The sequence below is a fragment of the Canis lupus genome, chromosome 12 (assembly GCF_003254725.2).
Source record: "Canis lupus dingo isolate Sandy chromosome 12, ASM325472v2, whole genome shotgun sequence".
NCBI classification, from domain to species: Eukaryota; Metazoa; Chordata; class Mammalia; order Carnivora; family Canidae; genus Canis; species Canis lupus.
The window spans coordinates 16,941,870-17,013,958 of NC_064254.1; positions in this window are offsets into that span (position 1 = coordinate 16,941,870).

Here is a 72,089-nt window from a genome sequence, read left to right on the forward strand (position 1 = left end):
CTAATTCCCATGTAATGCATGATATATTATGTCACATTAACCTTGTGTATATTTTATTATTGCCCTAAACTATGCATGTTTAGCTCTCCCTTATTGTTGTGCAGTGTTAGAGAAGCATTAGCAATATACTTTTATGTTTAATTCAGTCCTTTCCTCTCAATCATGTATAATAAACACACATTTGCTTAGAAACATATTTGTCAATACAATTTTTGCCTTGGCTCTTACATGTTATATGCAAATTAATGAACAAACCTTATTCTTTTCTTTTAGAAAAGAGGTTTATGTAACTCTTATTTGTTATATCATTGGGACATGAGGGAGCAAAGAGTCACAAACTAGTTCAGGATGTCCCACAGGTTAACATAGACCTCCTAGCCACTATGATATTCACCTTTTCCTCGTTCCTTCTCATGAAGGCTATAGAGTATAAAGTTGTCTCTATGAGGTACACCAGTTTAGCATAGGGTTCTGGCTACTACAGTGTACTTCACTGCTTTGCAAATTGCCAAAGAGTTTATTTAATTCAAAGAAGGTAACAGGGTTTACCTGTGTCATAGGCTAACATAGAAGTATAGCTTGGTGGTCGCATCTCTTACATGAATCTCAGAGGTCATTTGTCCTTGTTTATAATGTTACTACCTTTCCCTTAGGACCCCAAAATAAATTGAGAGGCCCTCATTTTAGAAGTAATTTGAGTGATATACTCTGTGCTGTAATACAAATCTAACCCCCTCTTTAAATGTGGCTTCCAATTCTTGTTTTGGCTAAGGATATGTTACTATAGTCTACCTTTCAAAAAAGTTGCTTTCCTAAAAGCTACTTTCTAGAAAATAGACAAGAGCAGAACTATTTTGCTAATCCATTCAATATCCTACACCAGTGGCAGGAATTAAAGACTGAAAAGCAGAAAGGCCTTTAAGATTTTTGTTATGGGATATTATTTGTTCATTACCCTTTTCCTTAATTCTCATCAATCACACTTGCTTGTAGAGCAAGTTTTTCCAACTAGAGCATAAACCCCAAGGAGCAGGGATTATGACTGCATTGTTTACTGTTACTCAAGATGAACACAAGGTTTAACATGTAAAAGTGCCATGAAAATATTTTTTGAATTCTTGGAGTAATAAATGATAGAGTAGAAGAAAACCAACATTTTTATGTATATTTTATACTCTTTTCCAAGTCCTGTTTCTCTTATCTGACATGTAGGCTTGAATGTTTTTGAAAACAAGCAGAGACAGAAAAGAGTAATCAGCAAATATCCTGATTTGGAAGCACTGAAACAGAAATTTTGGTGTAGTATAAATAATTACTCCTTTTGCTTTGATATGAGTGACTAGAAAAAAAAACAGTACCCCTGTTCAGTTCCATTGTCTTCCTTAAGAGTTTAATGAAAAATCAAGATTGAATGCAGCCATATCACTACCAAATTATTGTTTCTCACTGTAATTAAGTGACATTCATTTTGTCATTTCTATTTAAAAAATAAATAATTGGGGATGCTTTGCTGGCTCAGCCAATAAACCATGTGATTCCTAATCTTAGGGTCTTATGTTTGAGCCCCTTATGGGTATAGAGATTACTAAATAAATAAACTTTTAAAAATTGCATATGTTCTTTTTGTAATAATGTCAAATATAGTTATTACAATGGCTCTACTGTCCTAAATAATGAGATGATCAATGAAATTTTTAAAACTCGTAGTCACATAAAATAAGCTTTAACTATCAGAAGATAATTTGAATCATAGAGATCAGTTGCTCTTCTCTTTATAGGGATCAGTTGCTCAAACTGGCAAAAGGCACTACTACCAGCTGAATTTCGAGTTCCCTCAATATATTAAAAAAAAAGTACAACTGTTTCACATTTTATGTATATAAATTTTATCCTGTCTATAAATCTTATCCTATAATAATGCTGTAATATTTATAAAATGCATTCATATATTTTATTTTCCAAAACCTGAATGGTCAAGCCAGTTATTTCAGCACCAATTTTAACAGTTTTGTCTTAAAATGATTGCCACTTGTTATTTATTGCAAAATAACATCTACAATAGTTGCTTGACATTGTGCATTGCTAAAATAAATTTTATAAATCCATTAGTTCATTAAGAAATTATAAACCATCATAATTGTTTATTGTATTGAGTTCAATGGTCATTCACTGACAAAGTTTTATTTTCAGTGTAGGAATTTCAAGCCTTTTTTTTTTTTAAACTGTAGCGTTACAGTGATAAGAGATGTATAACCATATAGTAGTGGTTCAACCATACCTTTGAAATCGGTTGATTTTTGTGACTAATTTAACCAATAGAATATGGAATAAGTGATTGAGGCTATCTAATAAAGTTGCCATTCACTTCTAGTTTTTCTCTTGGGATGAAAAGGAGAATTTGCACCCCCAAAGTCTCTCTTTGACACAAGAATTATTCTGAGATGATCATTTTTAAGAAACTGCAGACCAGGAGAATCTCAGAAAACAGATTATAAATTACCCTTTTATAAGACACATTTACATTTACACGGGAGATTTCCATTTGTAAGGATGTCTCCTTCTCTGTACTAGGAAGAGAATAAATCTATAGAATTGTTTTTCAAATCTTGTGAAGAAGGCAACAACTTAAATCTTAACAATCTTACTCATGTTTACTGTGTTTTTCCTGGTAACTTCCCATAACTGTCCTCCCCACCTCCCAACATCTTCTTTTGTCTTTAGCTAGAGATGTTATTTACAGTGGTGTCTTGGGCCAAGTTGGAGAGACACTCAGTTTTCCTGAGTATCTCCCATATATACAGAAGGTATACACATTATTACACTTGTTTTTTCCTGTTAATCCTTTTATTACATGGGGGGTTGGGGATTTAGCCAAGAACCTAGGAAAATGTAGAGGGAAAATTATTTTCCTCCCCTATAGACACTTACGGTTACTATTAGAACCCAGTTACTAAGGTATGAGTAAGCCAAGTGTTCATAAGGAGAAACCTCATGTGGATTTATCAGCTGAGGTTCCAGCCAACAGCTACCATTAATTGCCAGATATATAAATAAAAGAACCTTCAGATGATTCTAGCCCCTAGAAAATGAGTTGCCACCAGCCTTTGAGTTGCTTCTGCATGGAAAAGGAAAGAGCATTCCCTGTTGAGGCCTGCCCAAATTGCAGATTTATGAACAAAATAAATTATTGTTGCTGTTTTAAGCCACTTAGTTGGGGTAGTGTTTTATGCAGCAATAAATTACTAGAACAGGCACTATTTATTATTTCATTTAAGAACATAAAGAATGCAATTTATCTTTCTAGATTTGTTTTCTAACATTTAAATATGGGCTATTAAAAAACATCTAGCTCATAAATATATTATTTTTTGGGGGTAAAGCATTTGACATAAACCATAATTAATCTGGAAAAAATATGTCCATATCCAAAGATTATATTACAACCCAAATGTTAGAAGCAGCAAGTCTTACTTTAGAATTATTTATTTTAGATTTTATAACATTAATTTAAATTCCCATAAATATTATTAATATTCTACAAGTAAAGTATTAACATCCACTAAGTTTTATCTCTCCATCCAATTAAGTTTTATCTCTTCATTCTTACTTTAAAAATCATTGAAGTCTACTTGGGGATAAGGCATAGTGTGGACACAGGCCAGTCATCATAACCTAATCATATCGTGTCAGATATAGAAATAACAAACTTTTTGTTGGGTACGCTGAAAAAAATTTTTTTCTACTAGTTCTGTTTGTGCATTCAGTGGGAAAACCGAAATTTGCCTTGGAGCTAAATCTACTTTGTCTTATAATCAACCCTTTGGTGAACCTTTTAGTTATGCAGTTATGCATCTATCACTATTTTCATGAAAATCGTGGATTCACAGAAGTCCTATAAAAGTATATAGTTCAGACTGAAATACTGTTTTCTATTTAGGAGTGTAAACTGAATGCAGTTGTGGCAGATGTTTCTTTTTATATACATGGTGAGTTTATTTTCTAAATCTAAATCTAAATGTTTTTGTAGTCATTTTTATAGACTGGTCTATAAAGGAAAGAAGACCTTAGATATCTCTCACTGGCACTAGAAGAAAGGCTATGAAAAGAACCAGATTGTACTTGGTGCATCAGAACCCAGACTATTCTCTTATTGTTGTCAAAGACTATACAAAATGTCCAAATAATGTGAATGCAGTTTTGTAATTAAGATACCTGAGTCATAGTGCACTAACTGACCTTTTCAAGAGTTGGGCATTCTAGAGAATGGGAAGGATAATCCTGTGTTCTTCACAAAATCTTAATCTTGGAGCAGGATATAAAATGATAACTGAACTAAAAAAGAAAATCTTTCTGAAGGGTAGGACAAATTAAACTAGAACTTTGAGGTATAACAATGTGGGAGCATTTCTGGTGATGAAAGGGAGTTGCAATTGAAGTGGAAGCAAGTCAGTGCTAAGTAAGAAAATGAATTGGTAAGGGATTCTGAATTCAATCTATGGAATAGAACAATAATTCTTACAGCCATTGTATTTCCATTAGGTAGTCTGTTTTACTGACTTTATGCCTAATCTTTAATGAAGTATCATTGAAATTATAAATGAGTCTTAGTCTTGGTAGAGAAAATTAAGAAGATTCACATTCTTCAGAACTAATTCCCATAAGCTGTAGAGAATCATGTTATTATACTATCATGGAGACTTATCTTTCTGAGTCACCATTAGAGTAAAAATGGTAGCTTATAGTTTAAGGGTATTACCAGTTCTCTTAACTTCTCTGGATTTTTCTTTCTATATTTAGGAAAATAAATTAAAACAAATAATGACAAATCTACTATAATTTACATGGCATAAAGAAGCCACAAATCCTCAAGTCTACAAAGAGAATTGCCCTTTTCAGGAAGCAAGCTAAAGGAAATGATGCAGTCAGGTATGCAGTATATGTATATGTATATGTCCTTCTGCAATACTCTGTTTTAAGAAATACATATATTTGGCCAGATGACCAAAGTATATTTCTCATATATTTGGTCTTTGTCTGTGGTTCCTGGCTCATGGCTCCCAAACTATTGGAATTTCCTGAGCATGGGAGCATCTCTTGTCTTACGAAAATGTGTAAATGAAACATTATTTACAATGGAGTGGAGAAGGCCTACAGAAGGCCTCTTCTGTAAATAACCACTTGTTGCAGCCTGTATTACCAGCAGAAAGAAATAAAAACTATCTTAACAAGGGAGGACAGGGATCCCTGGGTGGTGCAGTGGTTTAGCGCCTGCCTTTGGCCCAGGGCGTGATCCTGGAGACCCAGGATCGAGTCCCATGTTGGGCTCCCGGTTCATGGAGCCTGCTTCTGTCTCTGCCTCTCTCTCTCTCTCTCTCTCTCTGTGACTATCATAAATAAATAAAAATTAAAAAAAAAGAATTTATAAAAAAAAAAAACAAGGGAGGACATTTTTCACATAATAATTTTCTCTTGCTTAAAAAAAAAAAAAAAGAAGAAACATCCTTCCCTGTCCTGGCACTAACACACTTTTACCACTGCTTGAAGTCAATGAGAAACCATCACAACTCAAACACTTACTCTTCTATGGTAAACTTTTGTTCAAGCAATCCATGTCAGTTTCCTCCTAAAATATAATAAAAGCTGACCTTCCCCTTGTCTCTTCAGACATGCCTATGCTTCAGCATAGTTTGCTTGTCCTAAACTACAATTCTACTGCTATTCCCAAATTAACTCATTTTCCTGGTAAAATAACTGGATATATATTTTAAAGATTTTATTTATTCATAAGAGCCACAGAAAGAGCGAGACATAGGCAGAGGGAGAAGCAAGCTCCATTCAGGGAGTCTGATGTGAGACGCGATCCCAGGACTCCAGGATCACGCCCTGAGCCAAAGGCAGATGCTCAACCGCTGAGCCACCCAGGTATCCCAATAACTGGATATTTTTAAGGTTGACAATCATAATATTTGGTCTCTTGTCCTCAGTTGCTGAAATTGTTTCAGTGCCAGAAAGGTGCAATAGGTATCTTGTTATTTGTAACAGGCCACTTTACATCACTACCGGGTTTATGTTCATGAAATTACTTCTGGAAAGCACCTAAGGTTGGAAGCCTATTGCCAAAGTATCCAACTCTGAATAGAAGCGTGGAACTTTCAGTCCCATTCCTTGATTTCCCATTCCATTAGAAGGGATGGGAGAGAGCCTCCATATTGAATCCATCACCAATGACCAATGATCTAATTGATTATCCCTATGTAATAAAGCTTCCCTTAGAAACTCAAAAGGAAGGGGTTCAGAGAGCTTCCTGGTTAGTTAACACATGCAAATTTGGGGAGAAAGGCACATCTGGAGAGGGCATAGAAGCTCCTTACCCTTCCCCCATCCTTGTGTTATGCATCTCTTCCATCTGGCTGCTACTGAGTTATATCTTTTTATAATAATCTAGTAATCTAGCAAGTAAAATGTTTATTTGAATTCTGTGAGTTCTAGCAAATTAGTTGAATTCAAGGAGGGTGTTCTTGGAGCTGGTCATCTATAGCACATCGGGTCAAAAGCAAAGGTTATAGCCTGGACTTGCAATTGGCCTCGTAAGTCTATGCAGGTGCTGGTGGGGATGGAGGGCATTCCTGAATGGCTAAACCCTTAACCTGTCAGTGGAATCTGATACTCTCTCCAGGTAGTTGATGCCAGAATTAAGTTGAACCCTAGGACACTCTGTTGATTTCATGAGAATTGTTCAGCATGAATCCCCACCACCTGACCCCACCACTGGACCATTGAAATGGTACTAGAAACTTTTACCTTCTTTATCCTGCCCCACTGTGGTTGGTGATCATGGACTATTACCAATTTTAACCTTCTGCTGCCTCACTCCTAAAACCAAGTATAGAAATATATTCTTTTTCTATGGTACTTACTTACTTATATGCATTTCCATCTTTAACAGAATAGTCACCATTTCTACCGTACTAAAAAAGTTTCACCATGACTACTGTTCAGTTTTGCTGCTTCTTAGAGGTTACCAAGTACTGTGTCTTGCCTCGTCAATAGTGTCACAGAATAAATGTTTGTTAACTGACTCAGTTGGCATTTGCTGAATGCATATTCTCTATGTAGCATCAACAGTATAAGACCTAAGAATGAAGATAAAGATCTTTTCTTTCTTTGGGTCCCTAAAAATATCTAGGTATAATCTGTATACATAAATTTATCAAAGTATGATTGACACAATGTTGCATCAGTTTCAGTGGTACAGCATAATGATTCAACAAGACTATTAGGTATAGATTTTTTAACAATAATGAATACATGACATATCCATTGAAAATAGAATATAAGTTAAACTAAGTTAAAACAAAACAACATAAAAAAACAGATCCTCTCATAAAGCTAATAAGTGATTAATAGAAGTGCCAATTAGTCATGTAGCCTGAGTTTTCTAATATATTTTATGGCAAGCATATACAAAATTATATTTGTATGCCAGGCCATATCTAAACCTTTCAAGGGTAAACTTACAATTTATTTTCAGTACAGTGAGTACTTCTCACTCAAAACCTATGGAAAAGGGAACACTTGAAATAGTCTAGAACTGTTGTATAGTATGACCATTAGTAAATATATTTAGGTTGTTTGTAAATATTTTAAAAAGTTATGTTAGCGATATTGAGGTATGTCAACCAAAACCAGGTTAGAACCAGTGTGAGGAAAGTGAAGTGCTTGCCTTAGGAACAAAACCTGAAGAGTCAAACTCAGTAATTAAGATAAGTAATATTTTTTGCTATATTAAAAATAATAAGCACTAATGCAAAAAAATTCCTACTGGGCAAAATAACAAAATTTTAAATAAAGACAAGATTCCATTCTTCACTTGCACAATCCTGCCTCATTCACCTCAATCTACTCCTAGTCCTAGTTCAAATAACACTTTGTTTACAAAAGCAGACAGTGGACATTTGGGCTCTAGTTTGCCAATTTTTGTTTTAATTTTGCATAAATAATATTTATCTTAATTACTGAGGGGTTTTTTGGTGTCCCTTAAATTCTGTACCTGATGCTAGTGCCCCATTCCATTTACCAGTCTCAGTCTCATTGGAGTAGCCCCAAAAGATCATAAATTATCTTCAATATACTTTTCTGCTATTTAAACATTTACCAATGAACTAAAAAATGAGGGAAAGTGTTCAACTAATGTAGATAAGGGTTTGGCAAACTATGACCTAGCCTCCAGTCCAAAACCAGTCCACCATCTGTTTTTTGTATATAATAAATACAGCTGAATGGGAACATAGCCATGCTCACTCATTTATACATTGTCTATGCCTACTTTATTCTACCATGGCAAGGATCAACAGTGACACAGACCATATGGCCCACAAAATACGCAGTATTTACTCTCTGACCCTTTAGAGAAAACATTTGCCAACTTTTGGTGTAGACCATAGAAGATGGACCTAAATTTTAAATTGTCTGAGTATCTGTATCTAATGTAATTCTAATGTCATTATATTTTGACATTATATGGCTCTGGACAAACAGAGTCATAAATAACTTCCAGGTTAATATGTCCTCTTCCTTTCTCTTCCCAATGATAACTGGGATAATTTGAGACAAGCTAAATCAATGATTATCATAGAACTACATAAATAAGAAAACCTTAATTTTAAAGTCAATATATGAAATAGTAATGATTTTTCCCCTCCATGACTGACCAATAAAAACTATTGATATGATACAAGTATTCAAGTTTTCTTACATGTCTAAATATGTGAAGTTACTTCATATTTATTATCTAATGTATGACACGCTCTGTAAGGTTCTTTTTTTTTTCTTCTTCTGGAATCTGTAAGCCAAATAATCATTAGTCAAGTCATTTAATGATTTAATGAGGTTGTATTTTAGGATTATTTGGTGGAGATTTTTAAAGATTCCAGTATCTAGGCTCTACCATATTAAATCCAAAACATGGGGTGGGGGTCGGGGAATCTAGCTTTCAGGTCAAAGTTAGGATTAGGGTTAGAGTAACATTGGTTGCCCATGTGTCCATTCAAATTCATCTCTCCTTTTCTCAACTTCCCTTAAACATAGGGTTCTCTATGATAGGTTGTTAGCCATTTTTGTGTTTATTGATGCAAGGCTGTTGATAATTATTTTTTCTTTAGCCACTTTAGCTAATTATAAATTGAAAAAAAAAATTAGAACAAAGCTAATTGCTATAGTTCTCCAAAAATTTATTTGACCATTTTATACATTATATAATTTCCCTTCCCATTTTTGTGGTTTATAATAATCCTAAATGTACTTTCCTGATTGGATAACAATGGGATTGCAAAATGATTAACTACTTCACAAATATTTGACCATCCATTTTTTGTCATCCAGTTTCATACACTGGTTAGCTTATAAACAACAGCAATTTATTCCTCATAGTTCTGGAGGGTGGGAAGTTTAAGATCCAAGCACAGGGACATTTGGTTTCTGGTAAGAGCCTACTTCCTGGTTCATAGGTGACTATGTCTTCACATAGGGGAAGGGTAAGACTTGTTTTTTGGGTTCCCTTTTATAAGAGCACTAATCTCACCCATGAGAACACTGCTTTCATGACCTAATCATCTCTAAAAGGACCTACCTCCAATACCATCACAATTTGAAATTAGGTTTTCAACACATGAATATGGGAGGGGCACAAATATTTGAACTATGGTCACAGCATATATAAGGTGGTTTTTTTTGTAATAACTTAACAGTCACATTCTAAATCATATTATAGTGCCTGAGATCATGATCTAAGCCTATATCTAGAGTCAGACACTAAACAGACTAAGCCACCCAGGCGCCTCAGCATATTTGTTTTTTAAATACAGAATAGAGCAAAGCTGTGTTTGTTTCCTGGATGCAAATATGGTGAAATGATATAAAAATAAAATTATACTTCGAGGCAGCATAATTTAATGGGATTTCAGGTTGGAAATTGAAGACTTAATTACATACACCAAGTATGTGTGCCAAACTACATTTGTGATTATAACATAAGTTGGTAAATATAGTTCTTTCGCAGTGTCAAAAGCAATTTTGACATGATGTATGAAGAATAATTGAAGCAATTTGGAAGATAAGACAAATGAAGAAGGTACAATCCCATTTTGTTGTGATTATTTGAAGAATTATGTTAAAAGGGATTAAATTTGCTTTTGTTTTACAGAATTAAGAAAAAGATAGGATGTTTGGGAAAGACGAGTTCCTCAGAAGGAAAAGACTTTTAACAAAATTGTTTGAAAACATGAGAACCAACATTTTATAGAGTAATAGTTTGAGATCTTGGTTCCCAAACAAAAGAAGGTATTAAAAAATACCTGTGGTACTTTTTTCCCTCCTTTTTTTAAAAAAATAGGTCCCATCCCAGATATTCTTATTCATTAGTCAAGCTGGACCACAGGAATCCCTTTTATACTATGGCAGGCAATTCTGATGCAAGTGGCCCAATAGACCACAGGCATCACTCCCTGGGGAAGAATTTCCATGTGTTTATATACATTTAGTTCCTTCATTTCTTCTGATCATTGAGATTTTAAGAAAATGATAACATTCTTTTGAGGTAGAACTTTCAAAGTACTGATGACCACAAATAATTTCACTTGATAAAATTGAAAATTGGGTAATTTTAGAATTTGAATCTGAATTTCCAAAGTTCCTCAAGTCCTGGTCTCCTCTGTTTTCTGTTGTACATATCTCAGAGTCTACACATACTGTTTTGGAAGCTTGAGATTAAGAAGGGCTTTGAAAATAAAGGACCTGAAAAATACACAAATCAGATAAAAACTCACTTAATGAGAGAGAGTAGGCTATGCTCCCATGTCCCAGGCTCAAGTAAACATGGACCTTGAATTACATTCATAGAAAGATACAGTGCACCTGAGTCTCCAAAAGTCACCTTATCCCTCATCCGCCAAGACAACAGACAATTCAAGGTCATAATTTTTTTTTCTACCACCACTGTCTTATTTAAAATAGACAATCCCATTTTTCCTTAAAATACTGTCACTTCTCTAATAATTTGATTATCCATAACACAATTATTACCAGTAACCAACCTCCAGAAACAATAAAGGATTTACTTGTTACTGTGGCATAAACTGATAGTTGTCATCTCTTTAAGGAATGACTCTTGGTCATACATGAAAACTGTAAGTTTGTTTCACTGATGCACACCCATAACAGCACAATAGCTGAGACTGCAGTGATTCCCCTTTTCTCTATTCTCCCTCAGTCTCTCAATTCCTCTCCATCTCCTCCTTCCTTAACCCTCTCTTCTTCCTTCCACTTCTCCCATCTTTCCGCTAAATGTTCCCTTTGCCTCCTCCATTTTCTTTTCTTGAAGTCAATCCAATCACCCTTAACAATCTACATTTGAGTAGCAGTTTCTCCATCTCTTTTCTTCCACTTGTCTCTCCATGTTACCAGTTTAACTGATTTACTTTTTTTTTTTTTGTATATTTTTATTGGAGTTCGATTTGCCATTCCATATGATGGAATGAGCTATATATGCTCATTCCATCAAGTGCCCCCCTCAGTCCCTATCACCCAGTCACCCCATCCCTTCACCTACCTCCCCTTCCACTACCCCTTGTCCATTTCCCAGAGTGAGAAGTCTCTTATGTTTTGTCACCATCTCTGATTTTTCCCACTCATTTTCTTTCCTTTCCCCTTTAATCTTTTTCACTATTTTTTATATTCCCCATATGAGTGAAACCATATGATGATTGTCCTTCTCCAATTGACTTACTTCACTCAGCATAATACCCTCTAGTTCCATTCACGTTGAAGCAAATGGTGGGAATTCGTTATTTCTAATGGCTGAGTAATATTCCATTGTGTGTGTGTGCGTGTGTGTGTGTGTATACCACATCTTTATCCATTCATCTTTTGATGGACACCGATGCTCCTTCCGCAGTTTGGCTACTGTGGACATTGCTGCTGTAAACATTGGGGTGCAGGTGTCTCAACTTTTCTGCATATTATCTTTGGGGTAAATCTCCAGTAGTTGATTTACCTTTTTTAATGTTCTAATGGAAATTTAAAAATTATCTTCCTTCAATCCATCCCTTTCTTTCCTTCCTATGATTTTCAGTTAATAATCACCACTAGACTACATAGATAAGGAAAACATTGTCATTGGTCTCCCAGAGCTCACAGTTGAGTGTTCCTTCTTTCTCTATGCCAGTGAATTAAAAATCCCTATATGTAATCAGAGAAAGGAAAAATGCCAGCAAGCTGTGTATAGAAAGAGAGCAGACTAAGATCACGGAAGGAATTATACTTTGCAGAAGTGATGTTTAATCCCAGTTCTGTCCTATCCAATATTAATTTCTGCATTTTGCAGAATTATACACTGTTCCTAGAAATGATGAATTTTAAAATCCTTTTTGTAAATATTAAGTGATACATTTTGTGCTCTATTAATCATATTACTTTAAAGCAAGATATTAATTGGGATTACTCTGCTTTTAATTTTAGAAATAAAACTCAGATATTCTAAGTCTACATTAAATTATACACTTAAGAAATTTTCTATTCAAACTTACAGAAATAATAATTTTGCTGAATGTAGAATTTAGCAAAAGACCAAGTGTTTGCTTTAGCTGATTCTCAGTCTCTTTTCAACACAAAAATGCATGAGAAAGGTAAACAAAACATGGAAGATACATAAAGCTCCAAAGAAGAATAGTCTCTATATACATTACAGTTTCATCATTGTTCTATTAATAAAATGCAGCAGGCCTGTTTTGAGTTCTTTATTTGTTTTGTTTTCCACTTTTTTTCTTCCACATTCAATTAGTTAACAAATGTTGCTGTTTCTATTTGACAACTCCCCTTGCATCATTCCCACATGTTTCACCATTACTCTAGCATTTCTATTTCAGGTTATCATAGTCTCTCTTTCAAATCATGCACCATTAACTTACTGAGAGCAAATTCTCACCTCTCCAACTCATTTTTCCCAATTTAGAAGTTATAACTGAAACATTTTAAATATTTTTAGTTCTTATTAAAAATTTGGTAACTTTTAAATTCCTTATTTTGGCATTTAATGTTTTCTCCCAGATTTGACCCCAAAGGTTTATTTAGCACAAATCTTTGAGCACTTCTATGTGTCAGTTCAGAGGATATAACAGTAATAGAATGAGGACATAGACAATAGTCCTCATTCTTATGGAGTTTATTTCTAAAGGAAGAACTGACATTAATTTCACAGATGCAAAAATAATAAGCTTTAATTATTATAAGTGCTGAAAACAACAGGCATGTAGTGCTCTGAGAATATCTATGAAAGAGATTATATATTCAAAGGCTAAAGGCAGTCTTCCCTAAGAAAGTGATACCAGAACTCAGGTAGCAATAACTGACAGAAGTTAAATAAGTGAAGAGGGGTGCATGTATCTTAGACAGGAGAAACAGTAGGGGCAAAAGCCCTGTGGCATTAGGTACTAAAGGACAAGTCAAGAAACTCAAAGATGTTCACCTCATCTGGAATAGAGAGAGCTAGAAAGGTAAGGACACAGTAGAAATGAAGCTGGAGAAGTAAGCAAGAGATTGATATGTGGGTGCCTTGGAGGCCATGTTAAGGATGGTTGATTCAGATTAAAAGGCAGAAAGAGAAGTATCCACTAGAAAACAGTTCCAGATAAGGATTCAGGACCAAAATCTTGCTTGGTGGTAGTAAAGATAGAACACTAGATTAATTCAATAGGAAATAAATTCAGTAAGAAATAAAATATCTGTAGGTGAGTCATTGAAGGTGCAATATTTAAAAAATAAAATCTGCAGAACTTGCGGATAGACTGGATATAATTGATGAAAGGAAAAGAGGGTTAAGATGGACTTAGATATCTGGCTGGTGCAACTAGAGGGATAAGGAGACCTTGTTCTGAGAAAGAACACATTAATATTAGATCATATTCATGGGAGAAAATCCTGATTTAAGATGAACTGAGTTTTAAGTGCCTTTGAGTCAACCAAAGAGATAAAATATGCTTCCCATTGGACTTAGGAAATTTTCTATCTAAATCATTACTACATTTCTACATACTATAAATTAATCACATAGAGGTGCTTTCTATTGAGTAGACTTACCACAAATCTTTCCAGCAGAATGTTTTTTACCACACACCAAAATTCTATTCATATTACAGTCCTTTATGGATACACTTAGGGACATTTTCCATGAGTTTATAATCTGCCAGATATTGGCCTTCCATCAAGAGTTTATTTATTTATTTTTTGTATATTTTTTTATTGGAGTTCAATTTGCCAACATATAGTTTAACACCCAGTGCTCATCCCACCAAGTACCCCCCCTCGGTGCCCATCTTCCATCCCCCCATCCCCCCACCCACCTCCCTTTCCACTACCCCTTGTCCGTTTCCCGGAGTTAGGAGTCTCTCATGTTTAGTCACCCTCTCTGATATTTTCCACTCATTTTCTCTCCTTTCCCCTTTAATCCCTTTCACTATTTTTTATATTCCCCATATGAGTGAAACCATATAATGTTTGTCCTTCTCTGATTGACTTACTTCATTCAACATAATACCCACCAGTTCCATCCACTTTGAAGCAAATGGTGGGTATTTGTCATTTCTAATGGCTGAGTAATATTCCATTGTATATATAGACCACATCTTCTTTATCCATTCATCTTTCGATGGACACTGAGGCTCCTTCCACAGTTGGCTATTGTAGACACTGCTGCTATAAATACTGGAGTGCAGGTGTCTCGGTATTTCACTGCATCTGTATCTTTGGGGTAAATACCCAGTAGTGCAATTGCTGGGTCATAAGGTAGCTCTATTTCTAACTCTTTGAGGAACCTCCACACAGTTTTCCAGAGTGGCTGCACCAGTTCACATTCCCACCAACAGTGCAAGAGGGTTCTCCTTTCTACACATTCTCTCAAACATTTGTTGTTTTCTGTCTTGTTAATTTTCACAATTCTCTCTGGTGTGAGGTGGTATCTCCTTGTGCTTTTGATTTGTATTTCCCTGAGGGCAAGTGATGCGGAGCATTTTCTCATGTGCTTGTTGGCCGTGTGTAGGTCTTCTCTGGTGAAATTTCTGTTCATGTCTTTTGCCCATTTCATGATTGGATTGTTTCTTTGCTGTTGAGTTTAATAAGTTCTTTATAGATCTTGGATACTAGCCCTTTATCTGATATGTCATTTGCAAATATCTTCTCCCATTCTGTAGGTTGTCTTTTAGTTTTGTTGACTGTTTCTTTTGCTGTGCAGAAGCTTTTTATTGTAAGTTCCAATAGTTCATTTTTGCTTTTGTATCCCTTGCCTTCATAGATGTATCTTGCAAGAAGTTGTTGTGGCCAAGTTCAAAAAGGTGTTGCCTGTGTTCTCCTCTAGGATTTTGATGGATTTTGTCTCACATTTATATCATTCATCCATTTTGAGTTTATCTTTGTGTATGGTGTAAGAGAATGGTCTAGTTTCATTCTTCTACACTTGGCTGTCCAATTTTCCCAGGACCATTTGTTGAAGATACTGTCCTTTTTCCAATAGATAGTCTTTCCTGCTTTGTTGAATATAAGTTGACCATATAGTTGAGGGCCCATTTCTGGATTCTCTATTCTGTTCCATTGATCTATGAGTCTGTTTTTGTGCCAGTACCACACTGTCTTAATGATCACAGCTTTGTAGTACAACTTGAAATCCGGCATTTTGATGCCCCCAGCTATAGTTTTATTTTTCAATATTCCCCTGGCTATTTGGGGTCATTTCTGATTCCACATAAATATTAAGGTTACTTGTTCCAAATCTCTGAAGAAAGTCCATTGTATTTGGATAGGGATTGCATTAAACGTGTAAATTGTCCTGGGTAGCATAGAAATTTTCACAATATTAATTCTTCCAATCCATGAGTATGGAATATTTTTCCATCTCTTTGTGTCTTCCTCAATTTCTTTCGGAAGGGTTCTGTAGTTTTTAGGGTATAGATCCTTTATCTTTTTGGTGAGGTTTATTCCTAGGTATCTTATGCTTTTGGGTGCAATTGTCAAATGGTATTGATTCTTTTAATTTCTCTTTCTTCAGTCTCATTGTTAGTGTATAGAAATGCCACTGATTTCTGGGCACTGATTTTGTATCTGCCACATTGCGGAATTGCCGTATCAGTTTCTAGCATCTTGGGGTGGAGTCTTTTGGGTTTTCTATGTACAGTATCATGTCACTTTCCCTTTCCCTGTGAAGAGGGAGAGTTTGACTTCTTCTTTGTAGATTTTTTCCTTCTGAAGCTATCATTTATTTCCCTTAACCTTTCCTCATGGTCTTTTGTTTCCTCAGCTTCCTTCCTTGCTATCAACTTGTCTTCTATGTCACTCACTCCTTCTTCTACCTCATTAACCCTTATCGTTAGGACCTCCAGTTTGGATTACATCTCATTTAATTTATTTTTAACTTCGGCCTGATTAGATCTAAAATCTGCAGTCATGAAGTCTCTAATTGTGCTTCTGACATCGTATTGTAATCCAAATTCTATAACTCTGTGGCAGAGAGTAGTTTCTGATTCTTTCTTTTGTGGTGAGTTCGTCCTTCATGTCATTTTGCTCAGTGCAGAGTGGCTGTATGAGCAGGTGAGTCAAGAATATCAACCACGACCTAAGTAAATTTCACCCTAGATGATTCTGACGAGGTCAGAGACCAGAAATTGAAAACAAAGATCAGAATGAAATAAAACAAAAGGACCTCTAACGTGAAAAACAAATTTTACAATAAAGTAGTAAAAAATAAAAGGTTAAGAATCCAAAGAAGAAGGAAAAAAGGTGAGGGGGGGGGAGAGGGAAGAAAAAGTAAAGAGGAAAAAAAAGAAAAAAGGGAAAAAAAGGAGGGGGCACTGGGAGATGGTGGTGGTGACAAAGTCATAGTGGAGGGAGAATTAGTCTACCTGAGGGGTCCTAGAGGGTTATCCTCTTGGTTCTGAGTGTATTAAGTTTTGTATGTTAGAAGATGGTCAGTCCCAAACTTATACAAACCAGAAATACTTGTAGAGAGCCCCAACATTGACCACCAAAACCTAAATGAGATAAAAGAGGGGGACAGAATGGGAATGAAGAGAGAATATAATCTCACAGAATGAACCAGCACAGTATACCACTTAGTTCTAGGTACATGCTGATCAAGTTTTAGAAGAAATTAACTTCTGCCATTGTAGAACAAAATGAGGCAGAGAAAACAAAAAACATAAAAAAAAATACATATCTTGTGTATCTCCCAAAATTAAGTTGAGTATGTCAAAGAGAATCCAGACGTGGAAAATATATCTAAAACCTATAATTGTAGAAATATGAAAGTCAAAACGGAAGAAACTTAAAAACGAAGAGGTGGTAAAATATAGTTAAGGTGGGAAAAGAGAAAAAATGAGAAATTTATAGTCTGATATAAAAACAAGTTGTACTGGGAAAAGGAAGAAAAAACAAGGAGGGGTATCCTCTGGTTTTATATACTGTAAATCCCTCGACTTCCCCTGGAGCTTTCCAGCGCTGCTGGGTCCAGAACTTGCTCTTCCCCTGTCCTTCCAGCTGGTCTTCTGGGGGAGGGGCTGCTGTGCTGACTCTCAGGTGTGTGCACCCGGGGGAGCTGCCCCCCCACTGTGTGCCAGGCTCAGTGGGAGCTGGTTACCCCATGAGGACCCTGTTCACTGGTGCCCCGCACCCCCAGGGCACAGGGTGACACCAGGAGGAACAACCCCATGGCAGCAGCCAGCCCTCCAGCCCTGGAGTCAGCTCCCGCAGTAACCACCGCAGCTCCCAGTCCGCAGGGGCCTGGATGCTCCGGGGCGGGGGGCACTGACCTGCACAGCTCGGGGGCGGCCGTGGCAGGAGCGTCCTCACCGTCCTGTGTCCTCCCCGCCTCCGCCTGTCCCGGGGGGACCACAGGATCCTGGGCTGTGTCCCCCGCGCCTTTGGTTCAGGGCCTGCGCTGCTGGCATCGCTCCCGGGGCCGTGGCTCCCGAAGGCAGCAGGGCGCAGCCCCCTCCGCCCGGAGCCCCCCCGACCCCCGGCTTCTCCCCGAGGCCCCCCAGGCGCTCCAGCCCTTTACTGCGCTCGGCCGTGGGGTGTGGGGCGCTGTCCCCGGGGCACCTCCTGTTAGTGACCCCGGGAGGCTGGGGGCCCCACCACCCTCCTGCGGTCCTGCCCAGGTTCCCTGCTGAGCACCTTTCCCTCTGGGAAGAGTCCGGTGCGGATTGTTAAAATTCCCGCTTCCTGGGGTGGCTCTCCTGTCCCCGGGCTCCCGCCCCCCTTAGCCCGTCTCCTCGCGGGGCCCGTCCCCCACTGGATTCTTTTTTTTTTTCCTCCTTCCCACTTTGTTGGAAGTGTAAACCCTTCTCTCTGTAGCGTTCCAGCTTCTCTCTTTAAATCTCAGGTCGAATCCGTAGGTGTTCAGGATAGTTTGGAAGTTACCTAGTGAGTTGGTGGGGCCGGGTGAGGGGAGGCCCCTGCTCCTCCGCCATCTTACCCCGCCCACATCAAGAGTTTAAAATTGGGGATCCCCGGGTGGCTCAGCGGTTTAGCCCCTGCCTTCAGCCCAGGGCATGATCCTGGAGTCCAGGATCGAGTCCTGCCTCGGGCTCCTGGCATGGAGCTGCTTCTCCTTCCTCCTGTGTCTCTGCCTCTCTCTCTCTCTCTCTGTGTGACTATCATAAAAAAAAAAAAAAATTAAAGAGTTTAAAATTAATGATTTTATATTTCCTCCACCAAGAGTTTCTGGTACAAGCATATATACATGTAGATGCCCACACATACTCACACCCCTCTATATACAGCAGTAATTACAAATGTCATTCTAGGATTAAGAAACGGTGCATAAAGCAGGTACATAAGCTGAGTTTCAGGAATAAATAAATGTTCATCACATATGCTCGTGGATGAGGAGGTAAGGTATTCCAAGTTACCACACTAATTAGGTCAGTCTACCCACCCATTCCCAAACATACAGACACCAAAACAAATGCTTTATTCCTTCCCCTTATTTTCTTCAGATACCTTGACAATGTGATAGTAGCTAATTACTTTTTTCCCTCACTAAATCATATGCCCTATATATTCAGGAATTTCTCTTCTTTGGGATCAGTTATACACTTGATATCTAGAATAGTGTTCTATATAGAGCAGGCATCCAATTAATGCTTATTTAAGGAAGAGATGTAAGAAAAAAATGCTGACTCAAAGTTCTTAAATATATGTAATATGAGAAGTATTTTCTGATAAAACAAGGGAGAATTCCAACATCATCTGTGCAGAAAGTTTCTAACCCATAGGATGACAGGGAGCCTATCCAGGGCATCAGATTGATGTTGTTAACCATTGACCCAAAGAGTCTCCATGGATTCCTTTAATAGGTGAGACATGAGGATCCAGTAATAAATGGAGCTGTGGACAATATTCGGGTTATAGTGGGTCTACAGAGTCCACATTTTTTTTTTTTTTTTCCATTTCAGTTGGCCCATACTCCATATTAGATCTTTGGTCCTTCTGAGGTAATCTATTAAAATGAAGAAGGCCAAATGAAAGCTAAGAGCCACCTCCTCCTAACCAAGGTATTAAATTTAAAAAACATCATCCCATGGGGCATGTCAAAGATCAATGACAACCTTAAGAAGATAATTGTGTTACAACCATCATATCCCCATTTAATTCATCAGTCTGACTCCTAAAGAAACCAGATAGATCCTGGAAAATGAGTATAGATTATCATAACTCAACTAAATATTCATTTCAATAGCATCCATTATGCATGATTAGCTATCTTAGCTAGAGAAGATTAGTGGTATTTCAGATCCATAATATGTAGCCATTGATTTAGTGAGGGTTTTCCTATCTCAATCAGGAAATCCCAGTTTGTATTCACATTGAACAGATAGCAAAATACATGTTCAGTTTTGCTCTAGGGATGTGTTAATTTTGTTTTATTTTTATTTTTTTATTTTTTATTTTTTTATAATGTAAGTCAAAGGGATATTAACCATCTGGATATCCTACAACATTAAATCAATCCATTAAACCAGTGGCATTATGTAGATTGGTCTGGATAACGACCAGGTGGCCAGCAAACTGGAAGCCTTACTAAGGCATACAAGCTTCCATAAGTAATCGATAACCCCTCCAAAAATGAAATAACATGCTCCATCATAAAATTTTCAGGAATATTAACAGCTAGTGTCAAGTCAGGAAATCTCTTGAGGATATGTTAGTGCATGTGTCTCTTCTATAGTAAAGAAAAAAGCAAAAAACCTGATAGATTCTGGAGGCAGGAAATTCTACTTATAGAAAAATTCTTGGACTTCATAGGCTGAGTGACATAGTAATCTGCCATCACTAGGAGGGCCCTATGCAGTAAAGACCTTTAAAGTGGGAATATGATGTATAGAAACAGACTATCTCTTATGCAATTTAACTAGATTATATAATTTGGAGGTGTAGCAGTGGACACAGATGCCATGAAGAATTTATGAAAAGTCCCAATGAAAGAATCATAATATTGATCATGAATTTCTGAAGCAAGACCATGTCATCTTCAGTGGTGAAGAATTTGGCTTTTTACTTTTTTTTTTTTTTAATTTTTTTATTTATTTATGATAGTCACAGAGAGAGAGAGAGAGGCAGAGACACAGGCAGAGGGAGAAGCAGGCGCCATGCACCGGGAGCCTGATGTGGGATTCGATCCCGGGTCTCCAGGATCGCGCCCTGGGCCAAAGGCAGGCGCCAAACCGCTGCGCCACCCAGGGATCCCGAATTTGGCTTTTTAAAGAACAAATTTTGTCGTGCTACTGGGCCCTAGGAGCTATAGGATCCTTGATAATGAAATACAATTAATTATGTGGCTGGAAATGCTCATCATGAATTGTCTTCTATTGATATTATTCAGTCATAATGTCAGACAGGCCCAGTAATAATCCATTGTAAGATAATGGTGACTCACCCAGGTTTGGGCACAAGCAGGACTAGAAGTCTCAACCACACTGCTTAAGTTGTAGTCCAAACCCATAAAATATCCTCCATTATTGTTGAAAAAGCTCTTCTCTCATTTCATGTCTATAGTTATACAGATCTCATATAACCACCTGGAGAAGAATTAAAAATCCCAAGCTTGGTTTATGGAAGAATTGGTTCAATATATGAGTACAAGCTAAAAATAAATGGCGACCCTACTAATATAGCCTTATTCAGAGGTTAAAGATAGTAGTAAGAGAAAATTTTCCCAAATGAAAAGATCTGTGGGTCCTGTATCTAATCATGCACCTTGTAATGAAAGAGAAATGACTCAAGTTTGGATATATACAAAATCATGAGCAATGGAAAATTTCCTGGCTGGCAGTACATTGGCCACTTAAGCAAATATTTAAGGATCAGGGATGAGTAAATCTAGGGTAAGTCATGAGGATGGTAATAAACTAGAGTGTGCGTTTTTGTTTTGTTTTGTTTTGTTTTGTTTGTATATTAATGCTGACCAGAGAACATCTCTGAGAGAAGCTGTGAACAACTAGGCAGAAAAATGACACAATCAATTGACATCAGCTCACAGGAATAAAGTGGCCACAGTGGCAGAGGATGCTATGCATGTACTGAACAACATGGACTTCCAATTACTACAATGATTTAGTTTCTGCCACATCCAAATGTCTACTATGCCAGTAATTGAGACCAATCCTATGTTGCTAATATAGCACTATTCCTCAAGAAGACCCAAAAGCTACTTGGTGACAAATTAAATATACTGGACCATTTCTATTTTAGAAAGACCAGTAGTTCATTCCCAAAGGAACATATATATATTCCAGGTATAGAGTTGCCTTTACTACACTCTGGGACTCATCCAACATAACTATCTAAGGGGTTAGGTAGTATGACATCTACTTGGTTGGGATTCCACATAACATCACAGCAAACTATGGGAACCACTTTACAGAAAAGAAGGTACAGGGATGCCTCATGACAACAACATCCACTGACCATATGATATATCATAGAATCCAAAAGATATTGACCTAAGAGCACTAGAAGGGCTTATTGAAGCACTAGCTAGGAAGCTATATTCTACAAATATAGGTATGTTACATCTGAGGAAGAAATACATTAATTAAATAAGAAGAGAGATCTATATATGGTAATGTATTTCTTACAAAAAAAAAAAAATTGCCTGGATCCAGGATCAAGAGATGCAAGTAGACTGGCCCCATTTACTATGAATAACAGTGACACATTTGAGAATTTTTTTGTTTCCTATCTATGCAACTCTGGGCTCTGCAGAACTACAAGAAGAGATTCCAAGTAAGGCATATTTTTGCAAGCAAGAATATACTGCATTATACATTTTGGTTTTGTTGGGAAATGGGCTCTTTTTGCATAGGGCCCAGTAGAAAGAAGTACACCATTTCTGATGAGCAATTGACCTTCTTTGTTCATCTGGAGGAGTAGGAATCCTTGTATATAATGAGTACAGGAAGGAATGCATGTAAAACCAATCTGGTTGCTTCCTCATTCTCAATTGCCCAACTGTGCCTGTATATGGACAAATATAGAAAAACTCGGTATAAATAACATATGATCACCAGGAGATTATTCTACTGGGGGTTGAAGGTCTGAGTCCTGTGCCAGGAAAGGCTTGAATGCCAGATAAATGGTAGCTAAGATTTGAGATAGGGGGATATCTATAACAGTGTAAGAGGGAATCAATGAGTACCTATTATGGACCTGAGATCAACTGCAGTGCAGAGGCTGTTGTTCACTAACTTCTCTCCTGTAAGGCTTCTTTAAGGAAAAGAGGCCCATTTGATCACCAGAAGAGCTGGTTTCTGAATGTGATAGAGCAGTAGATCTACATGGCATGAAGGATGGACGGTGGTAGATATACAATATGCCACCTCAGTCCCCCTTTTACAGAGGATTTGTTGCACAGCAGCAAGGACTAAAGTTGGGAGGCTGCTTTCAGTGGTTAGATCCCTTCAGCATCTGTCTCAGCTGCAAAGAGCTGATTCAAAGTCCTATATAAAGTCCTACTCCATAGCTTCTCACCTGTTGCCTGAAGTTTTGGGGATACCTACTTCAGGATTAATATCCTGCTTTGCCAAGTCTTACATTCTTTATTTTCTCTTCATAGGTTTAATCCTTAGCAAATATCTTTCACAAAAATTCTACCTTAACATCTATTCCTAGAATACTCAACTTTCAACAGGTTCTCGGTGAACCATTTTGACAGAATTTTAACTAATGCAGTCATGTAAAAATTTTTAATTTTGAAATTATAGAAACTTAGCACATCTTGAATATGACAGGTATTCAAAGAGGAACATGTTCATAAGGTGAAAAGAAAATGCAAATGGTCAACCCTCTTCAGATTCAAAAATTGTCTCCATTCAAATGTTTAGTACCTTACTTTTAAGACTATTATAGTTTGGCATTTGTAAATACAAAATTGTGCAAGCTAACATTGTCACCATTTAACCTATCATGCCATTTATGAACTTTACATACAAGAAGTTAAGAACCATGGGAACCAGTCCAGTCATAGAAAGGCCTTCTCTGCAGTTCTTTTATTCCCAGGGAGGAGAATTAATCAGATTTTTCAGCTGAAAAGTCTCCACTGTTGTCATCAAAGGTAAATATATCCTCAATATTGTTTTATATTAAAAAGATGAGAAGAGATCTGAGAATCATACAATAATAATTGGCAATGTACACATGAGTCATGAATCTGAACCCTTAGAGACAAAGTGTTACCACGCACAAACTCAGAATTCAAATAAGTTTCAGAGGATTTTAAAACTCTTACTAAGGCAAACGGGGGGTGGGGGGAGAGTGCTGTTATGGCACTATTAATAGTTTTAGCTTCAGAGAATCTCTTAGAACAAACTGTAGTACTTTTAGTTACTTCATACATAACAGTTTTAGGGTCAGTTTTCCAAATTGAGAAAAAAAAAGCTAATTTCCTCAGTCCCTTGATTCAGATTATCCTCCTTAATTCAGTCATATGGCTGTGAAATTAACTATCACTTTTATATGCAAAATTGGTTGATCCTAACTTTTTTTGCTAGTTTATTGTACTCAAAGTATCTTCTGTAGGAAAAATGGAACGGCATGAAAAATGAGGGAGCTAAATAGGTGGAAGAGAATAATTTTTTGAAATTATTTATATATTTAAGAAAGAGAGTGAGCATGAGTAGGAGAGAGGGGCAGAGGGAAAGAGACAAGAAGACCTCTACTGAGCAGGTAGCCTGACCTGGGGCTCAATCCCAGAACACTGTGATCATGACCTGAGCTGAAGGCAGGTGTTTAACTGACTGAATCACTCAGATACCCAATAAGAGAATTTTTTTACTATTTAGGTATCTGGAACTTCCATCTGTAGCATAATAGTGCATTAGACCCCTGAAAAGTCATATTCCTAAAAGCTTTTGATAATCCTAAATGAGACATATAATGAATATTTTATGTGCACACTGGTTGAGAACAAGAACAACAACAAAAGTAATCCACAAGAACCAGAACAATCCCATGAACTTGGAAAAGAACCAAAATTTTGGATGAGACTACAGTAACAAGTAGGAGATACTGAAAAAAAGGACTCACAAAGTCATGCTTAGAATCTTGCCCACAGAAACCATAAGGTAATAAAGGAGGTGTTTTAAGCCCCTCAGTTGGTGATAATTTGTTATGCAGCAATAGAAAACTATCATAAAATACATCATGATAAAATTATTAGACTTTAAAGATATTGATAGACTTCTTTGAATAAGCAAGTAAAAATCTAATTTACTAACTAGGCTGACTTAATATTTCTCTAGAGGAAAATTTAACCTAGATGACTGTGGAAAAGTATCCACCAATAAAAAATTGAGTCAAGTGGTATAAGTTTCCCCAAGCAAATAATTTCTCCAAGGCAAATACAAATTTATTCTAGAGAGAGAAAATGTCATGTTTATATGAAGGCACATAACAACACATAAGAACTCAGTCAACATTTTTCCCTTGATATAATTCTTTTTAATTTTTATTTATTTATGAGAGACATACAGAAAGGCAAGACATAGGCAGAAGGAGAAGCAGGCTCCCCCTGGGAAGCCTGACACAGGACTTGATCCTAGGACTCTGGGATCACTCACTGAGCTGAAGGCAGATGCTCAACCACTTAAGCCACCCAGGTGCCCTCCCTTGATGTAAGCCTAAGGAAACTTAAGAACTCAATGAATATTTTTCCCTTGGTATAATCTTAAGGAATCCACTATAGAATAACATCAGCTAGTTTAGAATATTTCATATATGTAGGGATAGATAAACCTAAACATTATATAAATTTGTCATGTAAATTTTATGTTCCTAACCAGTTAAAAAGAAACAAAACAACCAGCAAAAAATAAGATAAATATCCAAACAATCCAATTCAACATCTTATTGTAAGTCCTAACTAATGAAATAAAACAAGGAAAATGATTTGAATGAAATGAAACTGTCTTTGCTAAAGGATGATAAAATTATGCAGAAAATCCCAAAAGAAACAAGAGTAAATGAAACAAAACAGACACACACAAAGCCTCTTGAAACTAACAAATGATTATAGGAAAAGTTGCAGGTTACAAGGTTAATACACAAAAGCTAATCACTCTCCTACATACTAGCAATGAGCAACTGGACTTTGATATTAACAACACAATATCATTTACATTAGTCCCAAATCCAGAAATATGTACAAAACATTCACAAGACCTGTAAAAGGAAAATTATAGAAGTCTAACCAAAGAAATCAAAGAAAATCTGAATAAATGAACAGATGTTCCATGGTAATGAAAAGGAGGAATCAATATTAGTTAGATGTGACTCCTTCCCAAATCTACCTATATATTTAATGCAATTCCAATCCAAATTATGGAAATTTATTTTGTGAACATCAACAAAATGACTGTAGAGTTTATAAGAAAGGATGAAAAACCCAAAATAGTTAATGCAATAGTGAAAAAGTAAAAATGAGTACTGACACTGCTGATATCAAGACTGACTATAAAGCTACCATAATCAAGACAGTGAGGTATTGGTGAAAAAGAGACAAGTAGATAAATGGAATAGAATGGAGCCCAGAAACAGACTTACACAAATATAGTCAATTGATTTTTACAAAGCAGCAGAAGAGAAAGAATAGGCTTTTCAACACATGGTGGTAGAACATCTAAGCATACACTATATGGAAGAAAAAAAAAAAAAAAGAAAGAAAGAAAAACACCTCCAAATGGATGATAGACTGACATGTAAAATGTAAAACTATAAAACTCCTAGAAATTAAGATGGGGAAAATCTAGGTTTGGATCTATCTTTTCAGTACAACATCAAAAGCACAATACATTAATAAAAAGGAATGAGAAGTGAATTTTTATTAAAATTAAAAACTTCTTCTCTGTGGAAGACAAAGCCACAAGATAATTTCTGCAAGTACATGTTTGAAAAAGATAGATTCAAATTATACAAAGAACCCTTAAAACTCATTTAGAAATCAAATAATCCAACCAAAAATGGGCAAAAGACATCCATAATCATCTCACCAAAGAAAATATATAGATGGCAAATAAGCATCTGAAAATATGCTCAACATGTCATTTGTAAATTGTAAATTAAACCAATAATGAGATACTACCATGTAGGTATTAGAATGGCTAAATCCAAAAACTGACACCAAATGCTTGAGGATGTGAAACAAGAGAAACTCTCATTACTGTGGATGAATTCACTGCAAAATAAATACACTTTGGAAGATAGTTTGGCAGTTTCATAGAGAGTTAAATATATATTACCATACAATCCAGGAATCACACTCCTTGGTATTTACTTAAATGAATTGAAAACTTAGGCCCACATAAAAACCTGCACACGAGTGTTTATACCAACTCTATTTAGACTTGGCAAAACTTAGAAGCAGCCAAGAGGTCCCTCAGCAAGAATAATAAACTGTGGGATATATCCATCAATGGATTATTATGAAATGAAACAAAATGAAATAACACATCACATCAAATAACTACCCACAGCAAGCAAGGAGAGCCTCTACAGATGACTGGCCTGCCTGAAGGATAAAGCAACCACATCACAACAGAAGAGCTTATGCAGCAAATACTGGAAACACCCCCTGAAACACCAGGCCCGGGGCACTATATGGCCTCTTCTTCATAAGGCCATTACTTTTAGGAGCAGGAGAAAGTACTGGCTTTTCTAAAACAGAGAAGGAGGCAGAGAATTAGAAAAAATTCTAAGATCAAGAAATTTATCCCAAATGAAAGAACAAGATAAGGCCATGGCCAGAGATCTAGTCAAAATATATCTAAGTAGTATTCCTGATGGAGAATTTAAAGCAACAATCATAGGGAGTAGCTGGACTTGAGAAAAGAATAGAAGCCATCAGTAAGATCCTTATCAGAGAGATAAAGATCCTTATCAGAGAGATAAAAGAGATAACAAAGGATCAATCAGAGATGAACAGTGCAATAAACAAGATTAGAAACACCCTTGATACAATGAATAGCAGGCTGGAAGAAGCAGAGGAATTAATTGATGAGCTAAAAGATAAATTAATGGAAAGTAATAAAGCTGAACAAAAGAATTATGCAATACAAGAATAGACTTAGAGAACACAACAATGCCATAAAACAGAATAATATTCATATTAAGAAGTTCCAGAAAAAGAAGAGGGGAAAGGGGGATAGGAAATTTATTTGAAGAAATAATGGCTGAAAACTTCCCTAATCTGGGGAAGGAAATAGATATCCAGCTCCAGGAGGCATAAAGAACCCTTCTCAAAATCAACAAAAGAAGACCAACACCAAGAGATACTGTAATTAAATTTTCAAAATATAGTGATAAAGAAAAAAATCTTAAAATTGGCAAGACAAATCTTTAACTTACAAGGGAAAACTCATAAGGCGACCTGGAGATTTTTCAACAGAATCTTGGCAAGCCAGAAGAGAGTGGTACAATATATTCAAAGTGCTGAACAGGGAAAATCTGCAACCAAGAATACTCTTCAGAAAGACCATTCAGAATAGCAGGAGAGATAAAGAGTTTTCCAGACAAATAAAAACTAAAGGAGCTCATGACCACTAAATTAGACCTGCAATGAATATTAAAGATAATTCTGAGTGGAATGGAGAGAACAAAAGTGAGAATATAGAGGCAGGAAAGACAAAAGCCATAAAAATGAATATATCAGTAAAAACTGGTCAAGGAACTAAAAAAAATAAAGAAAAACTAAAAGAAAAGAAAAAAGATATAAAATATAATAACATATACCTAAAATGTGAAAATGGAAAAAGAAAGAATGGCTTCAAACATAAACAACCATCAATGTAATATAGACTACTATTTGCAGAAGAGGTTATATAAAAGCATAATCTTAACTATATGTCAAAAAATAATAAATGTGCAAAGAATAAAGAAAAAGAAATCCAAATATATTACCTAAGAAAATCAGAAAAACATGAAAGAGAAAATATAAGAAAGGATTAGAAAAAATCTCCAGAAATAGCCACTAAATAAACTGGAGCTATATATATGTATGTGTGTGTGTGCATGCGTGCGTGTATGTATATATTTATTTATTTACATTCAAATTGCTTTGAATGTAAATGGACTAAACACGCCAGTCAAAAGACATGGGATGTCAGAATGGTTTAAAAAAAAAAAAGAGACACATCTATATTCTGTGTACAAGAGACTCATTTCAGACCTAAAGACATCTGCAGATTTAAAGTGAGGGGCTGGAGAAACATTTATCAGACAAATAGATGTGGAAAGAAAACCAGAGCAGAAATACTTATATTGGACACACTAGACTTTAAAACAAAGACTGCAACAAGAGACAAAAAGGGTACTATATAGTCATAAACAGGACAACCCAACAAGATCTAACAATTGTAAATATTTACACAACCAATATGGGAGCACCAAAAATATACAAAAGAATAACAAACATAAAGGGACACATTGATAATAATACAATAATAATGAGGGACTTTAACACCCCACTTACAACAACAGACAGATCCTCTAAATAGAAAATAAACAAGGAAACAAGGGCTTTGAGTGATACACTTGACCAGATAGACTTACTAGATATTTTCAGAACATTTAATCTTAAAGGTATTTGCAAAAGATATGTCTGATAAGGATAAGTATCCAAAATATATAAAAAACTTATCAAACTCAACACCCCAAAACCAAATAGAATTAAAAATGAGCAAAAGATATGAAAGACACTTCTCCAAAGACATGTAAATGGCCAACAAACACATGAAAAGATGCTCAATATCTCTCATCATCAGGGAAATGCAAATCAAAACCACAAAGAGCTATCACCTCACATGTGTTAGAATAGCTAAAATAAAAACAAGAAACAAGTGTTGTTGAGGATATGGATGAAAAAGAACTCTCATGTACTGCTGGTGGTAATGCAAACTGGTACAGCCAATCTAGAAGACAGTATGGAGATTTCTCAAAAAATTAAAACTGCACTATAATCCAGTAATCACACTACTGGGTATTTACCCAAAGAATACAAAAATACTGATTTGAAATATATGCACCCTTATATTTATTGCAGTATCATTTGCAGTAGCTAAATTATGGAAACCCTACCATTCATCAATATATGAATGGATAAAGATGTGGTATATACATACACTGAAATATTGTTCAGCCATAAAAATGAATGAAATATTGTCTTTTGTAACATGGTTGGAACTAGAGAGTATTATGCTACATCAAATAAGTCAGAGAAAGACAAATATCATATGATTTCATTCACATATGGAACTTAAACAAAATAAACCAAAAAGAAAAGAAGAGATAAACCAAAAATAGACTCTTAACTCTAGAGAACTGATGGTTACCAGAGGGGAGGTGGGTTAAGGAGATGAGTGAAATTGGTCAAGGTGATTAAGAGTACACTTGTCATGATGACAACCGAGCAATGTGTAGAACTGTTGAATTACTATACTGTATGCCTGAAACTAATATAATCACTGGTATGTTAACTATCCTAGAATTAAAATGTAAAAATATATATAATTTTAGTCACTAGTATTAAGTTTTGAAGAAAGAAGGGAAAAAAGGAAGAAAGGCTCATTTCATTATTGTTTACATGAGACATTCTTTAGAATAGCTAGAGACTAACAAATGTATATATGCATATATGTAATACAAAAAGGATAACATTATTATATACATGTTATTCAAAAGAGATCATATAAAATATATATCCATACATATACACACCCAGGTATACACACAACATAAAGGGAATCTTAAAGTTAATTATTAGTATAAATATACCTATTTTCTTAAAAGTCAGAGGAATTAAGCACTTAGGTACATGTGCCTGAACACATGCACACACACACACCTAAAAAAAATAAACATAGGAAAAGATAAAAAAAAAAAAACAAGATCCCAAACCAAAAATAGGAAACAATGTCAGAATGTAGATAAGAACCATCTGTTATCTCATCTAATATAAATGGGCTTATCTTTCTATTGAACATTGAACTGAAAAGCAAAGCCCAATTATTCTACCAACAAGCATCATAATCAAAGCAATGTAATTCAAAAAAGTTTGAGAATGAAAGGAGAGGCCAGAAAATGCATGAAGTAAAGCAAAGGCAGGAGTCTGAATACTAGAGTTGGCACAATAGCTAATTCAGTTCTGAATCAATATTACAATGTGGGTAGATTCTGTCTCATATAATCAGATTTATGGTAATTAAGAGAGTGTTGGCATAAACAATGATAGCAACTAGAAATTGATCCATATACATGTGAAGGCTTAATTATAACTGGGCAGCCACAGAAGCTAATTGAAGGAATGGAGGACTCGTTAATAAGCTTTTATTAAATGTATTATTTAATTTATATTATTTAATTTATATTTAACTATTAAATTAATTTATGTATTTAACCTTTTACAATAAATACTTAAACATAAAGGGCAAATCTATAAACTTTATGAAGAAAATTTAAAAAGTACACACAAAATTGGATTAGGAAAATACACTCTTTCACTAAGTGAGAAGAGCTTAAGCCATTTAAATGAATTAATAAATTTAACTATCTTTTGGAAGAAATGAAGATAATGGTTATTGTGCTTCAAGTATAATACTATGCAATTGAATTTTTCTGTAGTAATACAGTATTTATGTCATAGAAAACTTACCACCATACTGTGTCACCCTTTGCCCTATACCTTCCTGAATGTTGCCAGCTAGTGGGCAGGCACTGCCAGTTTTTGTTCTGCATGACAGATGTATCCTATCCACACAATTAAATTGAGGTGTCAAGGAGGTTCTCATATTTCTGACTCACAATCCTTTTCTTCTTAAGCCCCAAAAGAAATAAGTATTAACTTAGGAAATGTCTTTGGAAGGAAGCTGATAAATATGTTCCTATTTTATAGAAACAAGAAGAAAACATTTAAAATGTTTTCCTAACACTGTATTGCCCTATGATTTTGTCCATAAATCTGTTTCTCCAAAAGTGAGATTTACAGTTAACTCATCCACTCTGTCGATTTCAATTTTTGGATTTTTCTGCTTTAACACCTTCTTATTAGCCAGCACATAAGCTTAAATAGCAATGTGCTTCCAAAGAGCATGCAGCTGCTAAGCAGGTATCAGATGAGCAGTGCTTTGAAGCAGTAATGTACTTGATGTTCAGAAACAGATTTTAGTTTTGAACCCTGGCTCAATATTCACTATCTGTACAAAATTGGACAAGTTATATACCTTGTCTTTCTCCCAATTCCCTTATCTGCAAAATAAGTGATAATGATATTTAATTTACAAGATTGTGTTGAGGGTTCATAAAACACCTGGACTAGGTCTGAGAAGATCATTCTGCTGGCTTGCTCTTACCATAAGCAATAGGCTCACAAAATCACATGAGAGAATATACTGTAAGTAATCTTAGAATTCTCCTCAAAGGATGATCCATTTTTCAATTGCTATAAAAGCCACCCTGTTTTCTAAAATTGGTTAACAAATCCATAGGCAAATACTATTACTGATGATACAAATCGGCAGTCCAAATCGTTTTTGAATCAAGAACAGGAAATGCACTTATTTTCCATGTCAATGTTTTTAGAGTAAAAGAGCTATGCATTCCTTTGGAAGGAGGGCTTAGGCAAATCTCACTCTAAAGCTATTTCTATATAAATAGAAAGTGAGCTGTACAAGTTCAGCAAAATCTATAACACATCCAAAATCTAATCACACTTTAAACTTTAGGATCCAATATTTCAAGGCATATTATAATACTCTCTAACCTAGCCTGTAAAATCCTTGGAGATAATTTGAATATAATGTCTTGTACCTGTCCTTTTTCCAGTTGCAGAGATAGACCTACCTTGAAAGAGAAATCCCTAATAAATATAATTTGATTCTTATCAAAAGGTTCTCCCTGTTGAAAGTCTTTCCCAATGTTCTAACTCAATGATTAGAATTACTACTATAGCTATTTACTGATTTTGACTGGGACAGAAAATATTAGATAAAATATAAGATTATCACCACAAAGATTTCAAACTCTGACAGGAATTAGTGTACCACATAATCATTCACCCACCTATGTCTGAAAGACCTGACATAGGAAATTAGGTATTGCTAGAAGTGAAATGGGGATAGAAAATATTCTATTTGGCTAGGAGCTATATTGTAGATTTATAGTTAAAGAATTACAGAATTAACAGTCTGGAGATATTTAGGCAGGATATAAAAGGGGATGATTTAGGGAGGCGGAATGGGCAGAGTTAGAAATACAGATTATAGAGCACAGAAAAAAACAGTGGAATTGAGATGAGGTGAAGCGACTTTTCAGGTGGTGCAAGAGAATTAGATTAAGTCAGAGGATTTATCAAGGATATTATGACTGTTACCTATAAGGACTGATAAGTAGCATTGCACCAATTAATACTAGTTTCAGGCCTTTTGCAAAATTATGTGCATTGAACTTAGCAGAATCAATTATGATCAGTGTCATTAGGACTAAAAGAGACAGTATTACTTACAGCAGCTGTCCTCAACATTGACTTTACATTATAATCTTCAAAAGAGATGAGTCATAAGAACTCATTGCAGATAATTACACAATTATTGTACCTATCGCTGTAACTGTATGATAAATCTTGATATCCAATGAGAGAATTTTACTTTACTCTTCAAAATTGCCTTGCATAGGGATGCCTCGGTGGCTCAGTGGTTGAGCATCTGCCTTTGGCTCAGGGCGTGATCCCAAAACCCCTGGATCAAGTCCCATATAGGGCTCTCAGCATGAAGCTTGCTTCTCCTCCCTCTGCTTATGTCTCTGCCTCTCTTTCTCTATGTCTCTTATGAATAAATACATAAAATCTTTTAAAAAATTGCTTTGCATATTCATAAACTTTAGAATCAGCATGTCAGTTATGATAAAAAGAAACATGCTGAAGAAAAAAGAAACATGCTGAAATATTGTTTAGGAATTTATTAGATTTATGGACCAGTTTAGGGGGAATTGACATTATCACCATATTAAGTCTTCCAAACCATAAGCATTATACATTCTTTCATTTATTTAAGTAATTTTTAACTTCTCTTAATAGTGTTTTGTAGTTTTAGATGTAAATATTATTTACAACAATCAGGTTTATTTCTATTTATTTTTTTGATATAAACATCTTGTTAACATTAATTTTAAAACATTTAAAAATATTTTTAACATTAATTTTAACATGAATTTTCTAATTAATGTAACCTAAATAGATTTTTTCTTATATTAAATCTAGCTGTCTCGTTAAACAGATAACTTAGATTTTCTTCACATACATTTGTCATATGTGAAAAATGATATTTCTAACTGAATTCTATATACTTACAGATAACTTAGATTTTCTTCACATACATTTGTCATATGTGAAAAATGATATTTCTTACTGTTCCAGTCTTTTATACTTTTTATTCCTTTTCCCTGATTTATTAGATTAGTTACTATCCTTCTTTGTTTCAGAGTAGAAATGAAGAAGCTGGCATTATTGCCTCATTTCCAAACTAAGTAACAATTTTTTTATAATATCCTTTTACTTTACCAAATTAGAAAGTTCCTTTGTATTTCAAAGTTGCTTATTTTTTAAAATCATGAATGAATTTTAAATTTTATCAAATATTTTTTTATTCTATGTTGATATGATTTTTTTCATTTAGTATCTTAATATGGTGAATGTCATTGATTTTCAAATGTTAAGCCAAACTTTTATTCCAAGAATAAATCAATCCTAGTTATAAGATGATGTATATTATATATCCTATTCTTAGAGTAAAGAACATTAAGAAAATCATAAAGAAAATACATTTAAAGCACTAAACTGTCTTTACCAAACAAATCTACATATATAAGTGGACCCACACAATTAAAACGTGTTGTTCAAGGGTCAACTGTACACTGGACAAGAGTTCAGGAGACATAATTTCAATTGTGTACACGTGCATGCATGAGAGAGAGAGATAAAAAAGAAGCAGAAACAGATAAGGTGTTCCAATAACTATAACAAAGAAGCAACTGTAAAAAGAAAAAACAAATTGTCCTATGCCAAGTTGAGGAAGGAGAAACTATGATGTACACCTTAAATATGAACACTTTGCACGTGAAATAATCTTATTCTGGAATAAAAAGAATTGTGTGCCAAACAAGATTCCAAATATGTTGTGTTGTAGAAGATATTTTATCTTATAGAAAAAGTTGAAAGAATTGAGCTTAATTGAAAGGATAGTATCTTAAATTTATGCAGTGAGTTGTTAAACCAACATTAAGTACTTACTAACAAAGCTCTTTGATTCTTGATCTGCTTTTATTAAGGTTAAAGTGTTTTTGGAGACTGAGAACATATTTTTATATTCTGGGTGATGCCAGAAAAGTAAATTATTCAAAGTAGATACTGGTGAAAACCTCTGGCTTCTCGACGGTATCCTATTTTTCCAGGAGGTAATTTCTATTTATTTGTCTTATCTTTATGAAATATTTAACAGATCTATCATAGTTATTCTCAGTTGCTCAGTGATAAGTTTCCAAGCAGCTAGTTACATCTCGCTATTTGAAAAGAGGGGTTGTGTCAAAGGCATGAATGTTATAATAACAAATTTATCACTTGTCATGTTTTACCAAACCTCAGAACATTTATGAAAGACAAGAATCTTAATTCCTTAGCTTTTTTGACATGAAGTCCAATATTTAGAAAAGTTGAAGAATGAGAATTTCAGAGTGCATCAGATTACTTCCTTATCTATTAAACCAGAGAGACTGTTTGGTAACTGACTATAGAAACTCAAAGTTGTATGCTTACAAATACATGCAATGAACTAGTAGGGAAAAAATATATATATATTTTAACTAATCATAATTACTTTTAAAATTTTACTTTTTAAAGCAAGTAAGCCTTTAAATAATTTTTTTAAAGATTTTATTTATTCATGAGAGACACAGAGAGAGGCAGAGACACAGGCAGAGAGAGAATCAGGCTCCCATCCCAGGATCCCAGGATCATGCCCTTAGCCAAAGGGAGATGCTCAACTATTGAGCCACCTAGGTGCCCCTAAGCAAATTTACTATTAACATTTTTATGTCATAATATGACAAGAGATCATTTATTACAATATGTTGGAAGCTATTTTTTATTATTAATGAGTGGCAGCGAAAGCTTTCTTTCTTTCTTTCTTTTTTTTTTTTTTTTTTTTTTTTAGAGATTAGCAGACATTTCTTTAACCTTGGCTCACCAAATGCTCCAATGCTCCTGAAGGTCACAGTTATGTGAAGCTGAGGGAAGGTATGATTTCTTGTTGCAGTTTACAACTCTACTTCTCTGGCCAATCTGGTCAACCTGGCTCTCAGTTTTAAAATAAGAATGGAAAAACTCCTGGTGTGTTCCCATTTCCTTCTTTCTATCCCCCCATTACATTATCACACACTGGTGATTACTATAAAAATAGCCATCTACACCCATGTTGATGGTTCTTGTTTTCCTGTGTTAACTCTTATTTATCCATCCAGTTAATACTGCTTTGTCCTGTTCTTATTATCTGTGAATTTGACCTTAATAAACAATCCAGCTGAAGAGTCTATTATAATGTCTTTTATAAAATAGAAAATAGATAAATGTCCTCTTCCCTCTGCTCCTCCAGCTCTTAGTACTGTCATTTATCTCCATGGTTTCAAACAACATTCTGTTAGGAGCCCTAGGATCTTTCTCCTGATCCACCATTGTTATTGAGCCCCAAATTTGCAAAGCCAATTGCATCTCAGTTATTGTCTCATTATCTTCCCATGACAAATCAAAACCCACCTTTCAAAACTGAAATCATCATCCCTATCCACTTGAAAATGTTATGCTACACTCTTCTCCATCTCAATGAATGGTATAATTTTCTCACTTGTTATGCAAACAAGAAATATCATAGACATCTCCAATTTTCTGTCTTCACTCAAAACTTTTAGTTTATATTTAAATTCTGCTGATTTTATTATCGGTGTATTTCTTAAATGCACCCTTTGGTCTTTTTCCACTACTAGTACCCTCTGTAGGCTCTTGGCTCCTGTACTATATTAACAATGTGGCTTTCTAACTGCATTTTTTTAATCCACTGTGTATGGTTTTTGTTGTTGTTTTTTCCTAACCCATGACTTATCTTACCATCACAATTATATTTTCAGAATCCTCTCTTGATTCTTAAACCCATTCCCTAGAATATTTTCTATAGCTACCCATTGGGATACCATCTTAGCAAGGCTTTCAGAGTGTGCTACATTGATCTTTTCAGCTTCATTTTCTCAAATTCTTCAGTCTTTCGTGATACCTGGTTCTCTATGACATTCCTACGCAGCACTTGTATTTCCCTGAATCTCTGTCAATATTGTCTCTGTATCCTGAAGTTCTACCCACTTGATCACCTGATAGAATCCTTGAAAATTGTTCAAAGCAAAATCCTAAAACTTATTCAAACCAATCAGATTTCCTTTGTGAGTAATTATCCAACATTTATTTGAGTTCATCTAGTCTGACATTTAGTACTTTAGAACTCTATGTCATACTAATCTTATTTTATTGTTCAGACTTCTACCATCTTTTGTTCCTGTATTATACATCAACTCACCATATTTTTTTCTATCACATCTGAAAGACAAAATTAGATTTCATTTCTGTGGATCCAACACATCTCAAAGTACCTAACACCTAGGAGACACTAAATAAACTATAGTTGAATGGATATACTGAGTATGTATTGAAAATAAGTAATTTGTCTGGTTTGGGGGCTCTACTACTGACATTCATATTTTTATATAAATTCCCTTTTCATGGTTTATGGCAGTATTTGAAGATCTGCTCTCGCTTCTCTAACCCCTCATGAGAAGTAACTGAAAACTGGAGAAGTTTGACTTAATTAGTCTTAGTATTATATATCTCTTACTTAGAAGATGGGCCAAAAATATACTACTCTTTTAAGGAAATTTCTGTATTTTTTTGTGAGATATTCTATCAGGAGTAGAACGGGGTTGAAATCCTATAGGTAGACTATATTAATCATTCTTTCTATTTTATAAGGCTTTGCCAGTTTTCTTTGAAGGGCCAAATAGCATACCCAATATGTCTGGTTAAGAGGAGTAGAAAATCTTAAAATCTCAATCTATTTGTTAAAATAACAAGAATATACTATGTACCAGACAATATTTGATTTACTTCACATAAATTAACAGATTTAATGCTTAAAACAGTCCTGTGTAGTAGGTACTATTAATATTCTCATTTTACATAGAAGGAAATTGAGGCACAGGATGGCTAATTGACCTCTCAGAACACCAACTCATTAGCCAGGAGATGAACCCAGGCTCACACTGATTCCACATTCCATATTCTCTCTTGCTGTGCTGTCTTTCATCGACAGATGAGAATCATATGCAAAAGTAAATACATACAGAGCTGAATAAAACAGGGAGTAGATTGAAATGTAAGGGCAAATTAAGGAGAAATTAAGTTTGACCATGTTAAAAATGGATTTCAAGATAAGAAGGCCACTTAGAATGCATTCATTTGCAAGCAGGGCTCTGACCCTCTGCCACTTTAATGGCAGATCATGGCCCTGTAGATCTCCTCACTGTTCACTTTATGCCCCACCCCAATAGCAATTTCTATTTCCTTTCTTACCATCTTAGTGTGTAGACCCTCCCACATTCTTTGCAACTACAGCAGAATATAATTACAACTTGACTACCACACTAACTACTTGGCGGCTTATGTGTATACCCTTAGCTTTATAACAAAACACTATTCACCTAGCATTTCTGAACTCAGTATATTATCAGCAGGTAATTGAAGAACACCATAATACTCATACCATTTTATAGAGTCATTCTGTCTCCCAAAGAAGTATTTCAAGCTCAATTTATTACTTATGGTTTTGTGAATGCCAGTTTTGACTGAACATTGCTTAAACGTTAAAAACGTTGAGGTGAGATATTTTATTTTAGCTTTGTTAAGTAATAAGTAATGATATTCAGGCTATACACACACACAAACATACACAAACACACACATGCATTAGCTAATGCATTTATTTTATCTAGAATCTAACTAGGCTTACTTTTCTTTTAATAAGTCTTCTAAGGATTACTACTCTTTCTCTGCTAAAAGAAAAAGGAAAGCACAAATATCCTCTAATGCTGATCTCCTAAGCTGTATAAACAGCAAATTGATTCATATTTTATATAATCAGCACAAATCTAGTGGAATATTTTTAGAGGAGGGATAAAAAGACTATGTTTTGAGCTGATTAAATCTCTTCCTCCTCCTTTCCCATCACTTCATAAACTTCTCACCTATAATCAGTCCAGAAATGGAATCTCAGGTCCAGCATTAAGTACTTCACTAAATAAAAGAAAAAAAAATGATCTGCAAAACTCTTGAGTCATTAGGTGAAAACAGGGAAAATATGTTGTGCTTTCTAGGTAATTCTAAATCAAGGATAACTGATTTACAATATTTTTTGAAGTGCTGTAAACATGTTCCACATTACTGATGTATCAAATGCTAATGCAGTCAAAATTCTTCAAAGAGTGGTATCTGAGGTCCCTTCACTACTCTCCTGCTTCTAACTTTCAAAAAAGGAAAATTTCCATAAAAATTAAAAATGTAATCTTATTGAACACAATGAAATATTTAATAAAAATTCCCTAAAGATTTATAAACAAGCATGCCTCTAACTCCCACTTGCATATAGTCTATGGTTAAGATAAGATGTTTCTTATCTATAATATGAGGTGATGATCAGTCACACTGACTTTAGGGTTCCAAGAAAGCATTTACCACCAGAGTGCCTGTGTGTTAGGCTACCAATTTAGCAATAGGACTATAAGGAAATAAATGAAAATATTCATCAAATGAGTTTGTTGTGAGAATTAAACAAGATGGCATATATAAAACTAGAAGGATAATACCTGGCAAATAATTGTTAAACATAATTTGTCCTCAGTTGTTCCCCAATTAGAAAATAGTTATTCTTTCAAATGAACAACTGGAATCTTCTAATTCACTCTTTGTAATCCCAATCCCACTTGCCAGAAGTAATGGCCAAGGCCTTATTAAGCACTGAATTTCCTATAGGAAAGATTATTTCTTGATCACCTGTATATCCCTTGTTTGCAATAACACTTGAGAGTCCTTTATTTTTTATATATAAACTTATTTTTTATTGGTGTTCAATTTGCCAACATATAGAATAACACCCAGTGCTCATGCCATCAAGTGCCCCCTCAGTGCCCATCACCCAGTCACCCCCACCCCCCCACCCACCTCCCCTTCCACTCCCACTAGTTCGTTTCCCAGAGTTTGGAGTCTTTCATGTTCTGTCTCCCTTTAATCTAGTTTTGCTATGTTTGGGAAATATTTGAGATGAGGGATGGGTTTCTGGAAAAAGGAAAAAGAGGAAAAATAAGTGCTATCAAAATTGGCTTAGCTTTGAGGTGTTGGCATTCAAAATCAAACTTTATTAGGGACACCTAGCTGGCTCAGTTAGTTGAGCATGCAACTCTTGATCTCGGGGTTATGAGTTCAAGCCCCAAATTGAGTGAAGAGGTTACTCAAAAATAAAATCTTTAAGAAAAATAAAATTTTATCTATTTTGAATTTTTCTAATATGCAAGTGATGAGGGAGAGAGTGTGTGAGAGTGTCTATGGTATGCATGTGGATAGAGGAGTGTGGATAGCATTTTAAAAAGTTTTAATTTTTAAATCACTATTCATTATGTTTCCTTTCTCAGCATCTGGAAATACAATTAATCTATAAACTGTGAGCCAAGCTACAACTCTTCCTTGCAATGCCTTTTGTCTTTTATACACACACACACACACACACACACACACACACACATATATGGGTTTTTTTCTTTGAAGATGCATTGTAGTCAGACTTTCTCCCAGCTCAGTAACAAAGGGAGCTAATATGCTGACTGTGTCCCTGCTCCTCAAGAAGTTTCCAGAGAGTGAACAGGACACAAAGTTAATGGAATCGATTTTAATAACATGACCAAAACAAGTGGAGAACAAGTCCAAACTGCACTGACTTGCATAACTGTGCCTCAGGCCAAGACAAGACAGACCAATCAGAAAAGACATGAATTCTGAGATCTGAGGAAGAATGGAATCAAATAACAAGAATAGTCATGGCATTTACTGCAGTGATAAGTGGTTCTATTAGAGCACATTGATCTACCTTGGAGTACAGTACTCTTTTTCAAAAGGTAGCCAGTTATAAATCATTCTAACAAAGCTCCTTATCAACTTCAAATTCCAATCACTTAGTAGAGATTTTATGCAAGTGAACAATGAGTGACACTTCAGAGCATAGACCTTAAGATTTTACATTAATATGTTTAAGATTTTTTCACTTCCATATTCTCTGTACATTGTTCAATTTTTCTTTCCCAACAGTTGTTGATATGCCTTTATGATGACTAAAACAACTATTGACATGCATTTGGCTATTATAATTTATTAAAATTCACCTTAAAGCATGATACTGTATTAACCATCACAGCAATTCTATGAAATAACAAGGGCTAGTATTACTGTCCCAAGCATTTTTTTAAAGATTTTATTTATTTATTCATGAGAGGCAGAGACACAGGCAGGGAGAGAAGCAGACTCCATGCAGGTTGCTGAATGTGGGACTCGATCCCGGGACCCCAGGAACACACCCTGAGCTGAAGGCAGGCGCTAAACTGCTAAGCCACCCAGGGATCCCTGTCCCAAGTATTTAAATGAAAGACTGAAATTCAGAATATCAATTTATGTGAAATAAACTCAGCCAACATTGAACATCTCTGCTCTTTACAGCCCTATGTTCTTTCCAACTTCAGTTTTGTCCTCAGCATTGCTCTAAGCAATCATTCTACCTGTCCTGATCACCTTCCTCTGCATTCTCCATACCTCCTATATTAAAAATTCATAACTTTCCTCACACTCCAAAGACCTCCTTCTCCATCTCAACAGAACAGACAGTCAAGTACACAGAAAAATAAATAAGGCTTTCAGGCATTAACAGCCTCATTGTTCACAATTTATCATTTATCTCCAGCCACATGCTCATGCCTTTTTCTTTGCAAGTTAAGCGTACATCCTTTTGATTAATCAGTTCTCCTGTTCCTCTAATTGTATTCCCTTGTGCCAATTCTGAAATGTTCTACCAATTGCTATTCTCTCTCTTGTCTGTCTCAGTCTGAGATACATACTTCGAAGGCTTCCTAAGGACTACTCTGAGGATCAGTTCCTGTGAGGGATGCAGCAAGCAAGATGAAACAGGAGTGAAACCTCAAAGTGGTAGCATGAAAGCCTCCACATATCCTATAGGAGCTTTGAAGCTGATGGCCCATCAAAGTTGTCTCAAGTGAGGCAAAGGGTTGAACTTTGAACCCCTTTATCACCCAGTGATGGAATGTGGGCTGTCCTGTGGAAAAAGATGTAATCTTGCAAGAAAGCTTTCAACTAACAACAAATCAGGGAGGAAAACTTAGTTCTAAGCTGTGGCAGCACCTTGTCACATGAGGGTGCACAGAAGGTCCAGCATACTCTTTGTCTCCCGTTAGATCCTTATTCCAGGTCAAGTCATTCATATATCATAGAAAAAGAGAAGAAGGAACTTTTAGTTTTTCTAAGTATTATTCTAGTTGCAATACTCTCTCTCGTTTCTCAAACAGCTTGTTTTAGATTACTCTTCTTTCTGCTTTTTGTTTCCTTCACCTCTCTTAACTCTGACAAAAATTTTATTATACTAAAAACTCTTGTATATTGTTACTGCAATAGCTATTATCTATATAGTTTGATGGCTCTCAAGCCTATATCTTTAATACAAATTTCTTCAGAGTAGTCTCAGTCTCCCTCTAAATGCCAGTTGGGAAGCTCTCCCTGCACACTGCAGAACCCTATAAAGTCAAAATGTCCAAAAAGGAAATGACATCAGACATCAACTATTCTCCTACGCAAAAGCCCCCAAATAGCCAAGACTTAATACAATGTCATCATTATCACTTTGTACATGATGTATATCAATGTGCTGCATAAAAATAAAACACAGGAAGGCATGAAACAGCACATATGACTTCCACACAAACATATAGACATATACACACTGATATCCAGAACTTAAGAGGGGATTAAAGAGGTGTTTAATTTTCCTTAGCACTAAATTGTGTAAGAGGATATAGAGTTTGGCCAGCAAAGTGATTCCTCCTCCCATGCTATTCTATGGCTTAATACAAATTAAAAGTTTGTATCTGGTTATGCCTGTGTCCTACTCAAAATGATGGAGGAATGCTACATACTATCACTCTGGAACCTAAGGATAAAAGCACCAGCGTCTTTTATCTGAAAGTATAACCTTCTTGGTGACTACATGGGAGAAAAGAAGAGATTAGAGAACTATGCATTTTCATTTTTTTTTTTACCACCAAGCTTTGGTAAATATCATTTGTACTCATATTTTGTAATGGACACAGGCTAATAATCACATTACTTACTCAATTGCAAGTAGTCACAGAAGTGCAGTTTCCCATGTGCCTGAAAAGGGAGGAGAACCAGACGTCAGTGTATGATGTTAATGTGTGGTAATATTTACTATATTTTACAAGCCCTAATAAGAGATAACCACCTATCTATTCTTTTAGCTTTATTAGAAAACAGGATACGGAAAAGAAAGTAGTACATAAAAAGGGACTAAGCAGGGAGTTTCAAAAAAATATTACTTTTTTTTTTTGTTATCTCCTATTTCTAAATCCTGCTCATGTAGTCTGTCCAAAAGAGGAAGCATTCCTATTAGCTGCTCATTTCTAGAGCACCAAAAATGAGAAAGGCTTTACAATGATTATGTTGTTATTTTCATACAGAATCAATTTGGTAGTAATTGACTCCTGGCAATAATTATCAAAAAATATTAATTTTTATTGTCCTAACTTATATGCTTGTGTGAAAAAATTTTGGCAACCATAATTAATCATGAAAATACTCTTTACAATAACCCATTTTCCAGTCTGTATGAAGGGAAAGAAATGAATATAAATTCTGATTTTCTTGTGTATGTGAGTGCATGCTCAGAAATGGACTTGAAAACAGGAGCTAAATTTGTCTATTTTCATAATTAAGCAACCTAATTCCTGCATCATTTATATTTTTTCAGTTTTACCCCATGTAAGTGAATAATTTTAAGATGAACAGGCTTCAATACAATAAACCCCAAAGTCTAGTAGGATAATTTCCCTTTGTCTTATGGTTTAATCTTAAATGCTTATCCGATTATTACTGTCTTTAGCTAAAAATAAACAAATAAATAAAAAGGTTCATTGCAGCAACTCCATGAATATTGTTTCTATACTGTCAGTGCCAACAGTCTTTTAATATCTGAAAATGTGTCCCCCCTTTTTAAATTATTCCTTATTACTGAGCATTTGTAGATTTCATAATTTTATATATAACTTTATACATATATTCTTAGTAAGTTTTATTCCATGCCATATGAAAATAGAGAATAAAGTTTTGAGTTATAAATCTGTTGTAGTATAACATTGTGGGTAAATATTGTAAAAAATGAAATTTATAGACTTTATGATGCAGGGATCATTGCCCAAAATTATGTGTGGCTTTTTATAATATTTAGATATTTAAATATGTGTTTTATTGTCACTACCTTACTAATATTGTATGCCCTTAGCTTGATGCCCCCTGGGGAAAATAATCACATTTGTATGTGGACAATCCATTTATTTCTTCAAATAGTGTATCTATTTGTTTTTTTTTTTTATTATTTTTTAAAAGATTTTATTTATTTATTCACGAGAGACACACAGAGAGAGACAGAGACATAGGCAGAGGGGGAAGGAGGAGGCTCCCTGTAGGGAGCTTGATGTGGGACTCAATCCCAGGACCCCAGAATCATTCCCAGGACCCCTGAGTCAAAGGCAGATGATCAACTGCTAAGCAACCCACATAGAATAAACCTTCTTTTCTTTTCAAGTTCACATTAAACCTTCCCCAGAATAGATAACATATGAGGCCACAAAACAAACTTCAGCAAATTCAAAAAGATTTGTCATACAATGTATCTTTTCAGACCATAAGTCGATGAAAATAGAAATCAACCACAGAGATAAAAATCTGAAAATAACAAGAATGTATGGAGGTTAAATAATAAACAATGAATGGACTAGCCAACAAATCAAAGAATAAATTAAGTGCATGGAGACAAATGAAAATACAATGGTCCATAATTACTGGATGGAGCAAAAAGGGTACAAAGAAGGAAGTTTGTAGTAATGCAGGCCTACTTTAAGGGCAAGAAAATTCTCAAATAAACAACCTCAACTTATATCTAAGAAGATAGGAAAAGAACAAGTGAAATCTAAAACTAGTAGAAGGAAGGAAATAATAAAGATTAAGGCAGAAATAAATCAAGTAGAAACAAAAAAGGCAATAGAATAGATGAAACCAGAAGCTGATTCCTTGGGGCACCTGGATGGCTCAATGGTTGAGCGTCTGCCTTCAGCTCAGGGCGTGATCCTGGTTTCCTGGGATGGAATCCCACATTGAACTCCCTGCGGGGAGCCTACTTGTCCCTCTGCCTATGTCTCTGCCTCTCTCTCTGGGTCTCTCATGAATGAATAAATAAAATCTTATAAAAAAAAGAGCTGGTTCCTTGAAAAGAGAAACAATTTGATGAACCTTTAGCCACAGTAATCAAAAAAGATACATAAAGGATTCAAACAAAGTCAGAAATTAACCAGGAAAAATAACTAACACCACAGAAATACAAAGGATTATAAGATAATTATTATGAAAAATTATATATCAACATATAAAGCAGCCTAGAGAAACAGATAATTTATAGAAACATAACTTCCCAAACCTAAATCAGGAAGAAATAGAAAAATTTGAATAAATACCATCAATGAAATTGAATCAGTCATAGAAGAGACTGTCAACACACAAAAGTTCAAGATCAGATTTTACAGGTAAATTCTACCAAACTCTTTTTTTTTTTTTTTTTTAAGAGAGAAAATAAGCAGGGTCAGGGGGAGGAGTAGATGGGGAGAGAGAGAGAATCTGAAGCAGATTCTGTCCTCAGCACAGAGCCCAAAGCAGGGCTCAATCCCACCCCTACAAGATCATGACCTGAGTGAAAACTGAGATTCAGATGCTTGACCAACTGAAGCATCCAGGCATGCCTACCAACATTTAAAGAAGAGTTAATATGTAGTCTTCTTAAACTTTTTTAAAAAATAGATGAGGAAAGGGATCCCTGGTGGCGCAGCAGTTTGGCGCCTGCCTTTGGCCCAGGGCGTGATCCTGGAGACCCGGGATCGAATCCCACGTCAGGCTCCAGGTGCATGAAGCCTGCTTCTCCCTCTGCCTATGTCTCTGCCTCTCTCTCTCCCTCTATATGACTATCATAAATAAATTTAAAAAAATATTAAAAAAAAATAGATGAGGAAGGAAAACTCCCAAATTCATTATATGAGGCCAGATATACCATGATACTAAAACCAGATAAAGACACTACAAAAAAAAACAAAAAAAAAAAAAAAAAAAGCCCCAAAACTACAGACCAATATCTCTGATGTACACAGATGTAAGAATCCTCAGCAAAATATTAGCAAACCATATCCAACAATACATTAAAAAAATCACTCACCCCACACAATCAAGTGGGATTATTCCTGGAATGAAGGGTAGTTCAATATTTGTAAATCAATCATAATACATTACACATCAAGAGAAAGGATAAAAACCATACAATCATTTTGATAGATGCAGCAATAGCATTATAAAAAAAGTATAATATCCATTCATGATAAAAACTCTAAACAAAGTAGGTTTAGGTACAACATACGTCAATATAATAAAGGCCAGATATGAAAAACCCAGGGCCAACATCACATTCAATAGGGAAAAACACAGAGCCTTACCTGTAAGATTAGGAACAACATAAGAATGCCCACTCTACCTCCTTTTATTCAACATAATACTGGAGTTCCTAGCAACCAAGCAAGAAATAAAAGTCATTCAAATTGGTAAGAAGTAAAACCTTGATTCTTTGCAGATGATAGCATATAATATATAGAAAACCCCAAAACACCAAAATCTGCTAGAACTAATAAATGAATTCAGTAAGGTGCTAGGATAAAAAATCAATATGTAGAAATCCATTGCATTTCTATATCTAATAATGAAGTAGCAGAAAGAGAAATTAAGAAAACAATCCCATTTATAATTGCACAAGAATAAAATACCTAGGAATAAACTTAATGAAGGAGGTGAAAGACTTGTACTCTGAAAACTATAAAATATTGATTAAAGAAATTAATAACACAAATGGAATGACATTTTATGCTCACAGATTGGAAGAATCAATATTATTAAAATGTCTTCATTACCCACAGTAACTTACAGATTTAATGCAATCCTTATCAAGACACCAACACCATTTTTCATAGAACTAAGATGTATAATCCTTTTAAAAAATTATCTTAAAATTCATATGGAACCACATTAGACTCCAAACAGTCAAAGTAGTCTTGAAAAACAAAACCGGAAATATCACAATAACAGATTTCAAGATATAATACAGAGTTAGTCATCAAAACAGTATAGTATTGACACAAAAATACACACATAAGTCAATGAAACAGAATATAGAGCCCAGAAATAAATCTAGAATTATATGGACAATTAATTTTCAACAAAGGAAGAAGGAATATGCAATGGGGAAAAGACAGTCTCTTCAACAAATGGTGCTGGGAAAACTGGACAGCTACATATAAAAGAGTGAAACTGGACCTTATTATACCATACACAAAAATAAACTCAAAATGGATTAAAGACCCAAATGTGAGAGAGACCTGAAACCACGAAAATACTAGAAAAGAGTACAAGCAGTAATTTCTTTGACATCAGCTGTATACACATTTTTCTAGACATATCTCCTGAGGTATAGGACACAAAAGCAAAAGTAAATTATTGGTATCATATTAAAATAAAAAGCTTCTCCACAGCAAAGCAATCAACAAAACTAAAAGGCAACAAACATACTGAATGGCAGAAAATATTTGCAAATGAATATCTGATAAAGGGTTAGTATCCAAAATATATAAAGAACTTATACAACTCAACACCAAAATAAATAATAATAATAATACAATTAAAAATAGGCAGAAGACATGAACAGACATTTCTCCAAAGAAGATATCCAGATGGCCAACAGACACATGAAAAGATGTTCAACATCCGCAGCATCAGGGAGATGCAAATCAAAACTACAATGATATCACTTCATACTTGTCAGAATGGCTAAAATCAACAACAGAGGAAACAAGTATTGGCAAGGGTGTGGAGAAAAAGGAACCACTGTGCACTGTTGGTGGGAATATAAACTGGTGCAGTCATTGTGGAGAACTGTATGGAGGTTCCTCAAAAAATGTAAAATAGAATTATCATATCCATCAGTAATTCCTCACTGGGTATTTACCCAAAGAATACAAAAACACTAATTTGAAAGGACTTGCACTTCTATGCTTATTGAAGCTTTATTTACGAGAGCCAAATTATACAGTAACCCCAGTGTCATCAATAGATGAACAGACACAGAAGATATACACAGATTCAATGGAATATTATTCAGCCTGTTGTAAATATTCAATGGAGTATTACTCAGCCATAAAAAGAATGAAATCTTCACATTTGCAACAGTATGGATGGATCTAGGGTAAGTGAAATAAATCAATCAGGAAAGGGCAAATACCATATGTTTTCACACAAATATGGAATTTAAGAAACAAAACAAACCAAGAAAAAGAGACAAATAAAAAACCAGACACTTAACTATAGAGAACAAACTGATGCTTACCAAAGGAGAAGTAAGGGGTAGAGGTTGGGTGAAACAGGTGAAGGGAATTAAGAATACTCTTAAGATGAGCATTTAGTAATATAAAGAATTGTCGGGATCCCTGGGTGGCGCAGCGGTTTAGCGCCTGCCTTTGGCCCAGGGCGCGATCCTGGAGACCCGGGATCGAATCCCACGTCGGGCTCCTGGTGCATGGAGCCTGCTTCTCCCTCTGCCTATGTCTCTGCCTCTCTCTCTCTCTCTCTCTCTGTGTGACTGTCATAAATAAATAAAAAATATTAAAAAAAAAAGTTTAAAAAAAAAAAAAAAGAATTGTCAAATTACTATAGTATATACCTAAAACTAATGTAATGCTCTATGTTAACTATGCTGGAATTAAAAAAAAGAAAAAGGAAAAGAAATAGAACATATTAGAAAAGTAGAAACGAATTGCCATTATTTTCAAATACACAGATGATATGATTATGTATAAGGGAAACTGCAAAGGAATAAACAGAAGAATTATGAAAAACTGAATTTATTAAAGTTACTTGATACAAATTCAACACATAAAAATCTATCTTTTGTGTATATAAGCAACAATGAGTAAAAAATATATAAATGGAAACAAAATACAATTTAAAAAATTCTATCATTGCTTCAAAACACGAAATTCTGTGAACTATAAACAACAAGAAATCTTCATAAACAAATTGATAACATTTTAATGGAAGATATAAAAAGCTATAATTAAAAAGATCATATTCAGGGGATCCCTGGGTGGCTTAGCAGTTTAGGGCCTGCCTTCATCCCAGGGTGTGATCCTGGAGTCCCAGGATCAAGTCCCATGTCGGGCTCCCTGTATGGAACCTGATTCTCCCTCTGCCTGTGTCTCTGCCTTCCTCTCTCTCTCAATCTCTCTCTCTCTCATGAATAAATAAAATCTTAAAAAAATATCATATTCACATATTGAAAAATAAGAAATTTTAAGATAGCAGACCTCCCAAATTTATTCACAATATTTAAAAACTGCTATTTTGCGGTGGTTCTTAATAAATGAACTATTAAATGCTTATGAAAATGCAAAGAAACATGAGCAATGAATATGATTTATGAAATAATATGGATGGAGTGGGGAATCATGCTACTTAATCTCAGGACAAATTATAAATAGTGCCTAAATAATGTAGTATTATTATAAGTGGTAGAGAAATGTAATAGAATAGAGAGCCTAGAAATGTGTCCATGAATATATTAACATTTGATAAATGAGAGTTGATGAAAAGGAAAATGAAAAGAATTTGGATTTATCAATAAATGGTAGCATGTAACTGATTAGCCTTATCAGGAAACAAAATTGCACTCTTAAGTGGTTTGAACTAAAAACAAAAAGTAGACCTCTAATGTTAGAATATAAGAGAATGTCTTCATTATCTTGTTGTTGTTGTTACTTTACAATTTCATTTATTTATTCATGAGAGACAGAGAGAGAGAGAGAGAGAGAGAGAGGCAGAGAGCAAAGCAAGCTCCATGCAGGATGCCTGATGCAGAACTTGATCCTGAGACTCCAGGATCACACCCTGAGCCAAAGGCAGACACTCAACCACTGAGCCAGCCAGGCATCCCATTACCTTGATTTTAAGGAAGGATTCCTTAAACAATGCACTAAGGCAAAAATAGATCACATTAAAAATTTCTTCCAAAATACACCAAAAAGAAGATGAGAAAATAAGCTATAAGCTATAAGTTTTTTGGAGATTTTGTCATAGGTATCATTGTCAAAACACCAGTATTCAGAATATACAAAAAGGACTCTTACAAATTCATAAAAAAGAAATAATTTTAAAATGTATAAAAGTTTTAATAGAAATTTCACAAAGGAAAAAACTAAAATGGTTATTAAACATATAAAAACAGGGATCCCTGGGTGGCGCAGCGGTTTGGCGCCTGCCTTTGGCCCAGGGTGCGATCCTGGAGACCCGGGATTGAATCCCACGTCCGGCTCCCGGTGCATGGAGCCTGCTTCTCCCTCTGCCTATGTCTCTGCCTCTCTCTCTCTCTCTCTCTGTATGACTATCACAAATAAATAAAAAAAATTTAAAAAAATAAAATAAACATATAAAAACATGTTCAACCTCAGTAGTAATTCAGGAAATGAAAATTAAAATCTGATTGGAAAGTAATTACATACACTGGATTGGGAAAGGTTCATATAACTAAAAACTCAGAGTTGTTGAGAGTCTGGATTGAGGAAGCTCTTGAATATTGCTGGTGACATGTAAATTTATGTAATTCCCTTTGAGAGCAGTGCTTGAACATGATCAATTTCTCCCATAGTTGTGTAGTTGACCCTGGAATAACATGGATTTGAACTGCATGGATCTACTTACATGTAGAATTTTTCACAATATAGTACTATAAATGTAATGTATAATTTTGTGTAATACATAAAACATGCAAAAATTTCTGTTGAATGTTCATGTTAGCAGTAAGGCTTCTAGCTTATTAGTCGTTAAGTTTTGGAGCAGTCAAAAGTTATATTAGGGATTTTCAACTGTTTAGGGCATTGGTGCCCCTAATCTCCATGGTGTTCAAGGATCAATTATATATCCTAAAGGATCCCTTTCAGAAAGATATCAGCAGACGCTAGAATGTTCACAGGAGCAATCTGAAAACAGGCAAAACTAGAATCAACACAAATATTCTATAAGACAAATGTAGTCATATACATTATGGTATATTCATACATTAAAACACTATACAGCACTAAAACAACATGAATGGATACCACCAAAAAATGTAAAGAAATCAAAATACTGCAGAGTATTCTATATGTATAAACATATTAAAACAAGTGAACTAATATATGACTTATTAACATATATATATAGATTGAAAACTCTAAAGAAATGCCAAGGAATGATTATATCAGTTGTCAGGATGGTGCCTAGCTCTGGAGATAAAGGATGCAGTTAGGGAGAGGCAGACATTTTCTACAGTGCAGGCAATATTTTAGTGCCTTCTCTGGGTGGGATTTGCAGGATGATTTTTAAAAATGTGCATGTATGCTCTATATGCTCTTTATGTACTACTTATTTCACAAAAATTATTTTTCAGTTTTCAAAGGAATACATACCCATGCAGCCTCTGTAATTTTTTACCTAAAGATCAGCAGCACAAAATGCTTGAGGAGTGTCTAAGCTCTTACAAAGGAGGACTAGCATAGTAAGAACACATTAATATAGGATTACAATAGATGTGTGCTTTGACTCTGTTTCCCTTTTTTGGGATCTATCAGTCACTGGGGGTTCAAAGTACATTGATTTTACTCTACTTTTTACAACCAAGAAGGGCTGAACCACTGTGGACATAGGGAAACGGTAGTCAGTGGCAGTGTTCTTACCACCTCTCAAAATAAGAACTTTGCCTCTCCATTTCTTCATCAAAGTCATCTGGATTTAGGCATTCCCTGAGTTTTAATAAAACCTTTCTTCATTATACCTAAATGCCATTCAAGGTGTCTTAAGAATGACCCTGGCTTTGATAATGTTTCCTTGGAGAGCAGGAAAGAGGTAGGGAGGCATTTTTGCAATTGTCTCAAACTTTTTTTCAATCATTTTTCATTATACATCATGTGTGTCTTCTGTTGTCCTAGACAGTAAGCAGCCTTTCTGAAAATCATTAAAGGGATGGCTAATTATTGCTTTTTATTTGCTATAATTCAAATATAAACTATGAGTCAAAAAAGAAAAAGCAGACGTACAACTTTCCCCAGGCATTTAAGAATCCTATTTCCTAACAATATTAGAAAATGCAGTATAGTGAATGATTTTACAGTGGCAATGGGATAAGACTATCTGATAGTGAGTATTTTTGGAATCTTATGTTCTGAATCAGCAAAACTTTATAGCTAAAGCAGAAGCAAGAAGAATTTGTTTGCTTGTTTGTTTTAAATTATGAAACCAATGAGCTGAGGCTGTACCTTTACAATATATTCTACTTTATTATCTAACTATAACAATAAGATTAATTTAACATTCGACATACTCGAAGCAAAAAGAGGGTACAAAATAGAAGAAAATATAATAGTTTCACTAGAATGAGTTCTAATGCCTTAGGAAAATAATTAAATAGTAACTAATCCAAGCTAGTGACTCAATTTTATTTCATTAACATTACATAAAAAGTCTTTTTATGCTAGCTTTCTTACTATATAAAAATACACATAAGTTCATAGTATATCTGGATGAAAGCTCAGAGGCATTTCCTTAATCATTATAAAGTAACATTTTGTGACTGGATACATTCAATTTAATTCAAAAACTATCGAATAAAGAACATCTATTTTCTACAGTGTCTGGATACTCTAAGGAAGTCAAGGATGAATAAATATCCTGTCAAGGAGATGGAGCATAAATTAATCAATGAACAAAAAGTCCTTTGGTGCCCTTGTTAGACCAAGCACTTAGCCAGACAAATTGGTACTGAAAAAAAATGCACACACTCATGCATGTGTGTATATATTTGTGTGTTTGTATACATTATTTTATAACCTGCAGATAATTTAACATCTGGGAAAGAAAAAAGCAACAGAGAAAACCTGACTCGTGAAACTAGTAGAGACATTACTGAGCAATCTAGCACTAAATTTTAGTGTATATGTACTTCTGTTTTTTTAAGAAGAAAGAGATGAGTGTGGGCAGAGATATTTGGAAAAGGCAGAAATTTTCATTTTGGGTATGAAGAATACATAGAATTTACACAGGCAAAGAGAAGATGACAGATATATTCAGGCAACTGAAAAAGCAAGATTAAAGACACAGAAATGAGAAGCATGGGCAATAGGAGGGAATAGTAAGGAAAAGCCTGGGATTTGGGGAAAAAAATTCTGAAGCAAAAACACAGAAGGTTGTGGAAAGCATCAAACACTGGGCAAAGAGACTGAAGAATTAGGTTTCTTCCAAGGCTCTGCCCCCTGCTGGCTTGTTGGTTGGGGGTCAAGACATTTTGTTTCACTGAGCCAGAGCTCACACATTAACCATGAGGACAAGGTAAACCCTCTTCTGTCCTCCCTGTGTCTATAAAAATTAAATGAGATGATCTCTATGGAAGTGTGTGTTTAACCTATAAATATCCAAACAAAAAGGATATTATTAAAGGTAAAGATGACTATCCCTTTTTCCGTTTGGTATGTGCTACTGCACGTGGAACATACTACTGCAGATACTGGAGGTTTGTAGTTGTTTCAATTAGCTACATGTAGTAGGTTGCTGCACAATTAGGATTGATAATATAAAGACAATTTTTCTCTCTGTAGAGAAACAGGCTCAGTTGCCTTCACACAAAAAAGACAAGTTAGTCCTGCCGCAGAGGCCACTTGATTGCTTTGCATTTTGTTCATTTCTTATTTTCTTCTGTATCATTTGTTTTTCTGGACACTAGGGAGATATCCAAGAAAGTATATGACAGATATGATGGAAAGAATCCTGCATTCCTGTGATGGACGAAATTGTGTCTGCCAACATTCATATGTTGAGATCCTAATCTCCAGGATCTCCTAATATGAATTTATGGAGAAATAAGGTCTTGCAGATGTAGTTAATGAAGATGAGGTCACATTGGAATAGAACAGGGCCAAACCCAAAGGCATCCTTATAAAAGAGGGATGATGCCATGTGAACATAAAGGCAGACAACAGGAGATGCATCCTACAGCCAAGGAATATCAGCAAAGCTCCAGAAGCTGGCAGAGGCATGGAGCAGATTCCCCCTCACAGTCCTCACAAGAAACTAACCCTAGTTGATATCTTGATGTAGTACTTGTAGCCTCTAGAACTATGAGACAGTACATCTCTGTCACTTAAAACAGCCAGCTTAAAATAAATAAATAAATAAATAAATAAATAAATAAATAAATAAACAAACAGCCAGCTTGTGGTACTTTTTTATGGCAGCCCTAGGCATCTAATACAATAGAATCAGATTCAGATTCAAATACTGTTTTATTCTCTACCTACTATGTTACGTTAACCAAGGTACACAATATCTTTCAGTCTGTTTTGTTAAACCTACACAACCTTTCCTATCTCACACTTTTGCATGGACCAAGTATATAATACGCAAATAGTCTGTAAATGATAAAGTGTTATAAACATTTTACATGGATAGTCCTATAAATGAATGGGAACTGAAATTGCTTATTAATTACCATTAATTTACAATGCTATGTCACAACCACAGAAAGCATATACTATACATAAATGTGGCTGAGCACAATTTAGCTTTTAAATGTGTTAAACACACTTAGGTACAAATTTATAGGGATTCTGTATACAGGAGTTCATGTGATATAGCCATGGAAAATGTAACCCTAGTTGATCTCTTTTCAAGATGATGATGTGGAACACATTAGCCACTGCAATTGGCTGCTAGGATTGAAGACATTCTTGTAGCTCTATTATATACTGGACAGTTATATTATATTTACACATAATATATTCATATGTATGATTATATATACATGTGTATACACACACATACACACACAATGTATACAGGTAAAGGGAAGAACACAGAAATATTCAGGGAACTGAAAAAACAAACGGGATCAAAGACATTAGAATGAGTCATAGTCAATAACTATTTCAAATACTGCAGTTTCATCATAGTATTTACCTAATCAGAGAAATCTTAGGTTTCTTACAAATCTTAAAATCATTATATTTGAGACCTTAAATCTGTCCTTTTTAAAATTATTATTAACAATTTATTTTAGAGAGAGAGGGAAAGAGAGAACCCAAGGGAAGAGGCAGAGTGAAAGAACCTTCAAAGCAGACAACCCACTGAGTGTGGAGTCAGACATGACCCTGAGATCATGACCTGAGCTGAGCCAAAATCAATAGTCAGTTGCTTAACGGACTGAAGCACCCAGGCATCCCTGTCTTTCCTTTGAACATTCTTACTGTGACAGGATTCTTCGTTTACTTTCACATTATTAAATAGATGTTATTCTTTTTGGCATCAATTCCATACGGTAGCTCTTCTAGTTTCAACTCCAATTACACAAAATACCTCACTTCAGAAAGTCTCAGGCCACCCTTGTCCCGATAACAAACATTCCCCTCAAATAACCTTCACCAGAACATACTTCTCAGTCACAAGGCTTATCTTAAGTCATCAGTCACAGCTACTCCAGAGGGATGTTAACTGAACTCATTAACTTGCATATCAGGCAAAGGGAAGTCAGCATCCTTTGAATTTTCTTTTTGTCTTTAACATTTTTTTGTTGTTGTTTGTTTGTTTTTTTTTACTTTTAATGCTAGCACAAAGATTATACTCTATCACAACAATTTTTTCAGGCGCTGTTCAGTTGTTCCTATAGAACCTCACAGTGCTGGAACACTATCTCTTCTTATGAGAATCAGGATATGAAGTAACAAAAATATGTTTTATAGTGTTTTGTATTCATTAGAATCATAAGAATACCTGTCACATATGAAGGCTTGGCAGAGATATGATACCACTGTGCAGCCATGATATGATGTTAAAGAGTTATGTATTAGCTAAAGATTAGAAAGGCATTAAATCGATAGTATCAAAATTACAGGAAACCAATGATGAGATGTTTCACGAGTTGAACTGTTGGTCTCTAGAGGTACAAATGAGTTTATGTATATTTATGTAACAGAGCTGATAGCTGGGAAATGTTATGCCTTTTAAAAATGTATAAACATTCTGGAAACACTGATTAGCTGATAATTCCTCTGATAAAAATAAGTCCCTCTTTTATCTCCTTCAGAATTTGCTAATTCATTGCCATTTTTATTGTGTATTCATCTAGATAATCTCTTTCCCTTTTAAATATCATGGTATAAGGATTCTCACAGTATATCTGAAGATCTCAATACAGAAGACCAAAATCAAAATACCTTCATAAGAATATTAAAACATAATTTATCCTTTCAGTCTCATTTTCTCACCGATATATAGTGGAATTCTCTAGAAGTGACCTCATATGTGATATTGTAACTGCATACAGAAGCAAATGTGACAATCTGTGTTCAATAGACCATATGGTTTGCAAAAATATAAAATAATTACATTCTTTTCACTAATCTTTTTGTTTTGAAAAACAAGTGTATTTATTAAAGATTAATTTATTAATAAATAATGGGTTTACATTAAATGAGTATTTTTAAATCCTCAGTTTTAATTTCTAGTATGGTAGATATAACTTAAATTCTTTGGGTTTCTTAGTACTATTTTATATTAAAAGGAATATTGACATTAACATGTTTGAGAACTATGTTAGAGAAAACACCAGAGATGTTTCATTTTTCTTACTTTGTCCCCAGAGAGTCATAAGCTGAGGAACAGTTAGCCTAGTTAGTTCTTTTATTCTAACACCAGCACGGGGAGAAAAAAGAGACTTAAGGATTGACATGTATCTTTGAAGGAGTATCAAGAGAGCTGCCCCTTCACTCCTATTCTCTTTGTATGAGATCCAACGGGGGTCAAGGCAATGGTAAAAACCCCAGATAAATTGGAGGGGGTGGTGAATTGCACACCAAGAGGGTTTCTGTTTTGACTACACTGATATACTCCTCATAGTCATCCCTTTATTTTTACTGTCAATGGTATCACAGGATTTTGGTGTTGGACTAATGTAATAATCTACTATGTGGCTTTCTGGACTAAAATATCTTCCTTCTTATCCAGAATAATTAAGAATCCTAATTGGACTTTGTCAAGGACATTTTCATTCAGAAATATCAATGATTCCCCCACTGCCTTCAGTTAAACTCCAAACATTTTGGAATCTTAGGAACACAGATTTTTTTCAACCTTTAAAGGAACACAAATCATCAGATTGAGGCCCCACATATTCTTAAGAAATTGAAGTCCACAAGTGACCTAACTTCATTATGGTAATATGAGCAATAGCAACAATCAAAATGGGAATTGTAGTTGAGTCTGTGTCTGACATTTGTGGTCCTAAAATATCCTGACTCACATTTCCAAAAATGTCTACTTACCAACATAGTATTTCTGTTTCAGCTGAACTACTCTCATTGTCCTTGGAAAGTACTATGTAAATTTCTATCCCTGGCTATTTTATTCTCCCAGGTGTGATATTCTCCTCTACTCTCTACACCTACCTTTCAGGGTTTCTCAAAGTTTAAGCCTTTCCTCTAAGACTGTCTTAGACCAATTCAGTTCACATAATATCTTCCTCATGTTCTGGTTATATTTTTCTATGAATAATACTCACTGTGTTCATATAATATATTGCCATTCACAACGCTTTATTTTTCTGTGTGTCATTTCCTAAGTTTGCATCTTATAATTTTATTTCATATTGAGCACATGCAGGGTATTTAATTGTATCAGCTGATTATTATACCACATTTGGGAGCAAATAATGTATTGACTATATCTTTTCATTTGTAAGAATATATTTACTAGCCTATTAAAAATATTAGATAAATAGCATTCAGTAAGTCTAAAATTGACTTCCTTAAATATTTCTGAAGCATTTTTTAGTTTCATTGATCCTTGAGTCATTCCTAAGATTACTTCCATGTGCAAAATCAATTCATCTGCAGTGATGAGTGAGATTTAAAACCATTAAACAAATATGAAAGAATTTTGAGTAACCTGATCTAAGTTCAGAATATTATGACACTGTAAAGTCAGAGGGAAGACACTATAGTTCAGAGGTGACAAGCACATATATTTATTTTCAAAAGCAATCACTTGAGAGATCCAGAAAAAAAAATGAGTAGCTAATTCAAGTTCACTGCATCACCTAACAGTGAACTATTAAATGAAGATCTTAGTTCCTGCTTGCCCTCATTCCATTCATCTGGGTATTCCACAGCTGATGGCAGTGGTCCATTTTAGTGCTACAGGGTACCTTAACTGGCTCTCGTGCACCTTCTCCAAGTCTGTACAAAGATGTGAAATAAACTTTGTGAATATATAAGTCTAATCAAGGAAAGGGCAAGACAGGGACTATCCTGTACAATCCCTGCCCAATTCTTACCATCTTTCTCATTGATTTATTGTTTATTTCAACATATATGCAATTCTTCCTAATTATAAAGATGATGAAATATTTGCTTTATTGAAAGTATAAGGGATAAATACTTTTTTACTCTGCACCGAAGTTAAATTTGCTAAACATTTTATGTAATAAATAATAAAGCTTACGTCATAGAGAAAAATTTTACTATGAAAATACAATTGTCATTTCTCTGTAGAACTGGTGTGTTGTAGAAGAAAGATTATTGACTTAGGGGCTACATAGTTCGAAACTTAAAGCCTTCCTACCTAGCTTGCAGAATGCATTACCTTGAGCAATATATTTTTTAAATTCCCACCCAGTTATCTATTTCTGAAATAATGCTGATTTCATAAAGGGTTGTTTGGGGAAATATGGTAGATAATAAAAGTAAAGCAGTGGACACAAAGGAATATTTTGATAAATATTAATTACTATCCCTTTTACTCATTGCTACCCATCACCTGGATCCCACACTAAATATAACCTTTCTTAACACCTTTTTATGAAATATATAAACATCATAGGGCACTATATCCAATTCCATAAGAGAACTGGTATCGTGTAGGGAAACTTTCAATCACAATTCATTACAACAGTCCAACCTATTTCTGTCAACTTTGAAGGATGAACACTCTGCTGATCTTTTGATTATATAAGATCAATAGAATCTTTAATGTATGCTTAACACCTTCAGGTGCCGTAAGTTACCTCTGAGAAAACCAGTAGAAGCTACTCATCAAGGCCCAAAGATGTGTAGTGCCAGAAGGACAAGGGGGGATCAGAGAGATGAGTCTGACATTAAATCACCATTAATTCCCTCCTTTGAAAACTTGGAAAATTCTGAAATATTTTTAGTATTGTCATAGGTTGGTGCCATCCTTTATGGTTGAGAAGATTATCTTATTAATAGTGAGCATTCCCTCATAATGTACAGGGAAAATTGGGGTCTAAACAGGCATGTTGTTTACAGAGTCCAATTTCTGTTATATGCACCCTTAATTAAGGTACTTCCCTTGACTGTTGTAACAAAGGTATTTGTCACTTCTCTCCCAGATCATTTTAACTTGATGGATGCTACAAAATTCAATATCTGTATCTTCATTATTATGTGAATTTAAAGTATTTCACTGTACTTTCCACTGACCTTAATTGAATAAAATAACCTTATACAGAGATCTGGTTCAGTGTAGTCATAATCTAATGATTCAGTCTGATGTCATGCCATTTATTCTTCTGTTTATAAAGAGTCTTCAGAACTGTGTGATCTGGAGTCCAATGGGCTACTTATCTGATATGCTTGTCCAATTTTATTTCCTTCAGTTAATTTTAAAATATATTTCATTAAAATGTACCTAACACTGCACTTGTATTTTCTATTGTATATCTCTCTAATCCATCTGCAATAAGGCTGGTACACCATGCTATTTAAATTAGGTATTTGCAGTGTGGTGTTAATGAAGTTCACATCCTAATTTCATTCCCCACCCAGAACCTAAAAAATAATGTAAATGTATTCCAAAGACAGGTTGCAGATGTAACCATAGCCAGACATTTGAGAGGACAGAGGGCCCCCACAGTTATAACTTTCATTTTTTTTAAAGATTTTATTTATTTATTCATGATTGACAGACAGAGAAAGAGAGAGAGAGAGAGGTAGAGACACAGGCAGAGGGAGAAGCAGGCTCCATGCCTGGAGCCCGAAGCAGAACTCGATCCCGGGACTCCAGGATCGCACCCTGGGCCAAAGGCAGGCGCCCAACCGCTGAGCCACCCAGGGATCCCCTATAACTTTCATTTTTATGAGAAAAATAATTCAAACATACATCCTGATTAAGATGATCAGGCTTTGCACGGTAGAGTCCTCCAAAGTAGAGCAATGTCAAAGTTTTGGGGTGAAATCCTCCCTCAAAATGATACCCGAAATCTCTTTGATAGGATGTTGAGTCATTCATTCCAAATTTAAAGATAAAATTAAGTGACAGATTCCTCCTGGGAGAATAAGCACAGGGACTGAGGTATTTCACATAATCATTGATTTTAAACACCTGGCAAACCAGACAGACAAAGCGACTGAGCCAGCTAACTCGTAAGACACAGTCCAAATTGGGGATGGGAGAAGATTTAATATATATGTGGTTCAGTGCTTTTACTATTACTCAGAAAAAGGATATTCAATTTATTTTATAGTAACTCAATTTGCAATAATAAAACTGGTATTACAAACTAAATTTTAAAATATGCATACCGGGATCCCTGGGTGGCGCAGCGGTTTGGCGCCTGCCTTTGGCCCAGGGCGCGATCCTGGAGACCCGGGATCGAATCCCACGTCGGGCTCCCGGTGCATGGAGCCTGCTTCTCCCTCTGCCTGTGTCTCTGCCTCTCTCTCTCTCTCTGTGACTATCATGAATAAATAAATAAAATCTTTAAAAATAAAAAAAAAATAAAAATAAAAATAAAATATGCATACCTATGACTTACCAGTTGTACTCCTAGGCATATATCCATCAAAATGCCTTTGCATGTTCACTTAAAAATGTGTACAAGAATGTATCATAGCAACATACCCACATCCTAATAACAGAAAACTCAATACAACTAAAGTGTCCATCAAACTTAGAGGGGCATATTCATAAAATGGGATATTCTACAACAGTGAAAGTGTTCTACTGATACACCTAACAATTTGAAAAAAAAAAACGTTATATGCATAACATTGACCAAAGCAAGAATCACATACAATATAATGCATTTGTACAAACTTTAAAATATCTAAAATTATGCTATACTATTTAAGGTCGAAAGTTTAGGAAATAAATTGCTAAGTATTTTATAGAATTGTATAAAAATACAGAACTCAGGTTAGTGGTAGGGCGAGAGGTAGTGATTGTAAGGAGTTCTAATGAAGGGTATAAGGAAAGATTCTGAGATTCTGTATTAATTTCTTTTGTTAGACTAATTGTGTCCATGTAGTATTTACTTTGTGATCTATCATTGAGCTATGTGCTTTTGAGCTGGACCTTTCTAAATGTGTGATATTATTTCACATATCTAAAGCAAAAGCCATTTTCATATATTTATTTTCCAAAATCCCTTCAGAGCTGAGCATTGGTTGAATGGTTTACATTTGTGGAGAGAATATGAAAATGGAGAAACATACTATACAAAAGGTTAATACAATATTTTATGTTATTTTCTGCCATGCAAAATTCCACATCCTGTGTATGTGTGCCTGAACACGTATGTGCATATATATATGGTGCCATTTGGTAACTCCGTATCTGAACAATCTGTAGCATATGCAAAATCTGAAATTTAAAACTACCTACCACAACTCTACATGTTACACAGTTGGCTAGTTTGAAGCAGACAACTAGGTTACAGAACTTTTCTATGAATAGTTTTCATATATAAAGAAACTGTACTTGAACACCTGGGTGGCTCAGTCAGTTAAGCATCTGCCTTCTTAGGCTCAGGTCATGACCCCAGGGTCTCTGGGTCAAAGTCATACTTCAGGCTCCTTGTTCAGCAGGGAGCCTGCTTCTCCCTCTGCCTGCCATGCCCCCCCGCTTGTGTGCTCTCTCTTGTTTGACACATAAATAAAATTTTTAAGAAAAATAAACTTTATTACTATAAGCTCACATTTTACTTAAATTGAGACGGAGCATGATATTATCTGTTTTTTTGTCACTGATATATGCTGAACCCTGTCAGTTTTCCTTGTCTGACATGGTAGTTGACTTATTATAAACTTTTTCCATGTGGTTATTTTTATTTTTTTGAAAATTGAAGAATAGAAACAAAACAAAAACTTAGAAACTCAGAGTTAGGGCAGCCCGAGTGACTCAGCAGTTTAGCACCACCTTCAGCCCAGGGTGTGATCCTGGAGACCTGGGGTCGAGTCCCACATCGGGCTTCCTGCATGGACCCTGCTTCTCCCTCTGCCAGTGTCTCTGCCTCTCTTTCTCTGTGTCTCTCATGAATAAATAAATAAAATCTTAAAAAAAAAAAAACAAAACTCAGAGTCAGCTTCGTGTCATGTTTCCTAAAGTAGGAGATAAAGAGAGGTATCACACTGATGTTTTATTCCACGTTGACCTTCCACTGCTTATCAGTTGCACCCATATTTATGTCTGCTTGCATTGCCTTCTCAGGGGCATCCAAATCTCTAAATGTGGCCTCCCTATCTCAGCATCTCCTATTGACTTTTCCTAATCTTATTATTTCTGCTGATATTTACTCAGGCATGCCATTTCTGATTTCCCAGCACTATATATTGATATTCACCCCTGAGGAATCTTTACCTTACCAGCCTAAACAAATGAAATTAGGGAAGAAAGGTGGTCAGGCCTAGGTCCTGACTGAACAGAAGAACAAGCATCTACCTGGAGGGCACAGTAAAGAATTTAAACTGAGATAAGGATCTAAAGACAGTACTGACCACAAGGACTCAAGATGGGTTTTGGTTTGCTTTAGAATAAGATACCTGGTTTAACCATAAGGGGAATCAATAACTAAAAATCTTATGATAAAACCAGAAATCTTACTTATTTTTTCACTGAAGAACAAAGACTATGATCTTTGATTTCAAATAGGACCGGATTGCATCCAAGCTCTAACATTTCGTATTATTAGCATCCACAAATCCCAATGTATTTATCTGTAAAACAGCTAGTAATCCTTGAGAGCTTTGAGTTAAACAAGATTTTGGATGTAAAGTGAGTTGTTTCTTTTACTTTCTTGTTTTATGCCTGAGGGAGTGTAGAATCTCTCTATATACCAATTTATCAAAAATCATTTTATGTGCCTGAATTTATTTTATCTTTTTCAAATATTTTTTATTTCCTTTCTCCCACCCCTTCAGATCTTCCTAATTATTGACAAACTGTGTTTCATGTTTAAAGACAATGGAAAAAAAAGATAATTGTGAGAAACAGTTGTATGGATGAGGTTTGTTAACTAATAGACCTTGATGACTTTCTGAATGAACAATTCATTCAGTCAATTTTAATTCAGTTGTAGTTCCTTCTGTTTAATTTTAGTCCCTTAGTAGTTGAGATTCCTTGTCTGCTATCTACCACTTTCTATACCATTTTGCTGTAGACATATCCTTATATATTTATCATTTTAATTGGGTAACTAGTGGGAATGTAGATTAATATTTATGATAAAGCTAGTATTTGAAACTTAAAATCGCTAAAGTATTTTAGTGTTGATATGCATATTAATTAATATAAATATCACTAAATATAAAACTGGAGTCTTTAAATTATTATTTACTTTCTATGCATTTTACATGTAATTTATTTTAGTGTTTATTATTCCTAAGTTTCAAGAAAGAAAGTGAGGCTCCAGTAGATCACATAAATTTGTCCAATTCACAGAAGTAATAAAGAAGAGGCCTGGTATTCAAAAACTCAGTTTTGTTTCCATGAAAAGTCCAAGTTCCTTTTTATCATCTCAAACAATTATGTATGTACCAACCTTGGGAAACATCATTTTGGATGGGGATTGGGTATTTTATCCCCATGGAACATTTAAACATTTCTAGGGATATTTTTTAATTATCATAACTGTAGCATTCTAGTATCTCCTGTGTAAAGGCTGAGGATGTTGCTTAATATCCTATAATGCCCAGGATAATTCCCATTATAAAGAATTACCTACCTCAAAATATCAACAGTATTGAGGTGAAGAAATCTTGGTCTAGTGAGAATACAGAATTTTTATAGAAATTAGCAATTTAGGGGTGTCTGGATGGCTCAGTTAGTTAAGCAGCTGCCTTCAGCTCAGGTGATGATCTGAGGTTCCTGGGATGGAGATCCATATCAGACTCCTGCTCATGTGTGATTCTCCCCCTCCCCCTGCTCATATGCGTACACTCTCTCTCTTAAATAAATAAAATCTTTAAAGAAATTAGTGATTTATAACAACAAAATCAACTTCCAACTAGTTTCAATTTTTATTCTTTAGGACTATAAACAATATTGTTAACATATAAACCACTATGTTATGGGAAAGTCACTTAAAAAAAATCATGGTAGTGACCCTGATTCTTTGACAATGGTACAGAAAATATAAAATTCTGGAGATACCGTGGACTTATAATCATATTACTAAATTCTATAATCTTCTTCCTTTTAAATGTGATCTTTTTATTTGAAGATGCCAAACATTAGAGACGCCATGAAAATCTGAAAATAGACTATGCTTTTTTATTAATGCTAAACCTAAAGAAAGCCATCAAGCGTAACGACACTTACTAGTTTAAATATGTCATAAATAATGACAAGATATATATGCTGTCTTTCTCTCTCTCCCTACTCATGCTATAGTAGAATATAAATCTCTCCAAAATATGTCAATTCAACCATTATTCTACAGTTAATTTTCCCTTTCCCACAATTGGCTATGCAGTTTACCACATAACAGAGCTAATATTTACCTGCCTGATGTTTTCTCACCATCACTGGGAAGCCAGCTTCCCAAACAGGAGGTCCTACTGTAATGAGGAGAAACTATTTCTACCAAGCTGTACATCTGGCAGAGTTGTTCACTTGTTTTCAGTCATTCTACAAATGTGCATTCCACACAAGTTCAGTGATGATGAGGAAGTAAAAAAAAAAAAAACAACCCAATAACCAACCAACCAGTCAACCAAACAAACAAAATCCCAAAGTTTTTAGCAGAGGATTTTTAAAAAATAACATAAGCAGGTCAAAAATGAATTTCCATTAAATTCTACAAAGAGGCATTTTAGGGTTCCATGAGAGTCACACTCTGGAAATTCTCATGCTAGAAGCTTATTGTCTGCCCTAAGTTATTTTGAGTAATCTGTATTTTAAGGGTTTTGTGATTCATATTAAAGTTTTGGTTAAGTATGTCTGTTCAGTTAATGCTTTTTAAACATATTTAAAAAAAATGGGCTTTGGAAAAATATAAAGGATATTTCTTTATGTTGTTTTTACCTCAAAACTGTAAAGTAATTACCATTCACGAAAAGTGTTTTCTTCACATGGTTTATGGGCAATTTAAGCAGATAAAGAGGGGAAATAACAAATCTTAGAACACTATGTGTTAATACTACAGAAGCAGCGTGTGAAACAGGAAAGATACAAGGGAGAGGCATTAATCTATCCGTGGAGGAGAAGTGAAGTCTTCTAAGAGGAGATAATCATTGAACCAAATCAAAAATAATATTTGGGATTTAGATGGTCAGAACAAAGGAAACTAGATCTTAGGTCATTTAAACAGCAGGAATCATAAAGTCACTGAAATGCAAAATAAAATAAAATAAAATAAAATAAAATAAAATAAAATAAAATAAAATAAAATAAAAATAAAAAAATAAACAGCAGGAATAAAGGTACAAAACATACAGCAATAAAGGTACAAAAGGTACAGCATATTTTAACTTTGACATTGAGGAATGGTTTACTTTTGGGGTGATTTCATAAGCTTAATTACTTGCATAACACACACAACAAGGATTTTCAATGGCTTTAATGCCAAAAATATCCCTCTCCTTTTTGGTCTATTGCCTTAAATAATATTGGGTCTCTAATAACATACACTTGTCATACTATATAATATACTTACATTTATTAAGTTTTTAAATAGTAAATAACAGATAAAATTGCTGGTTAAGAATGCATTTGCTCTCCTTTCATTCTACACTATTTACAAGTACAGTATTATTTTTTTGGAACGTTTGTTAATGTGTCTTGAATGACAAGCAAAATTTACATGCCAAACCTATGATAGTGGTTTTGAATCCTTATTTCTGAAACCATTCTTGGGCTTGTTTAACATATTGGTTTTGAATCCTTATTTCTGAAACCATTCTTGGGCTTGTTTAACATATACATATACATATACATATACATATACATACACACATATACATATATACATACAAAATTTTAATCTGATTGCTGGGAGATACTCTTTCATGAGATATTTTAAGAACATGTAGTTTACATCTATATATTCATGATGTGACATGAAGTATCAGGCATGGGGAATAAGAATCACTGCACTACAGGGCACTACAGGACCTCTTCTCCATAAGGCTACCATCGTTAAAAGCAAGAGAAGTAGCTGAATTTCCCAACACAGAGAAAAAAAAACGCAGAAGTTCAGATGAAATGAAGAGACAAAGAAACATCTCCCAAAGGAAAGAATAGGACCAAGCCAAGAGACCAAGAGCAAGAGACCAAAATTGAGATAGATATAATATGCCTGAGAATTTACAGTAAAGATCATACCAGACTTGAGAAAATAGTGGAGGATATCAGTGAAACCCTTAATACATAGATTAAAAAAGGAAGCAAACGCAGATCAAGAACACAATAAATGAGCTTAAAAATATACTTGAGGAAATAAATAGCATGCTAGATGAAACAGAGAAACAAATTTATGACCTGAAAGACAGAGTAATAAGAAGTAACCAAAGTGAGCAAAGGAGAGCAAAGAAATTATGCAAACAGAATGGTTTTAGGGAACTCTGTGACTCCATCAAGCATAATAACATTCAAGTTATAGGGATCTCAGAAGAAAAAAGAAATAAGGAAGCAGAAAATATATTTCAAGTAATAGTAGTGAAACTTCCCTAGTCTGGGGAAGAAAACAGATATCCAAATCCAGGAGGCACACAGACCCTCCTAAATATTCAACCCTAGGAGGTCCATGCCAAGACACATAGTAATCAAAATGGCAAAAAGTAGCAATAAAGCAGGGGGGGAAGGAGCAAGAAAAAAAAAAAGGTAGTTACATATAATGGAAATGCATAAGGATCTCAACAAATTTTTCATCAGAATTTGCAGGCCAGAAGGGACTAAGGCGTGATCTGTTCAAGTGCTAAAAGCCAAGAATACTCTATCCAGCAAGGCTGTCATTCTGAATACAAGGAGAGATAAAGAACTTTTCAGACAAAAACTAAAGGAGTTCATGAACAGTAAATCAGCTATACAAGAAATAATAAAGGGGACCCTCTTCATGGAAAGAAAAGACTGTGAGATTATGAAAAGTAAAAAACACAAAATTAGTAAAATTTTCCTTAAAAACAAGGCAAAAGGATTCATAAAATAAAAGAATGTAAAATATGACACCGTATACCTAAAACATGGAGGAGAAGAGTAAAGAATGGGTTTCCACTTAAGTGCCCATCAATTTAATACAGACTGCTATACACAGAAGATGGTATATATAATCTGAATAGTAACCACATTCAAAAAACAGTAACAGATATGCAAAGATAAAGAAAAGGGAATCCAAGTGTATCACAAAAGAAAGCTAACAAACCATAAAAGAGCTGGAAGAAGGGTCAGAGAAAATCTATAAAAGCAACCACAAAACAAGTAACAAAATGGCAACAAATACACATCTATTAATAATTACTTTGATGAAAATGGACTCAATGCTCCAATCAAAAGGCACACAGTGACAGAGTGGATTTAAAAAAAAAACAACCCATCTATATGCTGCCTACAAGACACTCATTCAGACCTAAAAACACCTGCAGATTGAATACGCATGGATGGAGAAACATTTATCATGCAAACGGATGCCAAAAAAAAGCTGAGGTAGTAATAGTTTATATATATATATATATATATATATGCTTTAAAATAAAGACTGTAACAAAAGACCAAGATGGACACTATTTAATAATAAAAGGACAATCCAACAAAAAGATCTAATATTGTAAACACTTATGTACCCAACATGGGAGCACCCAAATACATATAAGTTAATAACAAACATAAAGGAACTAATCAATAATAATAAAATAGTATGGGATTTTAACACCCCATTTGCACTGATAGGTCATCCAAACAGAAAATCAACAAGGAGACAGTAGCTTTTAATGACACTAGACCAGATGGATTTAACAAACATAATCAGAATACTCCATCATGAAACAAAATATACATTCTTCTCAGGTACATAGGAGATGTTCTCCAGAAGAGATCACATATTAGCCCACAAAACAAGTCTCAACAAATATGAAAAAAAATCAAAGTCATATCATGCATCTTTTCTGACCATAACACTATGAAATCAGGAATTAACCACAAGAAAAACATCTGGAAAGACCACAAAATCTGGGTCAACTATCAAGGAAAAAATCAAGTTACATGAAAACAAATGCAAATAAAACACAATGATCCATAACTTTGGGATATAGCCAAAGAGGCAAGTTTCTAGCAATACAGGTCTCCTCAAGAAGCAATAAAAATCACAAACAACTCAACTTTACACCAGAATGACCTAGAAAAAGTAGAAAAGACAAAACCCAAATCCAGAAAGAGGAAGGAAATAATAAAGATCAGAATAGAAATAAAGTATCTAGAAACTGAAACAGAACAAAACCAAAAATGCAATAGAACAAATCAATGAAACCAGGAGCTGGTTCTTTGAAAATATCAATAAAATTGATAAACCTCTGGCAAAACTCATTTTTAAAAAAGACCCAAACAAAATCAATAATAAAACAAGAAAAATAACAACAAACACTATAAAAATACAAATAATTTTAACAGAATATTATGAAAACCTATATGTCAACAAATTGGACAATTTAGAAGAGATGGATAAATCCTTAGGAACATATAACCCACCGAAACTAAATCAGAAGAAATAGAAAATTTGAACATATCAATCACGCAATAAAACTGAATCAGTAATTAAAAAAAAAAATCCCCAAAAACAAAAGTGCAGGATCAAGCAGCTTCATAGGAGAATTTTACCAAATATTTAAGGAAGAGTTAATGCCTATTCTTCTCAAACTATTCCAAAAATCAAAAGAGGGAGGAAAATTTCCAAATTCATTCTATGAAGCCAGTATCATCCTGATACAAAAACCAGATAAAGACAGAAAGAAAGAAAGAAAGAAAGAAAGAAAGAAAGAAAGAAAGAAAGAAAGAAAGAAAAGGAGGAAAGAAAGAAAGAAGAGGGAGGAAGGAAGGAAGGAAGGAAGGAAGGAAGGAAGGAAGGAAGGAGAAAAGATCAACTAATATCTTTCATGAAATAGGTGCAAAACTCCTCAACAAAACATTAGCAAACTATATCCAATAGTATATTTAAATAATCATATCCCACAGTCAAGTGTGATTTATTTCTTGGATTCAAGGATGGTTTAATATTCAAAATATAATCAGCATGATACATCAACATGAGAAAGGATAAAAACCATATGATCATTCCAATAGATGCAGAAAAAGCATTTTACAAAGTAATATTTATTCATAATAAAAAAAAACCTTACCAGGATAGGTTTAGAGGAAACATACCTCAATATAATAAAGGTCTTATATGAAAAACCGACAGCTAATATATACTCAATGGGGAAAAACAGAGCTTTCCTCCTGAGGTCAAACAAGACAAGGATGTCCACTCTTAAAATTTTTATTCAACAGAATACTGGAACTCCTAGCCACAGGAATTAGACAATAGAAAAGAAAACAAAAACCACCTACATGGGCAAGGAAAAAGTAAAACTCTTATTATTTGCACATGTCATAAAAGTATATATAGGAAACCTCAAAGAGTGGCACCTGGGTGGCTCAGTGGTTGAGCATCTGACATTGACTCAGGTCATGATCCTGGTGTCCTGGGATCAAGTCCTGCAGCAGGCTCCCCAGAGGAAGCCTGCTTCTCCCTCTGCCTATGTCTCTGCCTCTATCTCTGTGTCTCTCATGAATAATAAATAAAATCTTAAAAAAGAAAACCCCAAGGATTATACACACACAGACAAAAGCTAGAACTGATATATGAATTTAGTAAATTTGAAGGATACAAAGACAATGTACAGAAATTGGTTGCATTCCTATATGCTAATAATGAGACAGCAGAAAGTGAAATTAAAAAAAAAATAATCTCATTTACAATTTCACCATTAATTAATTATCTAGGAATAAACCTAACCAAAGAGAGGAAAGGCCTATACTCTGAAAACTATCCAATACTGATGAAAGAATCAAGATGACAAAAAGTAATGGAAAGACATTCCATGTTACAGGTTGGAAAAATAAATATTGTTAAAATGTCTGTACTTACCTGAAGAAATCTACAGATTTAATGCAATCTATTATCAAAATACCAACATTTTTTTCACAGAACTAGAACAAACAATTGTAAAATTTCTATGCAACCACAAAAGACCTCACAGTGAATCATCTGCTTTTGGCTCAGGTCATGATTCCATGGTCCTGGGATTAAATCCCACATTGGGCTCCCTGCTCTGTGGGGAGCCCACGTTTCCCTCTCCCCCCGTTCATGCTCTCTCTTGCTCTCTCTCTCTAAAATAAATAAAATTTTAAAAAAGAAAGGAAAACAAAAACAAAACTGGAGCTATCACAATTCCAGATTTCAAGTTGTATCACAAAACAGTAGTAATTAAAACCGTATGCTATAGGGTAGCCCGGTGGCCCAGTGGTTTAGTGCCGGCTTCAGCCTGGAGCGTGATCCTGGAGTCCTGGGATCGAGTCCCACGTCGGGCTCCCTACACGGAGCCTGCTTCTCCCTCTGCCTGTGTCTCTGCCTCTCTCTCTCTCTCTCTCTCTGTGCTTCTAGTGAATAAATAAAATATTAAAAAAAAAACAGTATGTTACAGGCATAAAATAATACATAGATCAATAAGCAGAAAACCCAGAAATAAACCCACAATTATATGGTGAAGGGAAGAATGAAAATACAATAGGAAAAAGTCTCTTCAACAAATGGTCTTTAAAAAACTGGACAGCCACATGCAATAGAATGAAACCGGACCACTTTCTTTCACCATGTATAAAAATAAATTCTAAATGGATTAAAACCTTAGTGTGAGACCTAAAACTATAAAAATCTTTGAAGAGAGCACAGTCTAAACTCTGGCATGCACCATAGCAACATCTTTCTAGATATGTCTCTTGATGCAAGGGAAATAAAAGCAAAAATAAACTACTGGGATTACATCAAAATAAAAGGTTTCTGCACAGTGAAGGAAACAACAAAACTAAAAGGCAACCTACTAGACAGGAGAAGATATTTGCAAATGACATATCCAATATAGAGTTAGAATTCAAAATATACAAAGAACTTCTAAAACTCAGTGCCCTAAAACCAAATCATCCAATTAAAAAATGGGCAGAAGACATGAACAGAACAGAAAGAACATGTCTTTCTCCACAGAAGACATACAGATGACCAATGGATACATGAAAAGGTGCTCAACATCACTGTTAATCAGGGGAATGCAAATCAAAAGGATAATGACATATCACCTCACATTTATCAGAATGGCTAAACTAAAAAACAAATGTTGGTGGGGATGTAGAGTAAAAGAAACCTCTCACCGTGTTGGTGGGAATGCAAATTGGTGCAGTAATTGTGGAAAACGATATGGAATTTCCTCAAAAAATTAAAATAGAACTATGATATGATCCAACAATTGCTCTACTGGGTATTTACCTAAAAACTACAAAAACACTAACAAACACTGTTTATTGCAGTATTATTTACAATGCCAAACTATGGAAGCAGCCCAGATGTCCATCAAATTATAAATGAATGTTAGATGAGGTGTGT